This window comes from Wolffia australiana, chromosome 6 (assembly GCF_029677425.1).
Source record: "Wolffia australiana isolate 7733 chromosome 6, ASM2967742v1".
Classification (NCBI taxonomy): Eukaryota; Viridiplantae; Streptophyta; class Magnoliopsida; order Alismatales; family Araceae; genus Wolffia; species Wolffia australiana.
Window position 1 is genome coordinate 18282636 of NC_135840.1, and position 61702 is coordinate 18344337.

A 61702-nucleotide genomic window follows, 5' to 3' on the forward strand; every position below is an offset into this window, starting at 1 on the left:
GTGACTTAAGCTCTGTGAAGTTCTCAGGTTTTCTTCCTCCATGCTTGGAGAAATCCAAACTTTCTTAAGGTTTTTCCCAGTCTCCCCGAGCTCGCTGAGTCTTCACATGAGCTGTCACCACATGGAGATGCTTCTCCAAGCTTTGAGAGAGTGTCCCACAAATTATTCACTCCTCAAATGGAATATGTCCATAAATTCAGAAAAGACATCTATGTATAGCCGGGAAGGGGGTCTGTGTGCCTCTCATCATATTGGACACTTGTCGGAGCTGTCATGTATGCTGTAGGGTCAATTTGCAATTGTCATCGGTCTATGCAGTGTGGTAGAAAGGTGTCATGGCCGAGGAATAAGATTGATCGTTCTTGCCCTGGATATGGGTTTAATAGCGGTAATGAAAACAATAGTACTGGTTCCCTTTTCTATAATAGGATGTGTGGATCCACTTTTCTACAAGCCATATATCACTGCCAATTAGAGCCTTTTAAGTGGTGGGCCATACCATTCTCAGCATCTCTGCCTGTTGCTGATTCAATGCTTAAAAGAAAGAACAAAAATGATATTAGACCCTTAATTGCACTATCCAATCTATATTTAGAATATTGGGTCATTGAGTTTACAATATTAGATTTGAAAGTTTGGCTGATCATCAGATTAGCCTTCCGGTGGGTTTGCCGCAAGTTGGAAAAGATAGGGCTTTTTAGATTGTAACAGTACATTAGAAAATTTTGCTGATCATCACATGAACCTTGCGTGGGTCGGCCCTAGGCCTGAAAATTTCTCTCTATTATTTATATAATGTTGTAATATATTTTTCTGCGACTCTCTCTTTATTAGCTTATTCTGTGCGGACCACCTCATGCAGTGACTAAAAACATAACATGTTAGTGCCATCTCAAATAAATTAGAACATCAAAAACAATATATCACTATCCAAATTTCTTGAGATTTATTACATAGAAGCTAGTACTTGTGTGTGAGCAGGCAAATGAAGGTAAACCCTTGCTATGCTTGATAGTGTAGTACACTGGTTGCACCTTGGGGGAGATTGGCACGTCTCCTAGGTTTCCCTCCTAGTATCCTCTGACAAATGTGAGACCAAGAGCTGTCTTCTGACTCAACTGTTGATTTTCTAAATCAGCATGAAATGAAGTAAAAATGAAATAAGAGAAATTATCCACACTCAACCTCCTAGGACTTTTTCCTCTTGGCTCTTCTCCGATGCCCTTTATTAGGTTTGTCCTGATTTCATTATGCTCAGTGTTCATTTCCTCTTCCATTTGATACTAGGGACTCGAGGAGATTCTACCTAAAAATTAATAACCACATACTTGTCTAGCATTATGTGGGAATGTGATGACACGGAAATAAATACATGCTTTTCAAGTGATGTGTCATTTTTTTATCAATCCTACATATGTATACATTTATGTAGGATTGGTATACAATTGGAAAATATGGTCATTTCATAGTAATGTGACAAAAGTATGCATAAATAGGTCATAAAGAGGACATTAATGTGGAATGGAACATGATAGGTCAGCAGTGAAGAATGCTGGGTGTATGAATTGTAGGCCATGGTTAAAAGCACAAGGAGACAGTGTGGCAACTAGCAACGCCACTTTATGTGGATCTCAGGAAGCGGTTACCAGAGGTGGGTATGTGGATCGTGGGTAGTATCCGATCATGACAAACGGCAGTTAGCTGCCATGGATGTTTGTTGGGGATGTGTAAGCGCCCCCCCCCCCCCCAGAGAATGCATGAGAGGAGGGGCTTGACTCATCAAGCCCCCCAAAAGAGAGGAGATGCGCAGAAAACTTAGCGTGGCTGCATCTCTTGTCTTTTTGTTTGGAGAGGGCCGATTTGGGGTTCATTTCCTTGTTATTTAAAAGGGTTTCCTCCTTGTAAACCCTAATCTCAATCTGAGCTGCCTGGTATGTTTTTTGTTCATTATTCTTGTCCGTCTCACTCTCTTCCCTCTCTCTACCTTTGATTATTGTCTTACATTCATTGGGAGTCACGCCCTCGTCTTGGGAGTTCAAGGTGCATCTCTTGCACTGCAGTATATGACAAGCTACAACAAGCCACAAGAACCATAGATGTCGGAACCACACAGATGACATATGGAGATTTTGTATCTAGGTTGATATATTTCACATTTAACCATAGCATCTTGGGATTTCCTTCAACAAGTGGTACTAGAGCTAGTTTTTTTTATTTTATTCAAACTTAATATGGTGTTGTTACCATTTTGTTTCGATATTTAGAAGCTACAAAGTTTTTCAAACTTTAATTTGTGGCAACTGTGGGTGTCTGATCTATAATGTATGATTGATTAATTAGGATTTGATGTTGATCTTGGATGGGCTGAAACCAGATAATGTAGCGGCAGCTGATGGGCACAAGTTTCAATAGAAAGCCATGAGCACCATTTGTTCATGTTTGAGTGATAGTACTATTTATCGTGTTCTTGGTGACGAAGTTTTGGGACAATTTGGGGAAGCACTTTGCATCAAAGTTGACGATGAGCAAGTTCTCGTTGAAGAGAATATTGTTCGAGCTATGTATGGCTGAAGGCGCTGATTTATTTGTTGATATTGATTGTTTTAATCAATAGATTACAGATTTGACGAAGATAGAGGAGGTTATCTCTGAGGAAAATAAAATTATATTTCTGCTTGTATCTCTTAGTGAGTCATATAATCACCTCGTGACGGCCTTGTTGCATGTAAAGACAGTAAATTTAAATTCAAATCTTTCTTTAAAATAGTGTTTTTCGGTGATTTTATATTTTTTCTATATTCAACTAAACTTTAGATAGGAAAATAAATGAAATAAAAAAATAACCAAGCAAAATATAAAATGAAATGTTAGGTTTCTTGCATTGTGTAACTTTTAAGGATTTCTTTGGTTTTTAGGGCATTAAATAAATGTTAGGTTTATTTTGCATTGTGTAACTTTTATTCGTTGATTATGACTTTTAAGGATTTCTTTGGTTTTTTAGGGCATTAAATAAATGTTAGGTTTAAACAGAACCTTTTCCCGCCCTTTCATGTAAGCAAAATATGGCATACAATCATACATATTTTAAAATCATTTCATGTGTATTATCTTCAACTTTACCCATATTTTCATCTCCGGCACTAAATGGGGCAAGTGATAAAAATACATTTTAAATGTAATTTTTACATAATTTACAGGTCCAAGTATTTCTTGGTAAAAATATGTTTAAAAGATTGTTAATTATAATGAGACTCGTGCTCTCTGTAGTGTGTCATACCTGATGTTGCAGGGGTGAAATCAAGGTTGAAGAATGAAATAAAAGAGAGAAGGAGAGAGGAACAAAGTATATATATATATATATATATATTACATTAAAAATTTTGGTTTTATGTGGATAGCTAAGGCGGAGACAGAAGCGCAGCCGCGCCCAAGCCGGTCACAAGTGGGTCAACGCTGGCCACTCGAGCCCACTCGCAGCCAGCAAAGGGTGTCGGTACCCAGCAGAAGCCCAACTCGCCCACCAAGGTCTTATAGACCCAACAACAGGCCCATTTAAGGCCCAACAACAGGACCCATTTAAGATAATTGAGTAGATAGATGGGAAGAACATTTGAGATAGCTGAGTTAACTAAATAGATAGAGAGATTAAATTTTTGTTTGATTTTCGAAGAACTTGGGTGCAGGAAAAAATAAGAAGAGGGGGGGAGATTGTTGTATATATATATATATATATATATATATATATATATATATATATATATATTGATCTGGATGCTTAAAATTTAAGAGTAAGAGGGTCATCAAGAGAAGAGGAATTAAGTGGTTGATTAGGTTATTAGAGAGAGAGTTGAAGAAGATGAAGAAAGATTAAGAATATTGATAAGATGAATATTAGTATGTACATTTATATATTTATGATTATCCTAGAATTATAGTAATATGACTTATGTAAGTAAATATGTATAATAAATATATATAGTACTTTTTAAGGGGAGAAATCAAGAGAAAATTAGGTATAAGAGGCCTTGTAGGTGTTTGACAGAAAGCCTCAAGGAGGCTGTAACATCCTTGATCCACCCTAAACCAAAGAATAAGAGTGGAGATGCTAATCGTCACCCCCTAGCCTTGGTGTGCAGTTTCCCCCTTCCTTTTCTTCCTTGTTGGTGCAGATTGGCCTCTTCTTAGCATTTTTGTGAAGCATCCTTGAGCCGATTGCATAGTGATGGAGATGTCACAACTCTGACGGCCACTCCAAGCGCTAAAAGGGACCTCTGCCGGTGCTATGTCCTTTCTACGACAAAGATACTTAATTAAGCTTGAAATTTTGAGTTTATAGGGTCGAGAGAGCTCTTTCGAACCCTCCTTTAATGGTTCCTGACCCAACAATTCTCTGAGCCGTTGGATAGCTAAATGGTCCCCCCCATCCACGGCCACCGCCAGTCGGTCGATGGGGACGTCGATTGGGGTGACGAAGGACATCTTTGCTCCTCGACTGTTTGATCTCCATGAGAATGGGTTCACGACTACGATAAAATCACAGTCGTGGACCCATTCCTAATCGGTCATTTCATCTCCGCACCAGTTGCCATGTTATCGAGCCTGTCAAGCGCCTCTTCAACACTTCATGTTATGATTTGCTCATCGCTTGGCTCTGCCACCCACGTCATTGATAAGCCTAAAAATGGTGTGATTAAATGCAATTTTAATTGTGTCGTTTGGATTTAAGCTTATGCAATAAATTTGTTAAATTCCCTTTTTTAAAATATAGAAAGTATATAATGAGAAAGGAATCACAGGGAGGCAACTATCCCTAAAATCTGAACTTATTTTATGTTTCTAAGATCCAAAAGTTATATGAACTAATGGAATGCCTAATATATAGAGAGATAATGCAAAATGAGCAAAGGGGATCAAGCAATTTGAACCTTTTCCTCAAGAATCAGATTACCTGAATGACTGATGAGAATGATTTCAGCATTTAGGGCTTGATCGTCTTGAAAGGATCAATACCTAAGTAAAGAAATGGATGGAAAGAAATCCTACCCCCTATGGATATTGATTCTCCCTTGAGGGAGTCAAGATCTTGAAGGGAAACTGAATGTAAGTGCTAAACAAGATGTAGCTACTAATAGATTCAATCTAAATGAGATCCTACAAATGGTAGATGACCTATCTAATTTGTTTTTTATTTTAGATTGCTCTGTTGAACTAAGGTGATGCTCTCCCCTCAATAACTACTCTTAGTGCATGAATATTTCACCCATGCTTGGTGTTTTGGCAACAAACAAGAAGAAGAACAAGCTTTATAAATAAAATTTCTCTGGGTGGCGTCCAGGGCACGGATGGATCGGTCTACGGGCACAACCCCAGGGTTGGCCGTACCCGAAACCGTGCTTTTTGCCAAAAAAAAAAAGAAGAAGAACAAGAGGGGAAGAAAAAACTCACCATATTAACTCAAGAACTGCAGAAAAATTTGACTCCGAAAGCGTGATGTATCCTTCTTGGTCAACTAGGGTTGGGGCAAGAGTGCAATTGTGCCCTTCAAATATTGAATAATCCACTTGAGCATGATCCAATCCTCCTTCAATGAATTGCTCATATACCTTCTCACTAGTCCAACCGCATGAGTGATATCTGATCTTGTACAGACCATTGCATACATGAGAAAACCAACGACACTAGCATACATAATCAACTTCATTTGAGTGATCATGTTCAACAGTGTTAGGTCTCTGAGTTATGGACAACTTGAAATGGTTAGCTAATGGAGTGCTCACAGCTTTAGCATTACTCATTCCAAACATTTCAACAATCTTCTCAAGATAACTCCTCTCAAGATCTCAATGATTTCCTCAATGTGGACACAAGGTTTTATGACCCTAGTAAAATGATGCCTTTAAATGTTGCATGTGGATCACTTCCTCCAAATCACCAATAGGATTATCATGTTCACATCAAACTGCTCCAACTCCATGTCCTCATGCACAACAATGGCTAAAACCATACAAATAGATGTGTGTTTCCCAACAGTTGAGAAGATGTTGTTATAATCAAGTGCCTGCTTTTGGGCAAAGCCCTTTGTGGCAAGTCATGCTTTGTATGATGGTTGCTCTACATTGGAATGTTCTGCCTTTTTCTTAAGTATCCACTTGCATCCGATAGCTCTCTCCCCAATTGGAAGCTTCTCCAACTCCCATGTTTGGTTATAGTCCAAGGATGCCCAGTTTTCAGACAATGCCTTAAACCATTTCTCTTTCTCAGGGAAATTTTTTGCCTTCTTGAAATATGCATGTTCTCCATCTCCTCCAAACAAAGCAACAGTCACATAATCATCAGGACATGTAGATGGCTTTATCTCACGCCTCGCCTACCAGACGAAAATGCTCGAAGAATTTTGTGTCGCCTCCTCACTTGATTCTCCACCATCAAATGAATTGGGTGGAATTTAAACATTCTTCATGCCCACCCTACTCTTATCTTGTACATTGCCTCCATCAGAATGCCGACATCCTTCTTATTATTAGGCTTCACCATGTGATTTTCATCGGAAACCACATCCATCCTGAGCACAATCTTTTGTGCTTGTGGATCCCAAAGCTGATAGCCCTTCACTTTGTTGTTATACCCCAAGAAGATGCACTTCTTAGACTTTGGATCAAGCTGTAATCTTTCATCAACAGGTGTAAGAACATAACATGGACGTCCAGATACAAGCAATATGGAGTAGTGCACAGGTTTTCCTGTCCATACCTCTTCATCCAAATTCCATTCAAGACCAGAATTCAGCGATCTATTACCCAAATATGCCCTCATCTGAACTACTTCTGCCTAAAACTCCTAGGGCAAGTCTGCATTCATCCGCAAACAGCTTGCTCTGTGCATTTTTTAATGTCATTCCACTTAGGGATCTTCTTCACCGTTAAGTGACAACAAATGCCATGCTTTGCGCATAACTTATCAAATTCATGATTTTTATTTTTCCTATCATTGTCTGTTCGCAACACTTTGATCTTCCTTCCCATTTGGTTCTTGATGAATCAAAAATAAGGTATGAAGATATACATACTTTAAAAGCCATTCTAGCATCATTTTATTGTTATTATCCTCATTTTTATATGGATCCAAATTTCATTTATTATAAGGAGCATTGGGTAAAAATAACACTTTTTGAAAATAAATGCTCAAAATATTATTGCATTTAATTATTTTAATCCTTCTCTCTCTAATATAATTAAATATAACATTTAACTATATTTTTCAAGGAAGGAAATAAAAAAATGGGTGGTTTAATGAGCTACTAAGGGAGCTGCATCAAGGGCACCTCAGTGCTTTAGCCACCCACAAGCCGGCGAGCGCATGGGCACTCAAGCCCAAGTAGCATGGCCCACACATAGGCCCCCCGCATAGGGGCCAGCGCATATGCGTGAGAGAGAAGTGTTTATTGATTTTATCCAATGACATCAGATAGGATTGATAGTGTTACTTCATCCAAAATGTTCCGATCTGCGATTAATGAAGGTCTTTTAAGTTTCGGAATGGCACAAGCTGGGGCGAGAATTTTACAGATGGATCGTAGCTGTTAAGTCAAAATTTAAGTTCCAAATTAATCGTTGTATAATTCCAACTTACACAATAACTCACAATAATTTGTTTATTTAACTCAATAGAGCTGCAGATGGTGAGTCGAAGATCGAACACAAGGAGGGGGGGTTTGTACTTAGATTAGGTACCTGTTTACAGGTCCACGAGTTGAATTGAATAGCTAATCTTGGTTGACCATTTAAACTAATGACATTGAACGAAATTTGCTGAACAGTAGCGGTAATATTGTCGTTCTGATGCTGAAAGAAATTCTAAACTACTTAATATTGAACATAAAGATTTGTATTGCTCGGTTCGACACGAAGACTAGAATAGCGTGACTACTCAAGCACCTCTTGTTACCTCCTCGGTGATGCTCCTCGACTCAACCTTTCTTCACAGCTTCACACCTTACGCCTGGAGCTTGGCGGGTTCACGAACGTGAATCGGATCTGAACGAAGAAGGATCTCCGCAAGAGGATGGTGTTCCTTTCTTTCTTTTCTTCTCCGCTGCCTTCGATAACTGCTGCAATCCCGAATGCCGCCCTCTATTCCCTACTTCCTCCTTTTCTTCTTTCCTTTCCCGCCTCTCTTATTTCTTCCCAGTCGTTTAATTTTTTTCCGCCCACGAGCAGCCATTGGATCCACTTCAACCAGCTCGGGCCGCATAAGTTGCCGTGTGTCTTTCTGTATAAATGAGACATTGAGCTATGTAAGTTTAAGCACGGCAATGACACATTCCTCTAAGTCCTACATTATGGTTAGCCAAGAAGATTTTAATCTAAAATAAAATGCCTTTTTAAAAATCAAGTTAAGTAGTTATAATAAGAACATTTGTCCTCGTACTACTCCCCTTATCACAATGTTGACGTTACGCGCTTGTGTTGGCACTTCTGTTCTGGTTGAGCATGCTGCTTGCAAGCTTGCTAATCTACTCATTCACTTGAGAACCTACTTTCCTGTTGCAACAAACAAAAGCCTTGCGAAACGACACACTATCAGCAAGTTTGAACTTCTAATTCTTCTAAAATTCACAAACCTGATCATCCGTGGTTAATTTAGCAAAAATGATAGAAAACTCTGAATATTTTTATGTAAATGTAACCTAACTAGGCTCTCATACTTGATTACTTATGTCCTATATCATGCATATTTAAATGCTATCAGTAGCCCAACAAGCCAAAGAAGGAAGAAAATTTGAAAGAAAGCATGAGTGGGCTTAGAGCCAAACTAGCCCGAACCCATGTCATAACAGGCCGAATTAAGTGCACTGATATAATCTTGAGCATTCAATCTTACTAAACAAGATTAGACGGTGAGATTCAAAACACAATTTCAATTTTATTTCTTTCATTTTTGGCCCCTGAGTAGTTCCGCCCAATGACCAATAACATGCAAACTATTGTAGAAATATCATGCATAATCATTAATATTTGCATCAAAATATCCATATTTGCATGTTATCATGCATTAAACTGATTATAATTGCCTTTAGTGTGAGTTTATGATTTTTCAAGATTTTATGGAATTTTCACAGATTTATTTGACTTTAGATTCATGGAGAAATTAATTTTAGAAGTCAAACACTAATTTATAATCAGTCATCCAAGTTAATACTAATGCGTTCAGAAATCATTGGAGAACTCTTCTCCTATATTCCATTATATTGGCAAACTTCATCGCATCATCTTCAGCGAGTTATATCCTCATACATCAAGGGTGAATGATCCCATCTTGACCATTTAACTGTCTTCGTAAGCTTCTTCATGCACCCTAACTAAGAATGTTTAGAATTCCATGATTAGGAACTCGTACACCGTAATCAAGTACAACCATTCATCCACAAGATGTCTTTCGTGTCGTGGATCTAAGGACTACTTAACCATGACATGAATCAAATTGATTAACATAATGGTATAATATCATTCAAGGATTTGTGCAGATCAATTTAGTGAGCTCTTTCAACTAAAGAGCACCCATCATATATCATTAGTGTCTCCACACTAATGGCTAGGAGACGAACCATACTCATCACATGAGTGAGACTAGAAAATGTTATTTTATCTGGATACTTTAGTGTCCTTCTCGCGCATCCTTCAAATAAGAATATTTAAAACAGAAGCTCGAAGACTAGTGATATTTGCATCAATATCTCATCATAATTCAATAATTCTGATAATGTATTCGTGAACTTCATTATGAGCATCCCACATGGACTAAAATGAATGCATTGTATTAATTACAATGGAATGAGATATGCAATGCGTGATTGGCTTGTCGGCCACATATACTTCCATCAAAGGTTTTATGAGAGAGTTGACACACTCCTTTGTATCTTCTAGAGCATGAGGTTGTAGCTTAGTGCCCACGTGCTTGAAAATCAATCAATTGATCAGGATGAATCAATAATTTATTGATTAATCTATATGTTATTGTCAAATAATACAAACATTACTCCATTGAAATTATTAACTAGTCTGATACATGGGCCTAGAAGGCCACATGCATAATTTTTTTGACATAATGGTTATACTCTAAGTTGGGGACTCTTATTGGATTTTCCTAGGTATACTGACTTTTCCTAATTTTATCACGTACTTTTATAAAAGAATAACATAGTAAAAATAGGGTGCACCCTAATTTGATCATCACGTGAGTCATTCTTGACTGCTACCCCCTTTTCTTCTATTCCTTTTCCAATGTATTGCTTCTAGTGAGACTAGGGAGAGAAAAAATCGGAATTTTGGCAACAAAACTCAATTAAATAAAGAGTAGACCAACCATTCTAAAGATCACGCAGAAAAGTCTAGAGGCAAAAGCTTTCAATGAACCAAAAAACTGTGGTTCACATAAGGTGATGTTTTAGTTTTATCTATGGTTATGGTTTTAAGAATCGTCTTTGATTTAATATTCTTTTACACAATCGATTGCTGACCGAGTCAATAAAACCCATGATTCCTTGCATTATCCTCATCAACCATGTTTCATGGGGACATTTGATATTATGTGCTTAAATAGGAGGATAAAATGTCTATTTTTGGTTTTGATGAGTAAAAGTTAGTGGAGAATCCCAAGCATTAAATAGCTGCCACCTGCAAGATAATGATCTATCATGTGAGATATATGAGGCCCACCATTCCTATTCACTACTAGAATATCCCTAGGGTTGGTTGTACCCAGCACCGTGATTTTTGCTATAAAAAAAAAATGGGACATTGTTTTATTTTTGGCCTCCTTTATTGTATAAAAGGTTGACCTTCTCTGTTTTATGGATTACTTATTATAAGCCGCTAAGATGAGTCTTTCCATATTAGGTCTGCTGCAAGGAGAGTTCACTCTTTTACACTTTCAAAATAATTATTCAGAAACTATTTTGTATTATTGTGTGTCAATTCCCAAATTCATTCTCCCCTTTGGCTTTTATGTTAATTAGACTCTTAAACGAGACATCCAAGACTCTTAATTGAGTTTTATCTGATCTGATCATATATCAATCCTAGGGCTGGACCACTCTGGGTTGGCTCTGTTTTTAGCAAGAACCTAAACCTTACCTAACGTTTTGCATTTAGTTTGGACCAGTCATGTTTTGGTCTTATTAACTAGTCAATCACAATTTTAAGTATAAATCTCACAAAATGTTGGTATATTTACACGTGCAAGGAATAATCCACTACATTCAAATCTATAAAAATAAAAATTCTATCTTTAAAAATAAAAATTCAAATTAGATGCTGCTTCCTAACTCATATTGGCTTTGTTCGACCATCGCACCACATCCAACATACATTGCCTAGGCGTCACAAATGAACCCAAAAGGATGCTTGAAATTCTACATGTTTTAAGGTTATTCTTGATGTGAATTCTTTTTTCATGCATTAAATGGGCCAGTTTGTTGAAACAACACTTTTTAATATAATGTTTACATAATTTACAGTCCCACTAATTCTTATTGAAAATATGTTTCAAACATCATTTACTTTAATGGATTTAATTATTCTCTCTAGTATATTATTTTATATATTCAGGCTGAAGTCAAATTAAAAGAAATAAATTATAGAAAATAGAAGAATAATAAAAAGGAAAAAAAGGGGTTATGTAGGTGGCTAGGCTAGCTGCTAGACACAGCAACAGTGCCCATACCAGCAGTAGGATGGTGAGCATATGGTGCTCAAGCCCACTCGCAGCTATCCAAAAACCAGAAGGAGGCACAAGACAATATCCAGAAGGGTCCATTGTGCCCCCACATAGGTACACTTCAGCAGGGAGACCCAAAGCACAAAGAGAGCGACCCGCACATGCGTACGAGAGGGTGTATCATTGATGCATGCAAATTACATTATTTTTTATACTTTCACTGTGATTTGATTTTCCCAAATAAAATAAAATTTCTAATTATATAAATCTCACTCGGGTTTTTATAATGAGAGTTAGGTCATCTCCACATGGATTGGCTTTTAAACGTGATTTTAATACTTAAGTTAGGTTAATGGAGAATTTAGGATGAGAATAAGGGTAATTAAAAAGGTTAGTTATTAGTTGAGTAAGAGAAGTAATAACAATAATAAAAATAAGTAAAAAGAGGTAGATAAAGGGAAGTGGAGAAATTATGACTACATGTGATACCAAGTAATTATAAGTAACGATGGAGCTTAGTAGTGAAAAGAATAGGTAAGATTGTTATCAGATAGGATGTTATCTATATCATTTATTAGGATTAATATTTTTTGAGATATCTCATATAGTAAGTAAGATGAAGAAATTTATTTATATTATTAAAATGGAGGGATATTTTAAGATAGGTAGTGGAAGAGTTATATAAGATTAATCAGCTAGAGAGAATAATAATATACTATTTTGGATAGAAGATACGATGTCATTTATTTAATTAATACCAGGTTATGTATAAGATAAGAGATAGATATAGTAACGATGGTTTATTAAATTTTATATATATTAATGAGATAAAAAAATTATATATAGTAATAGCCTAAAGAAGATAGATGAGAAAATAGGTGTTGTCTAATCCTAGAATAATTCAGCAGTTAGATAGAGAGGATGTATTTCAATATCTAAAATATTTTAATTAACTATATAGAAAGAGCAAGAGGGGGCTAAAAGAATATGAAAGGATTACGACGATGACTAAATGCGCACTGCGTGTTTGATAGAATGCTTCAATGAGGCTGGCCTATCAAATTTTGGTAAAATCCAACTTTATATGTGATTTAATCAAAACTAGTGTAAAATAACATGTTCTATTATGCATTATCATTCAGGTCGAGTCACGAGGAGGTACTGGATCTGTGTTGATTCAGGTGAGTAAGGGTAGGGGCGTCCACCCCCCCCCCCCCCCCCCTCCCAGTGTCTGTGTGTGACCTTGCTCATCTTCCTCCATGCCAGTGCATATCTAGGTCTTCCTCTACTCTTCCTAGAGCCATCCCAGTGGTTAAAGTCGTAGGAGAAGTGTCGCACTCCTTATATTGCATGTCTCGCAGCCCAAAAGGTCTCTTCCCATTGCTGCCACTCTTGTGGTGAGATCTCGCCCATTTAGTGTTGGATTATAGAGGCCTTGATTTAAATGAGCAACTCAAAATTATCTGTAGTGGAAGACTATTATAAATCGTAACGGCATTGACAAAACCATGAAACAAATTCTCTGTGCACAAATCACATCCATCATTCATTTGATCCTTGAACAAGTTGCACTGACCTGCTCATGTTTGCATCCTCTAGAAGTATCCACGCAGTCTTCAACACGTGGAATATCCTCCTTCACTCTAAAGAACCCCATTCAACCTTCGTCACCGGTGTTACGTCATCTTGATCGCAGATGGAATGGAGAGAAGCGATGGGGAGAAGGGAGAAGAAGAGGAAGGCCCCTAAACAATTCTGGCCCATGTGAATTTTGGTCAAGGCCTTCCCCTTTTTATACTAATTGGGTATTTTTCATAAAAATCCCCCAAACTTAAGTATATCTTCCGAAGTCTGAAAGACCATTTGTGTGTGACCCTCTAGACCCATGTATTAGCCTAGTTAACAACTCCAACAGCCCAATAACCTTTATTGGCCTTCCAAACTAATTAACTATATCATCATATAGATTAATTAATGTTGGATCAATTTAACTCAATCGATAGGTTGAGTCTCTAGTCAATGGGGTGCCAAGCTACACCTCGTGCTCTAGAAGATACAAAGGAGTGTGTATCGACTCACTCATGGAAGCTGTTCATCACCAGTTATCTTGTATCTACAGTCACTCATCAACTTGATGCTCTTATGATGACTTAGGGTACAGTTAACTGTCAAACCCTAATCATTCATCGAGTTAATCCCCAATGATGCATTTGGAAATCATTAGAGAACTCTTCTTCGGTATTTCACTGCCATGGCGAAGGATTTTATCGCATCTTCTTCCTTGAGTTATCACATCATATACCGATGGTGGATGATCCCATCTTGACCACTTAATCATCTTTGCAAATGTCTTGATGTGCCCAAACTAAGACTGCTAGAATCCCATGATTAGATACTCGTAGGTCATAGTCAAAGTACAATCGTCCATCTGTGATGCATCTTTGGTGTCTCAAGTTTAAGGACCACTTACACGACCATGACATAAATCAACCTGATTGAGAATTTGGTATAATAAAATTTAGGGATTTGTACGGATCAATTTAATGAACTATTTTTAGTGAAGGGCACCACTATTTATCCTAGTGTCTCCACATTAATGGCTACAGGATCTACCATACTCATCATACAAGTGAGGCAAAATAGTGTTAGGGGATTGGATGATTCAATGTCTTTCTCGAGTATCCTTCAAATATTTATAAATTCGTATTGAATAATAGGAATACTTAGAACACATGCTTAAAGACTAGTGATATTCGTATTACGATCTCATCATAATTCACTAAGTTTGATCATGTATGCATGGACTTCATTATAAACATTATATGTGCACTATAATGAATATGTTCTATTAATGAAAATGAAAAGAGATGTAGAATGTATGATTGGCTTGCCAGCCACGTATATTTTCATCATTTAGGTCTCTTCAGTTCTTTTATAAGGCATGGAAAGGACCTCCCTTGCCCATCAATAGCATGGACAAGCCATGGGGGGTCCTTAAAGGCCATTCGATGGCCTATGGCATTCCCCCTCGGCCGAAAGCCATCGTCCGGCCAAAAGAGGATGACAACTAAGGGCACAGATGACATACCTGGCCCTTGGGCATTGGATCTCATACAAGCAATGAAATTGCAGCCGTAAAGCCCTTTAAGTTGGTGTACACCCAACCACGTCATCAGCCATGTTAGTAGCTCTGTCATCCCGTTTCTCCCTTCTAGTTTGTTAATCACACGGCCCCGCTGTCCACGTCAGTGGCCACAGCTAATTAGGAGCCTGAAAAATAAAAGACAGAAATAAAATAAAAAATATGGCGTTTTTCTTTAGATCTCCCCCTTCAATCTTCCTTAAGGAAATCATACGATTGAGCTTATATTTTCAACTTAAAACTAACCTGATATGGCATGAGATTCAGGCTAGGTCTATCTGAAGCCCAGTCATAATTCCTTTTTTATTTTCTTAAGATCGCACCCCGTTGGGTCACGATTCCCTTTATCGCTACTCAGCCCAGCCCAAAACAGCGCTGAAAGAAATGGATTAGAGGTTAACCCATATTTTTAATCTTTAAAATTGAGATAAATATTGAAATTCTCATTGGAGTATAAATTGAGTAAATGAAATACTTCGCCTATCGCGTGTGTGCGCGGGCCATGAATTCATGCTTTATGGGCCTTGTGAATGTGGACCTTTAGTGGTTCCTTGTGTGCATTGAGGGATCTTTGTGCAGCTCCATGTGCAGCAGTGCTCGCCCGCTATAGGCTGGTTTGAGCGCTCTGTGCTCACTCGCTTGTGGCTGGCTTGAGCACTCCCATCATCTTGCTCAGTTTCTGGCTCTTTGCCTCTTAAAAATTAATTTTTTATTTTGTTTTTATTGAATTTCTACCCTTCAAAATGTACAAAACCCACTTGTGCTAGAATAAATTCCATTAAAGATAAAGATTTTGAAACAGGTTCTACAGGAGAATGTATGGCCTTCAAAAATTAGGCAAAAAATTCATTAAGAAGTGTGCTTTTAAGCTCATGATAGATATGAAATGAGAATTTATACTAAAATCAAGATGATATCACTAAAATGGTGTATGGAATGACTCTAAAATGGTGCGTGGAATATGTATGTTTTCATGGCTCAAAAGGTTCATTAATCCTCTTACATAAGATTTATATAGCAGTAACTCTTGTAAACTTTTCCAATGTAGGATCTTGGCTAAATGGATTTCTTTCAACCCTGCAATGAGCGAGGATGAGAAAATAGGAGAAGGATCACAGCCCAGCAGGATGTGATCCCCAGAAAAGAAATAAGAATATATGACCAGACTTTGAGCAGTTCCACCCTAAAGCATGTGCCATATTGGGCTAATTAAAGGAAACGATTTAATCTCGGTCATCTGATCTTCTTTGAGATGATCACATGGTGACATATTCTTCATTTTATTATTTTTTATTTATTTATCTTTTATAGGCTTCTGATTGGTCATGGTTGTGGCGAGGACACGAGACCCCTCGATGGGCAAATTACGATGAAAGGATTGCTAACATGGTCGTCAAACGAGGCTTCTGATGTGGCAAAGGGGTGTACCATAACTTATAGAAATCCATTGTTGTGATTTAATCATAGTCTTTTGAGCCTCTATGAAGGAGATCTGACGACCAAGTGCAAATGATGCGACAACTGCATCCTCAATATGTCAATTGGACAGCAGTTTCAGGTGAAGAGGAGGGACCACAAACCATCGAGCTGCACTAGGAGGACACTCCAAGGCCAGACCATGAGATCTACAGCCAAGCAGGTCTTTCCTAGGCCTTAAAAATGGGTCTATGATCCCCAATTTTGTCATCTTCTGATCTAGATCTGGTGCGACAACTGCATTCTCAATTGACCATGCTCGACCAGAAAAGCTGGAGCAAATGTGATGGTTGATGCCATCCGGAACCACGAAAGGCGTCATCCAAGCCGCTGTCTCCGTCATCGATTGCCTGCTATCGCGTCCAGCTGACCGGCACGCCACGGTGCCAACAAAGATGCCACGGCGCCACGCCATGGTGCCAACGAAGACACCCACCTTATTCGTTAGTTTGTTTCATGTTTTTCGGAATTGTCGAGTCGCCCACGTCACATCGCGATGCGTCCATCATTTTGTCCATGCTCGCGTGTCTTGTCGTCATGTAGGGAGGGGTCCTTAGCCATTTGGACCCCCTCCCTCTTCCCCTTCCTTTTCTTTATGTTGTTTTTCCTTTATTTTGTAATGGGGGCCCATTATATAAGGGCCCCCTAATGGACCCCTAATTCCCCCTTCTTTGTTGACCATTCGGGGCCCAATTGACTCCCCTTTATAAGGGAAGCCTGGGTGCCCTAAGACGGCAGATCAAGTAGAATTTGAAGTGAGTTGTTTTCCCATCTATATTGGTCTCACCTTGTTAGAGAAATGAGGAAGAAAGGCAGGAGGAGAGGTAGAGGAGGAAGGGCAGGAAGAAGGGCCAGGAAGGAGTCCATTCTTGAGCAGGGTTATTTCTGCCCCTCCCTCCTAGAAATTCGACACCACCACCGACATCTGAGGGTCGTCAGCCCCTATCTGATCATCCCGATCAGGTAGAAGCACACTACACCGGGTGTAATTGACGACCTCGGTCGTGTTTGTGTGGTTCGGTCGACAGCTACTGAATCCGCACGAGATAGGGTCTTCGCGGGCCTCAACAGGAAGCACCATCGGATCTTCTAGCGCGACGCGATCTTGTTGAGACTTGGTGGACCTTTGACCTTTCCATGTCACTTCCACGACCGCGGATGGGATCTTTGGTGGGTCCTGACCTCCCCAATTGTTCCACGATCGCGGACGGAAGAGTCTTGGTGGGTCTTGACCTCCCCCATCGCTCCACGACCGCAGACGGAGGAGTCTTGGTGGGCCGAGCTGCTAGCGGCGACTACCTCACCACCACGAATGCCTCCGGTTTTCTCCGGCCTCAATGATCCATCCACTAGGGCGTGTCCGTTGAGCTCCGAGCATTCATTCGAGTCACCACCCCTCTGCTTCTCCCTCTACTCCTCACCTCTGGAATTCCTCAACCGCTCCTGCGCCGTTATGCCAGTCGAGCCACCGATGCTCTCTGGCTCCACTCCACCACACCCGCTTTGGCTGCGGCAATTGTTGACGAATCTGCACGACGAGGTGTGTCGTCCTCCCGCTTGCTCGTTATATTATCCTATGCAGTATACCTCCGTCTTGACTCCACTGCGCTCGGGCTAGGTAGGTGAGAGAGGAAAATTGAGATAAAACTAAGAACACAAGTGAGATCTTACCGGTACAGATGAGTCCATCCGTTACGTGCGAGCCCTACAGATTGATTCTGTTCGGTCGTAGATGTCTTTGTCCCTCCGACGAGGATCGAGAGGCCACCGTCGTCATCACCGGAGACCCCGTCAGAGCACAGAGTTCGGCATTCTCACCGGGTCGGAGCCTGCACGTACAACACGTAGGACGCATTCATCGTGCATCGTAGTTACATTATTACCCATTTGGGTTTGTCTATCCGTCAGACAATGACATCGTCGATGTCTGATGCCACTATCTAGGTATCGAGCCATAGTCCTCTGTACTGACCGGACGACATCCTCAACGACGTCCGGCATCACAATGATAGTTCCAGGGAGGTTTTGTTGGCTCAGGAAGGCACATGTAGAGCTCCAAACATTCCCAAAAGTATGTCAGCATGTAGCATGATGGCTGAGACACACACCAAAGTCAAGGGGTAGTGAACGGCCCCCCAATCATCACCCGCCTGAATCAGGGCATTTATGGTAACATTTTGGTCCTCCTTGGTAGATGTTTACATTTTAGTATAGTTTTCACACATTATTTTACCTAAATCGATCATGAAATCAAACTTTGAATCAAGATGTTATAGTAGATGAGCCTCTTTGAGGCAGTTTGGTAAACACCTTTCAGGTATTGACAATTCATCCTATTTTATTTGATTTTATATTTTTTAAAAAAATCAATAGTACTTATTAAATATTATACTCATCAAAGCCAAATTTTATCATTATAATCTACCTAGTAATCATATCATGTTATAACTATTAACCTCTTAATTACTCATTTATCCTTATTATCTTCTATAATTCTCTCCACCACTACCTAAGTTGATATATTCCCCTAAACAATAGAAAATAAATTTCCCTATCTCTCTGAACCTCTTATCATTTATAAATCTTACATCCTACTAAAATTTTCCATCCCCTATCTCTATTAACTCATTAATCCATGAATAACTAAATAATCCCATTACAGTCATTATCTCTTCTTGTTCATTCTTCCTCTTACGTCTTACTAAAATAAAATTCCCTGTTCCCTATATGAAATTCCTTATTCCCTATCCATTATCTACCTAATTCTCTTTACTTAATATATACATCCCTCCTAACTTATACATAACCTACTATTAATTAAAATCAAGAATCCTACTAAGTATATCATTTACTAATCGTATTATCCTTAATAATCTCTCTTCAACTTATTTTCTTAATACATTAACTTAAAATCAAAAAAAAACTCTTCCACTGCCTCTCTTAATATCTTCCTTCATTGTAATGATATAATTAAACTCCATTCTCCACATCCTCACTATCTCTAATGCATATATATATAATATTAATGGTTAAAATAAATAATTAATATCTTACCTTACAAATACCTTCTATCTATCTTCCACCCTTTCACTTTCTTTATTATCATTATCACATCTCTTACTCAGATATATTACTGATTTATTTGATTATCCTTTTTACCATCTTATTTTCTCTAATCCTAACGCAATCATTATAGTTACATCTAAAGGCCAGTCCCTGTGGAGATGACCTCACTCCTATACCTATTTGAGTGAGTCTCTATAATTAAAATTTTATTTCATTTAGGAAAGTAAAATTTACAATGACGCTAAAATTAACACCAAGATTTTCCTTCTTCAGTCACCTTGTTGCTACAACCTAAAAGAAGCATAAACACATCAACATTAAAATGCAAATTGGGAAAAGATATCCCAAAAAATTAATATCAATGAATTATTAGAAAATTTTTTGTCTTTGTCATTATCCTATTCAATTTCCTGCATTTTGCCATCTGCCTATTGTACTCCTTGGCATCTTTAAAGCCAGCATTTTAAGATGAAGTATGCACGAAGGAATCAAAAATTTTAGAAATTGATGGAGTAATAAATGAAGTGATAAGAAAAGTTGGACGTGGATGAAGTAATCAAGATGAATTAAAGCATGAATTAATCAAAAAAATTAGAAGTTGATGAAGCAATCATGATGAAGTAATCAAAAAAGTTAGACCTCGATGAAGTAATCATGATCAATTAATGAATGAAGAAATCAAAAAAATTAGATGTCAATGAAGTAATGCATGAAGTAATCAATTATAAATTGATGAAGCAATCAAGACGAAGTAATGCATGAAGTAATCAGTTAGACATTGATGAAGCAATCAAGATGAAGTAATGCATGAAGTAATCAATTAGACATTGATGAAGCAATCAAGATGAAGTAATGCATGAAGTAATCAATTAGACATTGATGAAGCAATCAAGATGAAGTAATGCATGAAGTAATCAATTAGACATTGATGAAACAATCAAGATGAAGTAATGCATGAAGCAAGCAGCAAAGAGGGGGGTCATGCATAGGATGGGTAATTTATTGACTCATCTTCCACTTTGGACTAGCATGTGGCAGACAAAAGAGAAAAATTAGAGACATAATCAGAAAGGCTAGTGGATATCCCAAAATGGTTGATTTTCACATCATCTTTCTCTCTCTCAGGGTGGAGATGTAACATCGGTCCCTTTTTGTTCATCCCTCCCACTCACGTGCACTTAGAAAATATAGAGAGAAACTAGTCACTGGGGAATCCAAGACGGGTATCTTTCAGCTCCTCGTGCTCTCTCTTTCCCAAAAGTTAAAAGGGACTGAGATCCAACATGGGTCACAATTTTCTTGAAATTATCTTTATATTATATCAGTTTATGGTATCAGCTAAAGATAACTTTGTGTGTGTTCTCCGTATTTAGATCTGTTATCCATGAGCATTCCTCTTTTTTTTTATGTAACAATATCCAATATCAGTCTATGGCAACCGGATAACGATTATAATTCCTATGTTTTCAAATATAGAGGTAGCAAGCGAGAGAGCAGGTGAACAAGAAAGAGATCACAGAGAGAGAGAGGGAAAGATCAAGTGATCCTGAGAGAGAGAGAGAGAGGAGGGAGAGAGAGATGGGCCGGAAAATGAGAAAGAGAGTGCGAGGGAGGGAGGGAGGGAGGGAGGGAGGGGAGAGTGAGCAAGAGAGAAATTGGTATCCTCTATTATTTTCTTCGTGGCATCTGATAACATTAATGCACTTAATGATACAAGTGTCCAGTATTGTTATTTGCTTAACCATATCAGTTATCGTTATCTATTATCCACCCCTAAAAATGTTATTGGCTATTGTTATGATTCACATTAATGAATAATTTGGATAACAGATATCTCAATATCCAATAATGAAATGTTGACTGGTGACTTAATAAACTGAATGGATTCCTCACCCGTCCATGAATTATTGTTATGTTTCATGTTATGTCATTTGTCCCTCATGAAAATGGAATGTATGACAGACGGATGGATGAATAAAGAAACTAAATATGCCAAGTAAGGCCGGAGTGAGTGATAGAGGAAGAGAGAGGGAGAGAGATAGCAAAAGAGAAAGAAAGATAGAGTGCAAGGAGAGAGAGAGAGAGAGAGAGAGAGAAAGTGAAAAAAAAAAGAGTGTGAGTATCAAGTGAGCCAAAGAGAGAGAGGGAAGAGAAGGGGAGAGAGAGATAGATAGAGAGAGAGGGAAAAAGAGAGAAACAAAGAGGGAGTGAGCGAGAGAAATAGGAGAGAAAAAGAATGCAAGAGAGCATGAGCTAGAAGAGTGTGTATGAAATAGAGAGCGAAGAGGGCAGAGGTAGGCAGAGAGCAACAGCAAGAGAAAGATAGTGAGTGATAAGAGAGTGCATGAAAGAGAGCAAGTGAGAGAGAGTTAGAGAGAGAGACAGCGAGGGTGAATGAGAAGAGCTTACTCGAGAAAGAGAGAGAACGAGTGAGAGCAAGAGAGAGGTAGAGAGAGAGAGGAACAACAAGAGAAATAAAGAGAGATAAAAAAGAGACAATGGGCGAGCAAGAGAGAGAGTGAAAGTGTGTGAGAGAGAGAGAGAGATGGAGAATGAAAAAGAGAGATGCATCATCCCCATCGTCCATGTGTGAGGCCCCCAATCTGTTTGGGTTTCTGTAGTGGCGGTTGTGCGCCCAATATCTACACTAGTGGTGCGGCTGTGGGGGGTCCGCATGGGGCACATGTGGGTGCATGCCTGGGTGGCATTGCTCATGGCAATATGGTGCCATCTAGGCATGCTCCCGGCGGTGTCCCACACGGACAAAGAGTCTTGCTACCAATTGGCAGTAGCATGCTCTCTTGGGGTTGTGGTGTCCAACATTTTGTGGCGCACGCAGAACATCTGCATGCGTGCCCAGTTTGTCCCAATAATGGCAGACGCCCCACAACTGATGGCGGAGATGCACGCGCCCTATGCGCAACTTTGGGCAGCAACGCCCATCCTACTCCTTGGTGACAACTAAATACAGTTGTTGCAGATCATTGGTGAAGCATTAGATGACCAAGGGTTGTGCCGATGGGGGGTAGGGAGACCTCGTGCTTGGTACCACAAACTCCTAATGATCCGTAGAGGGTGGCAGATTCTGACGATCCATTAGAACGTATGACTTGCATTAGTCCCACACGCGTGCAGTGCACTTGGCAGGATCACCCGCGAGCTCGTGCACCAAGAGAGTGGAGCAGCCGAATCAACATTCCATTCTGGGTCAAGGGAGACAACCCGCGGGTTTGTCACGGTGCCTTCCCGCCATTCTAACAGCCAATTGTCAGATTACCAGGGTCACGCTAATGCGCAGCCAAGTGCATCCAATTCTGTAAATTATCTTGGCAATATAGTACACAGTGTTTTATCTCGAGGGGCTGACCTCTCTACATCTCCTCAACTATAATATACTCAAAGACTTCCATTGTAATTGTGAAGGCTGCTTGACTTGGTGATCAAGATCAAGGCCCGTCGTGCTGCTAAACTATGAATTCGGCCCCCCAAATGTAGGCGTGTGATAATATGGTCTCCGTCTCTCTCCTCGATCATCATCATCCCATCATTGTCAGCAGTGGTTGTCATGTTGTCATTAGTCATCATCTTGTCATCTTCAGTCATTTTTCCCATCTTTTTTGCATCGTCTTGTTGTAGTTAGTGGCCGCTCCATAATCGTCAGTCATCTTTCCCATTGTTGATCATCATCCCCATTGTTGTCATTGTTAGGCACGTCTTCATCGGTCATCATGATGCAACCTTAGTACATGAATAGTGTAGGAACAGGACTTGAATCCACAAGCCTTGCTCTACTTGAAAGAGTCGAGTCCTAAAACCACAAAACTAGCTCCTCCAACCCTTGAGTCTACAAGGGGTTGTGCTTGAATCCACAAGCACTAAAGCACTCTCAAGAAAAGAGAACACTCAGAGGGGAGAAACAAGAGTTTCAACAAAACAATAGACTTCAATAATATCATCCAAGGGTACATGGGGGCCTTACATAGGCCACAACAAGTGCAGTATCAACCATAATTACTGAACCCATGAAAGAACAACTCAAAACATCGAGAAAAATAACTCTAACAAGCTAAGACAAAGGATACGCAACCTGAAAGGCCTAAGAATAGATATTATGCAGATTATGGGGCATGTAGAAGCCGTCAAGAGATATTTGTGTGGCTCAAAAAGATCTTTATGGTACAAAACAGTAGATAAGCAGCTCTAACAAGTTAGAGCAGAGATATTCTACAGATCTTGGCAAAAGAAGAGTCTGTCAAAGGATCCTGTCAGAAGGAATCTGTCAGAGGATCTTGTTAGAGAAAACCTATCAGAGGATTTCAAGGGCTCTATGTACTTTTCTGCAAATCATGTTAGTTCTAGAAGAATATCCTTCTTGGGCAACAAGTCTAGAAGCTAATGGGCCTTAGAAAATGGGCTTCTGGGCTACATCACATCGTCCACGTCATCATTGGTTGTCTACCACGTCGTCGATGGTTGTCATCCCTGTTGTTGTTGGTCATCATCCTCTTGTGGTCATAATTCTGTCCTCGTCATCAATAGTCTTCGACCATGTCATATATGTCAACCATAGTCATCCTTGTCATCTATGGTTGTCATCCTGATAAGCCTAAAAATGCACGTAAATATGTCGTTGATTTTGGATTTAGACTTATACAATAAAAATTTTAATTTCCCTTAACCACTAAATATGGAATATAGAGCAAGGGGTCGAACCACAGGGAGGCAGCAAGAGAGAATTTTATCCAATTTCAATGAATTAATTCAAAGATGAATTAATTTTGCAACAAATAAATCTTAATTATGCTCAATAATGTATTTAATTAATCAAAATCAAGTAAGACTTAATTTTGATTTTAAATATTTCGGTCAGAAAGCTCAAGATAGGAATATTTAAATTTTTAAATCAGATTAATTCACATTATTAATTTCCCAATTATTATAAAATTTTAAGACAATTTTTTGGGAATTAAATAATCAAGAAAGGGATTTTTAAATTGGACTTCAAGATGGATGAATTTTCGAATCAAATTTTATTTTTAGATTTTTTATATATTAAATTAAATTCCTAAACAATAAAAATCGAAATCTAGAGAGATAAAGTAGAAAAATTAACCTAGAGAGAGAAAGTGAAGAATTTGGGAAAAAGATGAAATCCGACCCTAAATTAAAAATCTAATGATGCAGAAATGTTCTAAATTGATTTAGAATTAAGGATCAAAAATCAGATCTTGAATCAGAATCAAAATGAAGTGCTAATTTCATTCAAAACAAACTTCTAGGGCATGTACATTTCACCCACGCCTTGGCGTTTTAGAATCGTTCAAGAAGATGATTGAAATATAAATCAAAGACTTACAAATTTAAGTTCAAAAGCAAGATCTGTCGACTTCAAGAGCCCCTCCTGTGTCCTTTCTGGCCAAATGCTTGGGGAGAGCCTCCAAAAGTGATTTTTGCCCTTTTCCAGACCTCTATTTAAAGATCCAACCATCTAGATTGTAGAGGGGGAAAAGACAAACATGCCCTCAAAATTTCAGCCCAATCCGACGTCTAGATCTCAAGATATTGCCGTTTTACTACAACTTAATGTAGGCCGTTGGATCATTTTATTAAGCCAAAAAAATCGATTTTTTTGATTGGCTGACGCATTCCTCATCATTTTCCACTTTCTTGGATCGCACTCTGACACGTAGTTGTCCGTGCCCGCAGGCCCAATCATTGAAAAAGTTATTGGCCTCTTTGAATGTCTATAAAGAAGCCACATCACCCTGTGTAATAAAAAAAACAAAACAGCCGCAATATGTGTCGGTGATAGCCGCAATTTTTGACTGGTTTTTCAATAAAAAGAAGGGCGGTGAGCTTACCGGTGCCGTTTTATTTTTAAAAAATTGTGGCGTCGTTTTCTTTAAAAAACGCGGCGTTGATTTCCGCGTGCATTTTAATGCACGTGGCGAATCGACGCTGCATAAATAATAATAAAAATTGCACGTGCTTGTCGGTTGCCGCGTGCGTTAAATGCACGCGGAAACTCGACTCCGCATGCACGCGCTGCACTCGTGCATGTCGGTGGGTGTATTTAAAAATTGTTGCGTGAGAGAGAGAGAATGCCCAAAGAGAGAGAGAGAGAGAAACGTCGTAAGAGAGAAGGTTAGGGTTTTGCCATACCCCCCCTCATGCCATTGAGAGGGGGTTAAATAAGGGGAATACATTTAGTGGGCTGGGCCCACTAGAGAGAGAGAAAGGGAGATGAAGGGAGAAGAGAGCCCACTATGGTCCAACACTCCCCCTCAAGCTGGAGCGTGGAGGTCAAACATGCCCAGCTTGGATCCCATAGTCTCGTATGCCGCGCCTGGTAGAGCCTTAGTGAAGATGTCTGCCAACTGGTGTGCGGAAGCGACGTGTGGGGTACAGATGGTACCGTTGACGACGTACTGTCGGATGAAGTGGCAGTCGATCTCAATATGCTTCGTCCTCATATGAAACGTAGCATTGCTGGCGATAAAGGTAGCAAACATATTATCGCAGTACATCTGCATAGGTTCGCCCGGTGGGAAGCCGAGCTCAGTGAGGAGAGAGCGCAGCCACAACATCTCTGCCGTGGTATCCGCCATGGCTCGATATTCAGCTTCAGCACTGGAGCGAGACACGATAGACTGCTTCTGAGATCGCCATGTGACCAGGTTACCTCCAACATAAGTGGCATATCCTCCATGTGACTTCCGGTCCTCCTTGTCGCCGGCGAATCCAGAGTCAGAGTAGGCCTCGATACGTAGATGACCCTGTCGCTGATATAAGAGGCCCTTCCCCGGAGCTCTCTTAATGTACGCCAGAACCCGATAGACACCTTCCAGATGGATAGTGCGAGGAGCCTGCATAAACTGACTCAAGATACTAACCGCATAGGAGATGTCCGGACGAGTCACAGTGAGGAAGATCAGTTTCCCCACAAGTCGGCGGTAGAGTCCTGCGTCCTCAAGAAGTGCCGTAGCATCATCCCACCAATCGACATTCTGCTCCATGGGTGAGGAAGCCGGCTTGCACCCCAACGTCCCCGTCTCCTCCAGCAGATCAAGCGCGTACTTCCTCTGACATATGGACATCTGCCCCTGACGGTAAGCAATCTCAAGTCCGAGGAAGTACCTGGGTGGAGACAAGTCGCGCGTGACAAAGTGATGAGCCAGATATGTCTTGGTCGCAGCAACCTCAGCGTCGTCACTGCCCGTGATGATGATGTCATCCACGTACACGGCCAGAACGACACATCCATGCGGGGTGCGTTTTCGCAGGACAGTGGGATCGGAGACAGTGGAGACGAAGCCAAATGAGAGCAACAGTTGGGAGAACTTGTGAAACCATGCACGCGGGCTTTGTTTCAGCCCATAGATAGCCTTCTTGAGGAGACATACCTCAGACGACTCCCCCTGAGCAACATACCCAGGAGGTTGCTCCATGAACACCTGCTCATCAAGGTCTCCGTTGAGGAAGGCATTGGACACGTCCAGCTGATGAAGGGGCCAGGACTGAGCCAGGGCGACGGAGAAGAGGACTCGGATGGAGCTGAGGCGCGCCACAGGGGAAAATGTCTCATGATAGTCAAGACCATAGGCCTGCGAGAAACCACGGGCCACGAGGCGCGCCTTGTAGCGTGCAATGGAGCCATCAGGATTGTACTTGAGGGAGTACACCCACTTGCAGGAAACCACGTTGGCAGTAGTCGGCCGAGGAACCAACGTCCATGTCTCCCGCTGGATGAAGGCCGCATACTCCAAGTCCATCGCCGCTTTCCACGCCGGAACCTGCAACGCCTCAACATACGACTTGGGAATTGACTCGGTTAAAACGGCAAGGGCAAAGGACTGATAGGAGGGAGAAAGGAGTGCAGGGGAGACGTGATGGGCAATGGGATGCTGCGTGCACTGCCGAGTACCCTTGCGAAGGGCAATGGGTAGATCGAGATCTGAGGGGGGTCGGGACAGAGAGGAAGATGGAGAATGAGGGTCAGGCGATGAGGGGACAGGAGATGAGGGCACGAGCATGGAAGGAGACTCCGGATCAGGTGAGACGTTAGGAGACTCATCAGGTGACACCTCAGGGGACATCTCAGGCGAGGCAGCAATGGGAGCAGGAAGGGGAGGGGACGGGGATGGTGAGGAGGATTCACGAGTAGACTGTGTAGAGGCAAAGTAGGGGACATCCTCGTGAAAGGTCACATCTGCCGAAGTAACGTACTGGTGGCGATCCGGATAGTACACACGGTAGCCCTTCTGAGTCCGGGAGTAACCAACGAACACGCCCTTCAGAGCATGGGGAGCCAGCTTGGAGAGACCGGGTGTATGATCCTGGACGAATGCAGTGCACCCAAACACACGTGGCGGTAGGGAGAAGATATCAGCCTCGAGAGTCAAGCGCTGAAGAGGAATAGCGCCGCCGAGAGCAACAGAGGGAAGACGGTTCGCTAGGTACGTAGCAGTCAACACGGCCTCACACCAGAGATACTGGGGAACCTTCATAGCGAGTAGCATCGTGCGCACCATGTCCAGGATATGGCGATGCTTCCGTTCTGCAACGCCGTTCTGCTGCGAAGTGTATGGGCAGGTAGTCTGATGGACTATGCCATGGGCAAGACAGAGTTCCTCAAGCGCCCGCTGAGTGAATTCAAGTGCATTATCCGTGCGAAGGACTTTCACCATCGTCTCATATTGGGTAAGGATTCAATGAGAAAGTGCTGGACACGAGACAGGACGTCCTTCCGACTTTTCAAGATGTACGTCCAGCTTGCCCTGGTGTAATCATCAACGAACACCATGTAGTACTTTCCTCCTGTAGGAGATGGATGCGGTGCCGGTCCCCAAACGTCACAATGAATCAAGTCAAATGGGCGATGAGTAGGTGGTCCTCTGTGCGACGGGTACGAAGATCTATGGTGCTTCCCTAGTTCAAATGACTCACACTGAAACTCAGACAGTTGTAGCCAAGGTAAAGTTTATTTAAGTTTGCCAAAACTAGGATGCCCCAAGCGGCAGTGCCACAAAAAGGAGTCGTGAAGGGAACTAGAGGAAGCAGAAAGTGCAAAAAGGGCTTGAAGTCCCGACGAAGGAGAGTCAACCACCAGCTCGTAGATGCCGCTCTTGTTCTCACGGCCCAGTCCAATCCTCCGGCCCGTGTCGAGGTCCTGGAAGACGCAGTGATGAGGGTAGAAAAACACACCACAATGAAGGGCTTTAGTGATCGCACTGATGGACAGCAAGTTGGCAGGAAAGCCAGGAATGTACAAGACTTGCTGCAGAGGAAGGGAAGGGGTGGCATGGGACTGGCCGGAGCCAAGGACAGGACAGGAACGACCGTCAGCAATACGGACGTCAGGGATAGAGGTGTCAGGCCGGAACGAGGTAAGGATAGAGGGAAAACCGGTCATGTGGGAGGATGCCCCCGAGTCAATAATCCAAGAAGTATGATGAGGGGTTGAGGTAGATGGCGTACCTGGAGATGAGCGTCGCCCTCCAGCATGGGGCGCTAGGCTGCTCGTCAGTGCCGCAAGACTGGCCGATGGTGCCGAAGTCGAGCAGAGCGAGGAGGCTCGGGATGCCTGAATGTAGGCCAGCTCTGAGGGAGATAGGGTGAGGCTTACCGTGCCCGAAGCTAAGGGAGTAGTCGAGGATCCGTCAGCCGTAGACGATGTCGGGAATGCCTTGCCTCCAGAGACAGCCATAGCCCAGGCAGGCTTCCCGAACTCCTTCCAGCACTTCTCGGACGGGTGTGACGTCTTTCCGCAGTACTTGCACGGCGGATAGGAGGTCCGGGTCCGCCCTGACGATGCACCCTTTCCAGAAGCCCTGGAAGCCCCGCCTGATGCAGTGAGAGCTGAAGTCTCGATGGGCTGCGAGGACTGGGAAGAGGGCAGGCTGTCCTGCACTCGAAGTGCGGCTGCAAAAATCTCCTCAGTGGGTAATACCCGGGACCCCCCAAGTACCTGACCGCGAATCATGTCAGCTAGCTCTGGACGTAACCCGCTAAGGAACGCTCCCGCCCGGAGCTCGTCACGGTACCGTCTAAGAGTATCAAGATCCAAGACCAGTGGCTGATAGACCTCAAGATTGGTAAAAAAAAGTAGCTCTGGAGAGTCCGGGTCCCCTGGCGACACGCAAAGAGCTCCTCATATAACCGAACTGTCCGGCTAACGTTGCTCTTGTTGGCGTACATCGTCTCCAACTTGAGCCACAGAGCGCGGGCAGGGCGGGTCATGCTGAGTGGCTCCATGATCTGAGTCGCTACACTTGAGATAAGCCAGGAACATACTGCGGACTCCAGTCGGCTCCACTCCAAGTAGTCCCGGTCTGATTCCCTCGGCGAAGGATCAGTCAGATGATGCCGAAGCCCATGGGCATTGAGAAACTCCAGGAAGGCACCCCTCCAAGGCCCATAATTGGACCCGTCGAATGTGTAAGCTGGCTTGGCCAGAGCACTTACGATAGAATGCTTTCCCGGTTGTACGTGCGGCGGAGTCTGAGTAATGTCGGAGGACGAAGAATTAGCCATGTGAATGCCGTGTGAATTAGCCATGTGAATCAGCCATGTGAATGCCGGACGAGGACGGTGGAGATCGACGGACAATGGACCCGAGGGATCAAAGTATGGGCACTAGGCAGACCGGCGGCAGGACCGGCGGCGGCAGGGCAGGGCCGCAGACGGCGGCGGAAGAAAGCCGGCGGCGGCGGCAGGACCGGCGGCGGCAGAGCAGGGCCGCGGACGGCAGCAGGAGCAGGCCGGCAGTAGGTAAGGATCACGGCAGGATCGATGGCGGTAGGGCAGGGGCGGCGGCGCGGAAGAAAGCCGGCGGCGGCAGGACCGGCGGCGGTAGGGCAGGGCGCGGGCGGCGGCAGACAGGACCGTTGGCGGCGGCAGGACCGGCGGGGGCAGGGCAGGGCCGCGGACGGCGGCAGGAGACAACCGGCGGCGGCGGCAGGACCGGTGGCAGCAGGGCAGGAGAAAATCGGCGGCAGGAACGGGCAGGTTTTTACGGGCAGGTGATGGCGAAAGTAGCGGCGGCGCAGGGGCGGTGCAGGGCGGCGCAGGGGCTTCTTCACGGTGGCTCTGATACCATGTTGCGTGAGAGAGAGAGAATGCCCAAAGAGAGAGAGAGAGAGAGAAACGCCGTAAGAGAGAAGGTTAGGGTATCGCCATACCCCCCCCTCATGCCATTGAGAGGGGGTTAAATAAGGGGAATACATTTAGTGGGCTGGGCCCACTAGAGAGAGAGAAAGGGAGATGAAGGGAGAAGAGAGCCCACTATGGTCCAACAAAAATAATAATAATCTCTCTATCCTTATTATTTGACAATAATCATCCAATCATTCGCCCGAATTTCGGGAGAATGACGTGGATGCCCTTTAGTATATATAAAAATGCCCAATAAATTAAATATATATTATTAAAATATATAAAAATCATTTCTTGGCCTTATAGAGGTCAAAAAATTACATAAAAATATGGGAAAAAATCCAAAAACAATTAAATAGCCCTTGCCAACCTTTAGGCAAATATTTAAGGCCCTGCAAAAAATATTTCTTCACTGAAATGAGGTTAAATTCCATGAAAACATGATAAAAATTTAAAAGTAATAGTAAAATGAAAGTATAAGTTATTTATATTTATTTTAATATGATAACATGCAAATATAGTCATTAAAACACATAAATATAATGTAAAATTCATTAACTAATCATGTTAATTTGCAAGTTATCACATCCTCATCCTCGACAGTCATTGACCAGGTCGTCGATAGTCATCATATCCGTCGTCCATGCTAGTTGTTCTTGTCCGTAGGGGTCATCATCTGTTTTGTTGTTGGTCCTCATCTCCATTGTCTCCTCTAACCATCAAATCATTGGTGGTCATCTTATGCATCAACTATAGTCATCGTCCCCATCGTATGTGATTGTCGTCCACATCATCAGTGGTCATCATCCCCACTATTGACATTAGTCTTACCCTCATCTCGGGGTTCATCGTTAGCTTCCCCAACAATCCTCATCCCCACCATCTGTGGTCAGCATCCACATTGTGTACGCGTATTGTTGCCTTCATCTGCAATCATCGTCGACAATCTTCATCCCCATCTTCTCCTTGTGCAAAGATACTTGGTATTTTGTTTTCACTTTTCTGTCATCCTGGACGTCAGCAGTCATCCTCGTGTCAGTTGTTCCGTCATTTTCTTCATAAGTGACTGAATACTGATGACAGAAAAGGGAAAACAAAATGTGAAAAGTGAAAACAAAATACTGATGTCGGTTGTTCCGTCATTTTCTTCATAAGTGACTGAATACTGATGACATAAAAGTGAAAACAAAATACTGACGATTGAATTCAATTCGTTCAATCGCCCGTTTCAACGATGACCGAGGGGGGAAATGGACAGAATGGAAGACAATCAGTCCTCCGTCCAACACGCCTAGATGCAAGTAGGCTTTGACATTTTGGTCCACATTCAATTCTTCTTTTCATTTTTCAAGATGGGCTTTATATGTGACTTTGCAATAAATTTTCCCTTTAATGAGAAGTCCACACCCATTTTTTTATCTTGACTTTTTGTTCTTCGAGTTTGACTAGTCAACATGAGTGGACCGGAACCGGACCGATCCTTAGGTAAGGTTTAGGTCCTTGCTAAAAGTAGGGACCAGAGCGGGACCGTCAAACCCTAGATGCAAGAGTGCAAAGTTAAACTGCCTCTGCTAACAGAATAGAGAGAGAGAGAGAGAGAGAAAGAGAGAGAGAGAGAGAGAGAGAGAGGAAGAGAACTGCATCTGCTAACAGAATATAGAGAGAGAGAGAGAGAGGAAGGAAGAGAACTGCATCTGCTAACAGAATATAGAGAGAGAGAGAGAGGAAGGAAGAGAACTGCATCTGCTAACAGAATATAGAGAGAGAGAGAGAGGAAGGAAGAGAACTGCATCTGCTAACAGAATATATATATATATAGAGAGAGAGAGAGAGAGAGGAAGAGAACTGCATCTGCTAACAGAATATATATATATATATATATAGAGAGAGAGAGAGAGAGAGAGAGAGAGGAAGGAAGAGAACTGCATCTGCTAACTGAATAGAGAGAGAGAGAGAGAGAGAGGTGAGGAAGAATGGTTGCTCGCCAGTTTATTGTCCGTCACGACGACGACGATCACCACATCGAACACGACACAGACGACGGCTTCGAGGTCAGCTTTCTCTCTCTATCTCCCTCTCTTTCTCTCTCTTACTCCAGTGGCGATGAGCATGATGATCGTCGGTTTTCTCCAGGTCCTGCAGAGTCAGATCTTCTCCCTGACGCTGGTTCCTCCGGATCAGCAGAAGGTCAGTAGATCTCGTTGAAATTTGGTTATTTTATGAATTTTCTGACGAGATCGGCGACGTGATGGTGATATTTTTCTGGAAGATCTTGGCGAATGTGAACGATGCCGCCATCAATGCGGATTCTGACCTCGCCGCCGTCTCCGACAGACTTGTCCTGGTCTCTGTGCAGGATCAGCGGGAGATCAGTATTTCGGACGAGGAATTAGCTCGGCTCTTGCAAGTAATCAATTATCTTTGTTTTGTTCCTTGTTGCTGTTGACTTCGTGGAGTCTGAGGGAAGTTTTGCTTTGTGATTAAGGCAGAAGAGGAGGCCGTGTACCTCCAGCAATTCCAAGCCAGCGGAAATAGAAGGGAATTTGAGAATAGAGTGCGAACATATGTTCCTCAAGTTTTTTTGGTACAATCTGGATCTTTTTCCTTGTTTCATTTGATATTTGTGCTGCATAGAGTTCAATTTACAAGTATAAGTGAATATGATTCGTCTTTTAATATGAAATCAGTATGAGGATCCAATGCGGCAGGAGGCAGCCCGCAAGACAGTTCCCGTTGATGAGATTGAGGAGAAATCATTGATTTTTCTGGCAAAGGTGTTATTTTCTGTTCGACCTTTCATTTTCTTTCCTGTTTTCATACTTAGCCGAGAGAAAGTTACCTCTATATTCATCGGAAGTATGTTCAGAAAATGTAAGAATTGAGTTGACGTCGAGAATCCACCAACTGATTTGTAAGAATTTATTTTGATTTGTAAGGAATGGAATTTAATATTCTCCAATTATCTAGAAAAAATGAAATGGTTCTAATCTTAACCCTGGTAGTTCATTTTGAAGCCCTCCAGGTTTAAAGATGCATCTAAAAAGTTAATAATTGGTGGATTTGTTTCCTGAAAACCTCGGGCACTTTACCTGATTACTGATAATCGTGATCCGGAGAAAGCTGTAGGGGCTGGGTTTGGAAATTGTGATTCTTCTAAAGTTGTGCTGAGGCGTTATTGATCTTAAATACATTTATTCTTAAACAGGCAAATAGACTTATATTATCTTTTTCTTTTCTTCTTTGGATTAGTTTGCTTTAATTATGTGTTTCATATTTTTTCATCCTAGGAAGGAAACTTCAGGCCATCAGACGATGAAAAAAGCTATGCCTTCCTATTGGAGTTACTCTCTTGGTTCAAAAAATCTTTCAGGTGTCACTCTGAGGGTGAACATTTTCTTGCCAGAACCAATTTTTCATTAACCATTTCTCATAATACATGGTTTTTTGGACATTAATTTTCCTTTTTTAGTATCATATCCATTCATAACTGCCCGATATATTCTAACTCTGATGCTGTGTTCTTCACCGTCAACAAAGAGATAAGGGCGCAAAATATTTTTTGCCCGTGTAACAATTTAAAGGTGGCAATTTCTAGTTAGTCTATGTGGAATGATGTGTGGGAGGCAGTGTATTTCCCGTCTTCATTTGCGCTCTAGTGCCATTATATGGGGCCCCTTTATGGCATTGCACAAACACTTGCTTCTACCCAGCAACTCATCCCTTTCTTTCCTTTTTGTTTCATTTTAATGCAATTCCAGAATTTCTCAAGTTGATTGAATTAGACTGGATAATTGATGACCAAGATTAGCGATCTTTTGCTTGTGATTTCCAGTTACTGTTATATACTCTTTATGAAACCAGAAAGACTGTTATTGCTGGCTGTGATCTCCAGTACAATTATATCATCCATAGAAAGCCTTTAAATATTCTTTCATGGCTGCTCGTCAAAGGGAATAAACATTTGCGTCTGAGGGAATACCAGGCAAGGTTTCCATTTTCATGATACTTAAGAACGCCTGGCGGTCAGGGTAGACGAACCCATTTGTGAGGTAATGAGCTTAGTATGAAGTTATAGCTTCCTACATTGTCTATCTACCTTGCTCCAATAGGAAGAAGGGAGTCAGATGACTCTAGGAAGGCGCAAGGGTTGTTTCAGTTTCCAAATTAGAACCTGGTAGATTCTCCTCGTGGAGAGTTAGTCAAAGGGGAATGAAGCTCAGTAGATAAAGAATCCACAATCTCTCATGAAGGTGTAATTTATTAACCTGTCCTGGCTTCTGGGTCAGATAGTTCATGCATGTAGACCTACCTACCAATAGACTGGTGCACAGACTCTAGAGTTGGATCGATAGTGGCTTCAGAATGAACCTAAATGCTAGTGTGGAAAGAATTATCCAATATTATTGGAAAATAAAATTGTGCGAGTTCATTAAACTAAACTGTTCTAACGCCTTCTAAGATCAGGAGAAAGGTGTGTGTACCCCTTTTAGGTATTAGAGTAGTTTCAAGAAAAACTGGCCTCAGGTTCCAGTTTTTCCAGATCTCGTAGATGAACATAACATGTTGATCCAAATATGTTGGGCTTGAGTCATTCTTGAGTTTAGTTTGTAGATAAAAATTTTAGAACTTTCTGAAAAGGAGTTTTCCACTCAAAGTCCTTTAATAAAGCTCCTCCGAATAGTTCCAGAAAATTAGAGCGCCCTTTTTTCCCTAGATATGCCCTAGCTTTTATTCTGTTACCTCATTTTTCATGGATGTGCCCACACAACAATTCTCATGGATGATTACACAAGTCTTAAACCTTGCCTGCAGTGTATGATTACCATATGTTGTTAAATCTCTGCTTCGATCCTTGGTATGCCCGGAGATGGAGCTGTTGATACCAAGACAAGAACGTTCAAGGGTTTGGAGAAACAGACTGAATCAATCTCTTACTAGGCACTCCACCCCATTCTTATGTGGTTACAATCTGGATCCTAAACTTATGGGGTCCAGTGACGAAATAAGAGCTGGACCCTTGACAAGAAAGGGAGCATTACAACAGGGCTAGAATGGAGAAGAAGTAGATTGGCAAATGTCTTCAGCTGATACCATATGCCTGGGCATCATCAGATTTGGTATTCTTGATACTTGTCTTTGACTAATTTTGAATGATTCTTATAGTTTCCCCATTTGTATTTTAAAAGATAGACCCAGCTAGACATTGTCCAATCATTGTCAAATATCGTGCATAATTTAAATGACGCTAAATGGATAATTTCAAGGCTCTCAAACCCTCCCCCCCCCTCCTGCCTCCCTCCGTGTTGATCATGCTCTTGTTGCAAGTTCATGCTATTTACTTTTTCCTTTAATGTTTGATGACTTTAAGTTTCGTTTAGGTTTTAATTTTCTTGGTTTTTAGGTGGGTAAATTCACCATCTTGTGATAATTGTGGAGGTGGAACCAGCGGCATGGGCATGGGTGTACCGCTTCCATCAGAGATTCAGTACGGCGGTTCTCGCGTAGAATTATACTGGTAATTAAATAAAACTTTTTTCACACCAAATGTCAACTACACCTTAGTCATTGTTTTATCATATGTCGGACAGTTGTTCTTGAGTACTGGGCTTCTACATCACGAACAAATCAACAGAATTTTTACATTTAATTCCTCGTGCCTTCAAATTTGTAGAGAGTTTTTTTAGAAAACCACTATGAGAGCCCTCTTGTGTACAAGTATGAGAATTTCTTTGTTCATACCTTTAAGGATCTTCTCTCATGTACAAATGGGATAGATGCCCCATGGATATCTGTCCACAATCAAGAAAATTAATAAGGAAACGGGAGAGGGATGGGAGAAGAGAAAAGAACAAAAAGAGAAGCAAAAATGGTATAAAACTCGAGAAACTTACCCACGTGATAACTGGTTTAAGCTAATTGTGAAAAGAAAACCTCAATTATTCATTCATTAGAAAAAGTGCCCCAAAATGGAGGGTACTGTGAAAAATGTCAAAAATAGTTGAGTTTAGTGTAGAGTAATTTGGAAGAAAAGGGTTGAGTACGAGTAGAAGTGAAAATGTATGGCATGACCTCTTGCATGATGGACCATTCTCCATGATGTCTTCCTTGGCTCAATTGTTTTTAAAAAGTTCGTAACTTTTATTAGTTTCTGTTTCACTTTATCTGCAAAACATTTCATCCTGTTGACCAACTTGAAATTATAAAATTCTGTCAACATAACAGTACAAAATATTTTTTTAAAGTACCCTAATTATACTTGGCTCCAGGAGAAAGTCACAAGATCATATATTTTTTGCCATACCAGGTGTAACAAATGTTCAAAGGAAACTCGCTTTCCACGATATAATGACCCAATCAAAGTGAGTTTCTGTTTTTGTTTTCTATCATGTGTCTTGCTCAAGTGATTTTCATTTGAAAGAATCTGTGACCTTTCTAATTTGGTTTGGTTAACTGATCATACTATAATCATTCAGCTTCTAGAAACAAGAAGAGGAAGATGTGGAGAGTGGGCAAATTGCTTTACCCTCTACTGTCGCACTTTCGGTTACAGCTCTCGCCTGGTGAGTGATGTTCCTTCAGTTTCCAAATTAAATCTTTTTTATTTTTTTTTTCATTTTCTAATTTAGTTATTTATGTTTGTAACTTCCTGACACAACTCTATGCTCCAAGGGGTATCTCCCTTAGTTCATCCAGAGGGGTATTTTGACCATTTACTCTACACGGTAGTTTCCTTTAAAAAGTTGTAATACTCTTCTTTTAAGGAAATAAAAGAACAAACACAAGATCTTAGCTTCCACACAAATTCCTCGGCCTCGGGTCCCCTCTGGTTCTCATTGATCTGTTGATCTTTAAAATTGTCTTCCTGTTTTTATTTTTTTGAAGAATAAGAGGGAAGATCACCCCAAACCAATGATCAACCCAAAATTGATGATATAATATGATCGTGAAAAATACATGACAGATCAGACTGATTCTTGTTCCTTCTTGCTACAATATACAATGAAGTTAGGTACCCGTAATACCAAAAGTTTTTTTAAATGATGCTTCCAGTGATTGGCTTTATCGATATCACGTGTCATTAAGTGTTGATAAAGATGATTATAAACTTATTATGTATATGAAGTAATAAATAAAATTGATCCATGCAGATCTTGGATTTCACCGACCACGTATGGACGGAGTGTTATTCTCATCTCCTAGGAAGGTACTGCATTTCTACCCATTCCGGTAATTTTTTAAAGATCTTGTTCGTTTGGTCATGTACTGTTTTCCTGAAGATAAACATGTCCATAGGTGGATGCATCTTGATCCATGTGAAGGAGAATATGACAAACCATTATTATACGAAAAAGGGTATACTCCAGACATTATATAAACTACATGATGTTACTATTTTTCCCATTAGCTGATGAATATCATGTGTTATTGTTTCATTTGGGCAGGTGGAATAAAAAACTAAATTACGTCATTGCCATCTCAAAAGAAGGGGTCTATGATGTCACAAAGCGTTATACTAGAAATTGGCACAAGGTAAGTGCTCAAACCGAAACAAAAACTATCTGTTTTCTCTCACTAGTCACTACAAGGGCACGAGGAGGTAGAGTGAGAAAGCCAGAGAAAGATGGAGTAGGGTTTGATGATTCGATCAAATATCAGGTGGAGATCAGACTGACAGAGTTGATCGATAGAACATGGCATTGATCAATGATCGGATAGGCTGATTTGATCGGTCCGATGAATCTTGATTTTACTCAGCCTGATCAAGACCGAGCCGATCAAATTCTTCGATCATTATGGTCTGGTCAATCATAAATTAAACAAAAATTGATCTACGGAGATCAGATTGATCAATTCATCAGGATTTTGCAGGACTATAATTGACTGAAGAGAACAGAAGTAAATTCCATTAAATTAGAGTAGGGTTTGGCACACGTCGAAGCCAGAGTCAAAGACAACTTGATCAACACTTGACGGTTGACGTCGACGATGTACAAGGGTTTCCTGAATGGTTGAAGATCGACCATAGCGTCAAAAATTCTGCATCAAAAGGACGATGCAAATACACAAGGCAGGCGTCATCCACCGATGTCAGCAGGTTGACGTTCACGATGATGTTGACTTGAATGACTTTTTTTCTGTTTAACGTCATCCCTCGACAGGTGATGTTGATGGCATCAATGTCAGCATCAAAAGGTTGACGTCAACTTTATGTTGACTTTTTTTGACATTGACTTCTCGACGGGTGACATTGACTGCGTCATCAAAAGGATGACCCAAATAAGCAGGCATGCGTCAACCATCATCGTCAACAGGTTGACACAGACGATGATGTTGACTTGAATGACTTTCTTGATGGTCTACGACGCTGCGGCAGGCACCGTTGATTGATATTGACAGAGTTATAAAGGGATTGAAACATAAAGAAAGGAAATTTACAAAAAGAGAATTGTATTACAGGTGATTCGGAGGAGAAACATTACCACTGAAGCCGATATCTCTGCCGTGCTTAGTGATATTACCTCAGAGTGTAGGCGCAGTTTTTCTCGAGAGATAACTTCTACACTCAAAATCCGAGACGAGAGAGAGACCGAAGAACTTGAGACCAACGTGCATATACCGGTGGGGGATTCCCTCTCATTACCAGGAAGGCAAAGCGGGTCAAAAGAGTGGCGCATGGCAAGAGCTGAGTTGGGATCAAGTGACCAGAACAACTCCGAGCAACGTCACAAAGACGAATACGTTGACAGTCACGTGACCAGAATACACGCTGCCTTCTCGCACTTGACCTCTCGTATCTCCAAGGAAGGCGTCAAAGCCATCAAGAAACTTCTAGAAGACCTTCGGGCAAGTCCGTTTAGGGAAAGGACAGCAGTTCTGGAATCACAAGGAATTCCTCATTTGGGTGATTTGCTAGAAGCTATTTCCTTAAAGGGAAGTGTTCGTCCTGATGGCAGAGTCTCTGTTGGTTTGGCTGGCGACCCAGTCTTAACCTCGCTCGCATTGCCGGTGGCCTTGGATGTTGTGGAAAAGATAATTAACAAAGGCGGAAATTCTGACTAGCAGTGGTGGAACTCTGATGATTTTTTGGTTTATTTCATCATACTAGGTTTGCATCATGATTGTTGAAGCACGACATCCTGGTAAACGAGGAAGGGTATTGTTCTTGCTATTAGCACAGTTGGTAAGCGCGTGAATCTAACAATGATTTTACGGGGAGAATTAGCTTTTCATGTGCAAAAAAATAATCTGAATATTCACTTTAAAAAATGCTTATTTATGCGGCTTACTTAAGTAGGTCTGCACATCATTTCTTGCTCTTCTTTCTCTTGCTTCCAGAGGCCTTCCTCCCTTTTTTCCGCGATCGCCCGCTTTCCTGCACAGATATATAATTATTTTTCTAATGTTTACCGGCTTAGTTTAGGTTTCGGAAAAAAAATTATTTTCTTCAACACAATAATACTTTATTTATATTTTGAAAGAATATACCTTTCTGTACCGCATGTAAGCGGTCCGGCCAGACATCTCCTGCCCATTTTTGGTAACATAGACCTGAAATATTGAAGGAGGAACTTAATGAAAAAACGTACAGAAAATTAAAAAGAATGAGTCTAAAACATATAATTTAATGTTTTTTTAACCTTTTTTCCGTCCTGCCCCGTGTACCAGTGACCAGTAGACCCCGAAACAGAACCCTTGCTCTTGCTCTTGGCTGAGTTATCTGGAACTCTGGCCACTTTTTCTTTCTTTCTTGACTTTGCTGGGCTTTCCTTGGTGCTCAACTCATGAACCTTTTTCTGTCCAAATTGGCCCCTGACATCAAAAAATACAAAAAATGTCAGCTTAATTAGACTATAGTCTATGGGAGTTAATATGATTTAGAGCATGTACATGTAGTCGAAGGTCTCCGCATTTGTCTGTTGACAGCCCGCAGACTTCATATCTCCAGTGGGTACAAAGTGAGACAATCTCCTTCTAACTAGATTCTGGACTCTGGCATCGGCATGGAAGAAGTACTGATGCCAAGGCGGCTGATGATCTCGAGGCTCGTGGCTGCAACTTTCATTCTGAGTAACCGGCTCCATAACCGCCGACATCATCGTCGTCGACGACGTCGTCGCTGACGACATTCCTGACAACGGCGTCCTAATGGTTGTCGTCGACGGTGTCGTAATTCCGCCGCTGACCTTTCGAGATTGGAAGTAGTCTTCGCAGTACAGGTCAAAAGCTGGAGTTCTGAGGCTGGGATTGTATGCCGGGCTGAGGGTGTTCCTTGGGTTTTTCCACTGCTGATTGCCCTTGGCCTCGGGCCGATCTTCAGAGTCGGAGTCGGAGTCAGAGTCAGAGTTGGAGTCGAGGAGATGGATTCTTTTCAGCGGGCTGAGGGTCAACCTGGGAAAGACTCTCTTGCTGCTGCTGGCTTCAACGCTTGTTGGAATTCCAGCACGAGGAGTTGGGGTGATCTTCTGGGATTTTGAATTTTTGCTATTTATGGTATTGAGAACGCGTTGACCATGCAATGAGACCTTTGAGCTGCTGCAAGATGAGAATACCTGTCTAGAAGAGGGCTCACCTGCAAGATCTATAGATGGTAAGCTTTAAAACTATATGACCACCAATGGAAAACAAGGAGAGCAGAAATGTCATTCCTGCAAACCTGAAATGCGGTATCAAGAATAAAATATTGCTGATCTAATCGAGATTTATTCAATCATAAATGCAATTAAGAGATGAATTATCATTCACCTATAAAGTTTTTCTTTATTCATTGGATCGGTGGATCAGAAATGTCTGAAATCATTAGCAACGTTATTCGGCATGTGATTTTTTTTTTCCTTTTCTAAGTCTCTCAATCCAGCCCAAGTTAGAGCTTCCTTGGTTTTCTTTCTGCGATTTTCTATAACTTTCAAAGGAAGATAGATTCTAGCCAGAAATTTTTACCACTCCCGATTCAAGAACGCAAGAAAACAAAATCATGTGGTATACTCGTTATAATCGGAGTTTCCTAGACGGCAAAATTCTGTCATTCTACGTTTTGAAACTCCTGATTCAAGATTGAACTAAAACAAAATCCTTCGGAGATCCGGAAAAGCAGAAAACATAGAATTACGCAGTCATCCAGACTTCTTTTTCAGCTGCAATTCTCCACTAGTTTCACGTGAAACAAGATCTAACCAGAAACACTCATCAATCTCGATTCAAGATCGCAGGAAAACAAAAGTCTTCAAGAGTTTCAAAACATTTGCCCGTCGAAGAGTTCGGAAATGTATGAGGTACATTCATTGGATTATCAACTCTTCGGAATTTTTAATACTGGATTTTTCTATCAGTTTCACGTGAAACTAAATCTAGCCAGAAAAAAATCATCATTCCCGACATTGCAAGAAGAACAAATCCTGCGGAATTTCGAATCATCTGATCCTCGTAAAGAGGCAAATGCAGGTCTGTTGTATCTGATTATCTGACAGTCTCGCGCGATTCAAAGCACTGAGAAGAATAATTCATCGTTCTCGATTCAAGTACGCATGAAAACAAAATCCTCCGAGAGTTACAAATCACTCAATGATTGGACATTTGAAAATGCAGGATAAACATACCTTGAATAACGCAGTCTTCCTGAGACGAGAACTCCTCGATATCATCATCCAGATGAGATGATCGGACGGCTGAAACAGGAGTGGAAGGATCGGCGCCTTTGCGAAGACGCTTGAAAGGCGGCCCGCTCGGCGCCACATCTTCCTCGGAACAAGAAACTTCTTCTTGTTGAATCTTCCGATCCGCGCCATCGCCGATCTCCGATTCTTCAACTGCGTCGTCGAGATCGAGCTCGAAGCCGAGGGAGAAGGTTGGGCCGTCGAATTCCGCCATTGAAGGCTGAGATCGACGAAGAATCAGAGGTCGCGCTATGGCGGGGAGACTGAAGAACAGCGCGGGAGATTTGGGGAAAATTTTGGGACCGGACTTCCGATTTCGATATTATAGTTCGTGGTGAACCGGGCCAATCTGAACCGGTTTCTTTGGACCGGACCGGTCTGAAAACAGTTTAAAAAATTTATGGTTTGCAATTTATCAGATTTTTTGTTATCAATCTCGATACAGTGTATCCGAAGTGAAATTAGACATAGATAAATATAATCAAAGTATGACATATTTTCAGCCCAGAACATATGTGGAGAGTTGTAGCATGATGTTTCATGAGATGCACATGAAATGTGAATAAAATGTGCCTCAGTGAACTCTTATTTAATACCTTTATATTGAGTTATCACCAATGCCACTCACCTGGGATGCATCTACCTTTATTTTTTAGGAATACACTAGTTTAAATGTTTATCTAGGTCAGCCTCAGATTTAATCAATCACAAAAGAGTGTGCTGAGACGCACATGAGACATTTATTGTCATTGATTATTATGTTTGTATGTATAACATGTCATCTACGGAGACTCGTGAATGGTAGGGTATGGTGAAAAATAAAACCCTAATCAGTCATTCCACTTCTCCATAATGTGTAGAAGTAATCATCAAAGAGCACATTCATTGAAATTTTCACTATCTTGTAAAGGGATTTCACTGCATCTTCTTCCTTGAGTTAATATCTTCTTATGCCAAGAAAGGTTGGTCCAATAGAAGCCACACAACCACCTTCATGGACTCCTTGCTGCATCCAGGCTGAGACTGATTGGAGTTGTGTGATTAGAGGATTGTAATTCTTAGTCAAAATACAGCTACACATCCATTTGGCGTATTTAGTGTCTCAGATATAAAGACTGCTCACACCACTAATAGATATAATGTCATTTAGGCATCCATAAATATTAATTAAGTAAAAATGTGTCGTATAGAGCACCCATTATGTATCCTCAATGTATCCACACTAATGGCCATGTGATGTCGGACGTCGTCCAGTCGACACCGAATATGATGGTTCGGTGCTGGAGAATGATAATGGTACCGGACTACGGCCAGTCGTCGTCCAACGGGAAATCATAAACGAGGAATGTACTACGATGCAATGCAAGATGCACGATTTATGGTACGTGCAAGTGTCGACTAGCTAGGAATACTGACGCCCGGGACCAACGGGGTCACCCGGTGATGGAAGGGTAAACCTCTTGAACCTCGTCCGAAGGGACGAGAACGACTATGGCGCCGAACAGAGAAGCTCCACCGGGAGTTGCCCACACGTGACGCTCAAGCTTGTGGTAGCTTTCACTCAACCTATCCCTCTCACCTATACCTAACCCGAGAGCGGTGGAGGCAATACGAAAATGCACTACAGAAAATAAGAGACATGCGGGCAAAGAGAGACGTACCTCGTTGGTGTCTGCAAGCCGATCTCCTTCTGCTTCGTACGTTCCGGCCTGGCTCGGCAGTGGCGATGGCGTGGGCAGCCGGGGTCAGCTGGCCGGAGAGACGTAGTAGCCGTGGGCTGGGCCAGTTGAGTGGGGAGGAATAGGAGGAGGCATCAGCACTTGAGCAGACTTCCTGCTGCAGAGAGGTTCCGTTCCAGTAGGCTTCGTGTGCCCGTAGCTCGATCGCAGACGGTCATTGCTCGACGGTCGCTCACCCAGAGCCGACGGCCGTAGTGACTCTCACCAGAAATGGGATTGCACAGGGGACTGCGGGGTGACGAGGAGACGGCAAAGAACCACCGCAGCGTGGCATTGCACAGGGGACTGCGGGGCAAGGCGCCGGAAGAACGGGGATGTCGAGCGATAGGGTGTTGGATGTCGAGCGTCCGCCCAGGTCACAGGTCGTTCACCGTGACCTTCATCCTCCGCTCTGTTTCCCACTCTCTTGCTTCTCTTGTCCTTTCTTCTTCTCCAAGAACGGGACCTGCTTCTGTGCAACACAATTTTTCAACAAGAAAACAAGTCCATCCTTCTAGGGCGCCCATCCGTTCCGTTTTATAGGGGAAAAAGGATGTGAATGGGCTCCCCTTTCTAGTGTCATGAAAGGGGGAATAAGGGGGGGACGAAAGCCCGTTAAGGGGAGAGGGGGGGAGGAGGTCCTTATACAATGGACTCCCCACTCACTACAAGGCAAGAAAGAGAAAGAAAAACAGAGAAAGAAAATGAAGGACAGAAAAACATGAATTCGAAAAGATACGGATGAAAACGACTGATACGAGTACGATGCACCCTCTACCTAGAGTACCTGAATTCGGGCATTCGGGCGGTCGCTTTGGCTTGCCGGGCTGGCTGAACACAAGCAGGCAGTGTCGCTAGCGACGGCGATGTCTCTGAAGACGTTCCTTGGGGCTCGGGCTGCGCCGCGTCATCACCATGGAAATAACCATACTAATTATATCCAAATAGATTGATGTTTGTCTTGAGCAGGCTTTAAAAATAAATATTTAAAACGTGTGTTTAAAGACTATTGATCATTGTGTCATGGGCCATTGCAGGCATTCTAGGGCTTTGTTATAAACGTCATATGATAGTAATAATAAAAGAATATTTATTTACCATATGCACAAATAAAGTATATCCCTTAATAATTATCATCAATACGAGCCAATATTTATTTGGTCGATTCATCACCATAAAAATATCAATATTTATCATCATGATTGATCTTTATGGATGGTGATCATAAGTTGGATTGGCTGGCTAATCAATATTATTTGATTAAGTAATGATCGATCTTATCCATCATTCTCAATCAATCAACCAATAATCTATCTTAATAAACATCATGGTTAGTTGCGACTATTTTCAATTTATCATTAAGCAGTCATGATCAATCAATCCAACTATTGATCAATTAAATTTGTGAATGGTATTTTCAATTTTTTTTGTTAGTACAATAGGACTATGTACGCATCTATGTATAATAAAAATGTGTTTTCTCCCTAATTTATCTTTAATACTATTAATTTTAAGCTATTGATCAATCATTTATTTTGTGATAGTTAAAGATTATTGGTAATGTCTCCTCTATTTTGTTAGCTCAAGACTCCCCATGACCTCATCACCTTGACCAATTACTCAAAATTAATTTCATTTGGGTGGAATAAATTATTAAATCACACAAATCCTGAATTCAACTTCACCCCCATTATATTTCTCAAACTTTTCCATCACAAAATGACATAAGTTTAAATTATAGGCTAAATGGTTATCATAACTAACTTCCTATGTTTAAATATTTCTACTATTTATGATTTTTCATCTGCAGTTTTTTAAAATAAAAGCGTAGAAAAATTTGAGCCAAAAGTATATGTCCACGAGCAAATGGATGAATCAATTTAGCCCCAAGAATCATTTTCATCTCAAAAATGAGTATTTAAAGCATATAACATAAAATTCCTTATTCCTACAATAGCAAGACAAAAAAAATATATGTATGTAATCATATATACGTTTTTATATCATTATTGATTAGATTAAACCGTGAATTAGGAATCATAACCTTGAATTTGCTTTAGAAAATGTGATCATTCTATGGTGTCATTGGTGTAAAACGACGACCCGTTTGGAGTAGTCGTGGTCCACTAAAGGTAAGTCGTACTACAAAAAAAATGCAATGAGATGCGATGTACGATGCGATTAGTAAGAAGATTCAACGAGAAGTACGACGGAAGTCGAATGATCCGAGATGTAAATCAATTGGTTGTCACGCGACGGGTTTCGCCACAATCAAGCTCCCAATGACCCGCGTAATCGGCTCGAAGGATGGACGTGGTGGGGACGATCTTCGTCTACTGGGGTCCACACCGTCGACATGAACGAGCTGATCCCATACCACCAAAGGGATTTTCTAACACAAAATAAGGTGGCTAATCCTAAATTCACGTTTAAATTCACTCAAAGGTGATGAGAAATCTAGAGATCGATACGGAAAGAGATAAAATAACACTGTAGATGAAAGGGGAAGATGAGACCTGATGATAGTGATGCCGGACAAAATAATACCTCCAGACTCGGCGGAGTCGATCCTTGAGCGATGAGGAATTGGATGGTCTTCGCAGACTAGATTCTTCAACAGCCATGGAGTAGTAGGCCAAGTGGAAGTCACAAGAATATCCAAAAAACGATGGAGAGGTCAGGATCGCGTTCGCCAGGCGGTTAGATGATAGCCGAGGTGTGAGTCCAGCAGGTAAGTCTCTACCGGGCGTAGAGTTTCCCTTGTCGGATTTGTATTTGCCGTTGGAGGTACCGAGCAGCAAAAGTTGGAAGCAGAGGACGATGGATTCGAAGCGGCTACAGTCAGGAATCACGTCAGCGTCGCTAGAGACTATGGGAACACGGGTTGTCGAAGGCTCTCCAACGTACACGATCCTTCAACAATCGTCAGTTCGATCGGATAGCAGAAATCCCGCGGCAGCTTCGATCGATAAGAGCGACAAGAACAAAATGCAGAATTCTTTTTTCTTCAGCCAAAACTTCAGCAAATGATGGTTCGATCAGAGACGAATGAGAACCACGAAGAGGGCAAAGAGCATTCCCAGAATTCTTCTCAATAGAACAAGTTCAATCCTTCTTCTTCTTCCTTCAGAAAACAAGCGCAATGGAACAAAATAACTGCTAACACCAAAACGAGATCGAAAAAGTCTGAACAATGACTTCTGCTTGGCCTCCACGTCCACTCTTCCCTATTCTTTATAGAGGGGAAGTGGCAGTTGTGGAGGCTAAATTGGACCCCCTTTTAAGGAGAAAGCCTATTGGGCTTTCCCCTTAAGAGGGATCTTTAGGGGGAGAAGAAGCCCAACATGGATTTCCTCCTCCTAAAGATGACACTTAAACATAATTAAAATAAAACACGCACGAGGGGAGGCCAGTACTCATGCAGGAGGGGCCTCCTGATAATCCAAAGACGACGAAAGAAAGAAAGAACATAAAGATACACGACGCAAAGTGATAAGACGATGTCGGTTCTCAAGCTTGGTAGTGAAATTGTAGATTCTTCATGTCCGCTCCGGCTTCACGACGTGGCTGGCGACGGATCGGGGCGTGATCGACTGGATGATCCTCCATTAGTCATGTTCGAGGGTGTCCATGGAGATTTTATCTCGGCAGATTAATTTTTTATGTGCGTGGATGGATTAGGATGGAATCTTATGTGAGGTGATGGGTTCTAGGGTCTTGAAATGAACAAAAACTTAGAATGATTCATAGTGCATAACTTAAATGGAATCATAACAACATCACCAAAAATCATAAAATGAATCACTTGGGCACGGATCACATTTGTAAATAGAGAGGAGCTATGGGGAGAAGGAGAAGAAGGGAAGGTCTATGAACAATTATGGACTGGGTGAATTTTCTTCAGAGCTTTATCTCATTTATACTAAGTGGATATTTTTCATAAAAACCCCCAAACTTTAATATCTTTCGACATCCAATTTGTGTGTGACCCTCGAGTTAATGACTCCAATGGACCAATAACCTTTATTGGTCTTCCAAATTAATTTACTATATCATCATATTGATTAATTAATGTTGGATTAATTTAACGCAATCAATAGGCTAAGTCTCCAGCCCATGGGGTGCCAGGCTAGACCTGGTGCTCTAGAAGATACAAAGGAGTGTATTGACTAACTCATGGAACATGTCTATCATAAGTTACCGTTTACTTTCATTGCATTGTCCACTTGATGCTCCTAGGATATCTTAGTGTGTGGTCAACTATCAAAGCCTAATCAGTCGTCTGAGTTAGTACTGATGTGTTCAGAAATCATCAAAAAATTCTTCTTCGATATTTCACTACCTTGGTCAAGGACTTCATCGCATCATCTTCCTTAAGTTGTGTTCTCTCATACTGAGGAGAGACAATCACAACCATTTTCGTGAACTACTTAATGCACCAAAACTAAGATTGTTTAGATTCTCGAGATTAGGAACTTGTAGGTCATAGTCAAAGTGCAACTGTTTGTCCACAATGTGTCTTTGGTTTCTCAGGTTTAAGGACCACTTGCACAATAGAAACTAAATCAACCCGCTTGACAGTTTAGTATAATACCATTCAGGAATTTGTACATATCAATTCAATGAACTCTTTATACTTAAGAGCGTCCACTTTGAATCCTTAGTGTCTCCACACTAATGGCTACAAGATCAGTCATACTCATCATATGATTGTGGCTAGATAGTGCTATTATATCCTGATACTTTGATGTCCTTCTCGAGTATCCTTTGAATAGGAATGTTTTTTAACACATGCTTAAAGACTATTGATATACATATTATGATCTTATCATAATTCACTAAGTCCAATCATGTAGTCATGGACTTCATCGTGAACATCACACATCCATTATATTGAATGCATTCTATAGAATGCATGATTGGCTTTCTGGCCACATATATTTCCATCATGAAGAAATAAAGTTAAATGAAAGATGAAATAAGTTTAATTTTATGCTAGTGTGAGAGGCCAAAGCAAAGAAAAATGGAAATATGAGGCTTGATCTATTAATATATTGTTATGAATATATGGAAGTTGATTAATATGCTAAATAACTATTAGAAGTCTGTTTCACACCAGTTAGAAAGCTTTTTATATCATGGTTTGGTATTGTATTGACTATTTCTGTGCTGGACTTGTGGCTTTATACAAAACGTTCATTATACATCAAAACTTCTAAGTCATCCAGATTTTTTTCTGTCCACTGTGTGATCTTGTGCCTAAAAGAAATTATGCATTTTAGTTTTCCAAAAAAAGGGTTTCTAACATGATGTAGATTGATCTCATACTCCAGTTATTTTGAAGTCAATAACCATGAAAGGAAGAAGAAAATGTTACATGTCATAAGTAAAATAAATAATTCGACCATCTGATCAAAAGGTTGGACTGTATCTGTTGTGTTCTTGACCGCTTAGTGTAAATATGGCACTCATAGGATGCAACATACATGTGTAAAATTATTTGCACCCATAATTTTACAAGCCAAATTGACCCATTACCATAGTGCTCATTAGCATGCTTCTACAAATTTTGGCCCTCTAAACTGCTCCCTCAACCCACACATCTAACACCTTATATGGTTATTAGATAAGTTCGTTATTACTAAAATAAATAGAATTAAAGCATTAGACTAAATAATCCAACATAATAAAATATTATTTATGGAATAAATAACTCAGGGAAAGCTTCATAATAATTTTGAGCATAATTTCATGGATATTTTTTAAATGTAATACTCATAAAAATAATAAGATTTAAATATAATTTTAATCCTGGAATAATGAGAATATAAATAAAATAAAAGACGGCATGCATTATTTTGCTAAATTGCATGTGTATTGGGACTACAAATGTTGAATCTATGACAATAATACATCATAAATAGACTAATTGAAGGAACATTTAAATTCAATTAATATGAATCCTTATTAATGCCAGATTATAGAGAAAATGTATGGAAAGTAAAGGCAGATAGAGAAGATTATTTAAAATTCTAAAATTAGAGACGTTTCATCTGAGAAAGAGATTCAGTTAGGAGAAAATAAGAATGAGAAACTGTGAAATAAAGGAGAGGAAGATACAGTGTGATATGTAGAAAAATTTATGATAGAGTGGAAAGGGGAAAACATAAATATGGATTAGAAAGAGAGAACAAGAAGTTGAAAGAGAAAAATAAATAAGTTGAGAGCAAAATATAAATAAAGATAAAGAAGAAAAAAGGAAGACCATACTAAGATAGGGATAACATTCTGGACTTGTCATATAGAGAGATTTTTAATTTTTATAGAGAGAGATTGAAATAAATTTTAACATCTCACATGAAAGAAATTAAATCACAAGATATATATGTAGAGATAAAAAGAGTGAGGGTTCTCAAGATCAAGAGGGAACGTATCATGTAATTAAAAAAAATAAGAAACTGCTATTTCATTGTTCATTAGAGTGCATGAACATTGAAACACATCTGCCACAAGGTTTGCATATTATGATTATATTATTGATGCAGAACGACAGGTCGGGAATCAAACATTCGTTCCAGCGACAATTGGGTGTATGAACTTCAAATGAATGCCAATGCTAATGCGAAGAGAAAATTAATGAGAAAATTAACCCAATGTCGGCAGGCATCGACGGCCAAAAAAGTCACGGTTTGAGGGACCTAGGAATGCCACTATGCTCCAATGACCCGGTCGTCGGGTTGAAGAGCGCCGCTGAGAGCACGGCTACTGCCACTAGTGTGCGCACCCTCGACGAGTCCAATAATGGACGTACCATTAGAGATCCTAACTCTCAGAGCAATAACTCTATATTTCCCTAACCTAACCCTGGCGGTGGAGATGGGTTCGGGAGGCACTAAAGAAAATAACAAACAAGTAAATAGGGAGAGGTGTGAATGTACTAGAATAGATGCAGCCCGATTGCTGGGGAGAGGGACAATGGGAATTGGCGTGTGACGCAACATTGGCATGGATGGCGTGGTGATGGCATGGCGCAGCCCGAGCCCCAAGGAACGTTCAGAGACGTCGTTGTCGCCAACGACACCACCGCCAACTCGCGTTCAGCCTGCCCGGCAAAACAAGGCGACGACGTGAACGCCCGGATTCAAATATCCAGGATAAGGGGCATATCATCTTCATTTTTCCATTTTTTCATCTGTCTTTATCCGTGTTTTCCCGCATTTTCCGTCATCAGTGTTCGTCTTTTATATTGTCACCCCTTTCTTTGTCCTTTATATCATCTTCATTGTAAGAGGGGAAGTCCATTCTATAAGGACCTTCCCCTCCCCTTTCCCCCTTAGATGGGCCTTAACCCTTTCTTTATTCCCCTAGATGTTGTTAGGGGCCCATTCATATCCTCCTCCTATAAAAGGAAAAGGATGGGCACCCTAACCTTTGGACTTGTTAATTTCTGAAATTGTGTTGTTGAAGAAGAAAACAAGACCCCCCATCAAGAGGAAGAAGAAGGAGGGAAAGGAAGCTAAAGCATCTGGAAAGGGAGCTCCTGGGAGGAGGACGAGCACTCTGTGGGATACCCATCGGCCACACCCGACCTGCTCTTCCCCGGCGCCACTTCCCCTTGGTGCATGCGGAGTCGCTGTCCATGGCAAACGTCGCCGTCGGTCTTGCCCCCACGTCGAGAGGGGCCTACCGCCTCCAAGGATGTAGAACCCCTTACGATCCAACGGATCGGCCTTGCTGCGTCGTCTGCTCTTCGAGCCGCTGGGTTTGGAACGATGATCGTCCAGCAAAAACCCTCCCTCGATGCTTGGCCAGAGGGCTTCAATTTGACCCAGGATTTCTTGCTGACCAATCCCACTCGACCCGTCCACCCCGACAGATGCGACCGAATCGACAGCCCTCAGGCGTTGGAGTTCTCTCATTGCTCGCACCCTGGGAGCATTGGCCCATGCCTGATCGGTTGACCGAGCCCCCCCACCGCTGGTCAGACCTTGGGCGTTTGCGGCTACCTCCCCGACCCCTCGCCGGCTTCGCCACAGTCGGTCATCCGGCGTGGATCGTCGGGTTCTTTACCCCACCGACCTTCCTGTTCTCTTCTGCCGAGGTTGTTATACCTCCACTGACACCGTCTCCGGCTCCTCATGTCTGACGCCTCCATGCTCGCTCTGGACGCACAAAGCTGAAGTGATGTCAGACGTCATCTAGGACGTCGTCCGGTTGACACCGAATATGATTGTTCGGTGCCGATAAGGGATATGTATTGGATCACGGCGGTGTCTTCGTCTGACGGTTACCCTATCGGGTGTGTAACTACATGATGCTGAATGCCCTACGTGTCGTACATGCAGGCTCTGACTCGAGGGAGGCACCGAGCTCCAATCTGGGACAGGAGTCGCCGGGTGACGATGATGGTGGCCTCTCAAACCTCGTCGGAGTGACGAGGATGTCTACGGCCAAACCAAATCAATCCGTTGGGCTCTCACGTAACGGATGTACTCGTTTGTACCGGTAAGACACTCAGAATCGTAGTTATCTCTTGTTTAGCCTCTCTCACCTACCTAGCCCGAGCGCAGTGGAGACGGGACAAAAGTATACTACAAGAGAATAATTAAAAGAGCGACGGGAGAGGATGGCGTACCTCGTCGACGATGGCTCGTAGTGCAGAATCTCGTCTTCGTCGATGGCGTGTCGGACCAGGTTGGGCGGAGAGGCACCGAAGTAAACACAGCAGCTCGATGTGCAATGGGTGCCGAAGCTTTTCGTAAAGATCGGATGTAGAGGAGGATGAACGATTCAGTAGTGCTTGTGGGGCTCCACACACGAACGACTGAAGTTCATGGTCCGGAACGGATGAGGCCATTCCCTGGAACGGACAAGTCGATCGGTCGGCTTGACCAATTTGGCCGGGTCGGGTCGGTCGGGTCGCTCGACCGGGGCGGATCGGTCCGGTTGATCGACCGGGTCGGATCAGTCCGGTCGATCGATCGGCCCGATCGGTCAGACAGTGTCAGTCAGCCTGGCTGGTCGGTCGGTCAGTCGAACGATCAACCGGGTAAATCGGATTCCTGATGGTTGGCGGCTTCAGGCGCCTTGGTCGTCGCTCTCCTTGCTTTTTCTTCCATTCCTTTTTTTCTTCTCTAGACGAGGAAGGAGACCAGTGGAGCTGTTCAATGAAATGCTCCTTGGAAAAAAAACTTCTGGTCTAAGTCCTTAGGGCGCTCATCTCCTCCCTTATATAGGGGAGGGGGGGAGAAATGGGCCCCTAGGTGGGCCTTGAATGATCCTTTTGGGGAGCCCTTATAAATGGGCTCCCCCTTACAAACAAAGAAGAAAGCAAAGGGGAATAAAGGGGAAATTAGAGGGAAATAAGAAGAGGAAAAGGGGAGAATCAAGGTGGGAGGGGTTAGAGAGAAGCCCATCCCCCTCGACAGCAAATGGCGGACGGACAAAAGACGTCGCGAACGCAAAAAAATACGATGAAATCGGGACGGACGAGAACAAAAAAAGACAAAAACTAGAGAGAGAGAGAGAGACGAGAAAAACAGAAAAGGAACTGGAGCAGCTTCACCTGGTCTTCAAAGTCACGGGCGTGCGGCGCAGATGATGTCGATGACGGTCTTGGATGGCGTGCGCCATCATGAAGAATATCAGCTCGCGGACACCGACGAGGTACATCTTCACTCTGCCCGCCCGTCTTTTATTTCCTTCATTGCACTTTCGTATTGCCTCTATTGCGCTCACGTTAGACGTAGGTGAGAGGGACAGGTTGAGTGATCATCACAAAAATACAAGAGCGTCTTGCCCCTTTGGTACGAGTCAGGCTCGGCCGTCACGTGAGAGCAAAACCTGGCAGAGTTGCTACGTTCGGCGTCGTGATCGTCCTCGTCCCCTCGGACGAGGCTTGAGAGGTCTAACCCCTCCACCATCGGGCGACTCCGTCAATCCCCCGGGAGTCAGAATTCACCGTTAGTCGGCACTTGCATGTACCATAACCTGTCGCATCTTGCATCTCATAGTAATTCACTATCGTTAGGATTCTCTGTCGTACAACGCAACTATCGTAGTCCGATACCACTATCATTCATCGGCACCAAACCATCATATCCGGTGTCGATCTGATAACGTCTTGACGACGTCCGGCATCACGTGGGGTGGCAATGTGGGTGGCACAAGTAGAGATGGTAGCAACGGTGCAGACAATGGCACCCAGTATTGGTGTGAGCGGTTGTGTGGGCGACGGTGTCAAAAGTGGTATGGCCAACAGCTCTTGTGGGAGCACGGGCGGTGGTTAGGGTGATGATACAGCCGGTGGTGAGGCGATAGTTCGAGTGGCAGTTGGAGAAGCATCACGACCACGACAAAGACAACATGCAGCAACAACGGAGGCGTAGGCGGAGTAGTCGGCGATGGCGCGTGTGGTGGCAGGGCGGCGCGCGGTGGCAACGATACGTAGCGACACAAGCCGAGTAGTCAGCCACTGTGAGTGGTGGTGGCAAGGCGGAGAGCAGCGACGGAAAAGGCAGATCAGTCGTGACGACACATGAGAGTGGCAGCAAGGCGGTAGTGAGGCAGCTTACGGCAGAGGCACGGGCGGATCAGCAGCGACGACGCGTGGTGGTGGCACAATGGCAATGGCACGATGTGACAGCAAGGCGGCGCACGATGGCAAGGACGTGATGTGACAGCAAGGCAGCGCACGATGGCAAGGGCACGATGCAACAGCAAGGCAGAGCACATCAGCGATGCAGGCGGTGCGTTGACCACAGCAAGGCGGCATGCCAACGGTGTACAAGCATGGTCAGGCGGCGCACGGACGGCAACGACATGAGTGGCTTACAGCAGCAGCATAACCACTGCGAGTGGCGTGCAGGTGGTGGCAAAGCAACACGCAGGCGGCAGCATGAGCGGCGCACGGGCGACGGCATGAGTGGTGCAGGGTGGCTTGAGCGGCTTGCGGGCAATGCATGTGCAGCGGCGGCGGCAGCAGGCAACGTCGGTGGGGATGTGCAGTGCGTGAGTGGCAGCGGCAATGACAACGATGGCGGTGTAGGACGCGGCAACGGTGGTGGAAGCGGTGGCATCGGTGGTAGCGGCAGAAGCGACGATAGCAGTGGGGGAGGCAGCGAATGGGTTAGGGTTTCACAAAGGATGACTTGTACAGGTAGTGGCAAAATTGTAAATATTACTAAATGTAAAACTATTCATAAAAATAAAAAACAAAAACAGTTTTTTCTTGCCTTTTCCTCTATAACTTTCAACGAGGAGCACCCCCCAACATAGGGTTAAATATAGTCCCACCTTATAAATAAAGGGGAAGACCCACATGTTAGGTCCTATGGGCCCCTCTAGAAAGGAAAGGACCACACACAGGCCCACATAGGGCCACACACACACCAACACAAACACATGGGGCCAGACACAAAGGCCCAAACATACAAACACATAGGCCACATACACCGCCTTCAAAACTAAAAAGAAGCCATAAAAGTACGAACAAAGGTAATGTTGACTAGGCCGAATACTTGAAGGCCGGGGTCTTTCACCTCAGCCTTGGCTTCTCAAGCTGGTTGAGACTGGTCTTTGGAGGTAGATGGTGCCCATTAATTATATTCTTTATTATGGGTAATTTTATGAAACAAAACATCACAAGCAAGAATACTAGATAGAAAAAAGCTATATTATAAGATAATAAATATTAATAAAAGATCTCAATTAGTTATATCATACTAGAAATTGATGAACGCATAGATAAATTGATAAGAAGCTGATTATTACATCATTATCATTGTTTTACAAATGTATTTGAATTTAAAGGACCGCATGAGCATTTGTCAATCTTAAAAAGATTGAATCTAACTTTATAATGATATGATGTTTTTTTGTTATTTTCAGTATTTTTATAGAATTTGTGACCTCATTTTTTAAAATAAAATAAATTTTCAGGGGTTTATTTAAATAGTTTAGGAATTTTAAATGTAATTTATCATGATTTAACTGTATCATGCCATGCGTCACATTCATGTTTATTTATGTCGCAGCCAATCATTTGCAATGTACAATTGTGCCAAATGATTGGTAATGCTAATCATTTCATACACTTGCTATTATGACATCACCATTCTCAATGCCATAATTCACCAATCATGCTCCAATTTTTCTCACTTTGTAGTGCACAAGGATTTCTGATGACACAAAATAAATTTGAGGCTTAAATTAAAATAAATTGTATTTGATGTTTTAAACATGTGGCATATGGACAAAATTTTGATGATTAAAATCATAAAAAATGCAATGAGAAAGCAAGACCATTTCGTAATGCTAAAAATCATCAATGTAAATCACAAAAAACTATACATGTGGCCATTCTTCATTAGCCAAAATAATGAAAACATGTTGATGAGGTGTTCTCAAGTTCCCTTGCTATGTAAATAATCAAATGATGGAATACTGATGTGTTACATGTCAAGCCACAAAAAGATAATCACAGAAAAGATATGGAAAGCAAAGCCAATCATGAGCAGGAATTTTAGAATATATAATTAGTATTCTAGCATTTTGAAGATTTTAGATGAGGAGGGATGACATGCTGGAAATCTTGCATGTAGATCAACAGAGTAGAGAGAAAAGCGAACGTCTGAAAATCATCCAACTTCATGACGCAAAATCTAAATATCCATAAAGAGTGTAGGGCTAAAATTTTTTAGGGCACTTTGTCTTTCACTCGTCAATCCACCCATTGGATCTGCCTGCATAGATATATGAAAAATGTCTTGAATATGCTTCTACATCGGTAGGTCTAGAAAAATATAGAGAGTTTGAGATCCATCCGGTTTATAGGTGTAAATTACTTATTGAAGATGAAAAGAAAGAGAGAAATGGAGGGCCTCTCTTGCAACAAATTATAATATTACTGGCAGAAAATGAGGATATAAAGAGGATTCCTCACACATCAATTATATTATTCTTATCAGCACACATCCATATCCATCCATCTATTCCATATGTTTCATCCACATCATAAATCTTTTGTCATCGTCAATTATTATCATTCACAGTGCCCCAGTATTCTACATATACAAATTAATTTACATTAATTTTTACATGCATATATGTCCCTACAGATCATCATTTTTCATCCTTTCACATTTCTACACTTAAAATTATGAATTCCTTGGAAAATTCCATTGTATCAAGGGACTCATTATGTGCAAAGGTCACACAATTGTAAAAAAATCTCAAACATGGACTAATGGAGCTGTACAATCAGCTATGAAAAGTAAATAATCAATGTTCTGTTTAAGGACACCAAACAGAAATACCTAAAAGTATGTATCAAGTTTACCTAGGTACAACATCTGATTTTCATTCTTTTTAGGTGCTAGATAGATGTATACTATGGTTCCCTTTGATCAATTTTTGTGTTATGATATACAGGGATCACAACCCATGGGACTTTTGAATCTCTTTCCAGATCTAAAAACGAAGAACCCAATTAGATGGCCAATTTTTGTGGCTCATGTACAACTCCAAGGCCCATTAGAACCACACACCAACTAAATAAGTGGAAAAGTGAGTCAGTATCATCCTGATTCATCCCCATTCTAACAATTAATTTGTACATGTATAGTGGATCACTAAAAGTCAAATACAATAGAAAATAAAAGTTACTAGTATGAAATAAAATGATATTTTGTAATATAAACCCCATAATTCCAATAAACCCGAGTAAATTAAGATAATCAAAATAACAAACGATGCATGACTGATAACAACCTAAATTTGGTATTTATTTCATGCTATTAGTACAATTTCATGCATTTAAAGAGCTTAAAAGTGGCTTGTTATCATCCATTTACATGAAAATACTGTTTTCAAGTGATTTCTGATTTTTCCCTAATTTTCTGTTAATTCTATGAATTTTAAAGGATTTATTTGGGCTCGAAATAACTATTTTTGAATGAAAATGACAAGTTTAATATTTAATTTCGAGATTTATCAGTATGGGGATGAATCAGTAAAAAATTCTAGAAAATTCACTGATTCATCCCCATACTGATAAATCTCAAAATTAAATATTAAACTTGCCATTTTCATTCAAAAATAGTTATTTCGAGCTCAAATAAATCCGTTAAACATGAATCGTTGATGAATCTTCATCTTCATCTTCATCGCTCCCGCTCGTGAACGCTCCTAACTAAGCACCTAAAGGCGCCCCCGCTCGTACGCCTGGAACAAGATTTCGTACAATTTCGGCGATTAAAAATCTTTTTATTGCAGAACCTTTCTTTCCACTTCCGTTGTTCAGGTTCTGAGGTCATGTTACGAAGTCAATTCATAATATGCGAATGAAGAATTTGCAAAATAATTTGAAGTCCCGGCCCGCTTTTTTCCCACTAGCCAATTACGACCTTCATAGAATTAACAGAAAATTAGGGAAAAATCAGAAATCACTTGAAAACAGTATTTTCATGTAAATGGATGATAACAACCCACTTTTAAGCTCTTTAAATGCATGAAATTGTACTACTAGCATGAAATAAATACCAAATTTAGGTTGTTATCATATACCCCCCTACTTAGACATTGCTAGTCCCTTAGCAACATCTAAGTATTTTGCCGAATTATCATTTTTTTCATCCTGTGGGTCAAAGAACGAGTGTTGGAAGTGTGAAGTATATCAATCACAAGCTGAGATAAAACACTAAATGACAATTTGAGCTCCGACCTTTTCAGGAATGTGGGGTTCCTTTCTCCTTGGTTTGGATGCCTAAGTGGATGAGAAGGGAGTGTACTTGTTGCTAGGTATGACACTATACTCCTAAGGTAAACTCGCTGCACTCATTTGAAGCTGGCCTCACGTCTCTCGCAAGCAAGATCACTCTCTCTCGGGGTGGCGGCCACCGAGTACTTGTCTCCCATTAGCGTTTCTCCAACCCAAGAATAGAGGCATCCAATTTTCTCCTCCTCTTTAGCACAGAATATGGAAGGTAACAAGAAGGATATATGGCAGAATTGTTCATATAGAAGAAGGATATATGAAAGGTAACAAGTTCATATAGAAAGTTCATATAGGAAACTCCAGACACACACATATATGCGTATCGAAACTTATTCAATTCCCGACTTTTGAATTGTTTTTTTTGGTTTTATTTTCGCTAGGGGGTATGTGGCGCAACAGGAAGAAGGCCACCTGGAGAAGTTGAAAATTTGCTGGCCAGTAGGAGGGCGACACATCAGCGTGTAGTTTAAAAAATATATATAAATGGATTTAAATCCAATGGCTAATATTGGTTTAAATTCATTTATTCATAACGTTTGATCCAGAAGTCCGATTGAGATGATTTTTTTATGGATTTGCTCGTATTGATCCCCTCTTTCTATCTGTACGGTTGGATCATTGAGATCAAGCCTATATTGATAGATATAAATTAATTACTAATTAGGGGTAAAATGGTAATTTTTTCCATTTTACCTAGGTATAAAAGCCGAATTTCAAGAGGAAGGGGTCATTCTTCATGGTTCTCTATCACACCTGCAAGACAGAGAGGAGCCCCAGCCTGGATCAACCTGTTTGGTACATTTCCCTTCATTGTAATTAAATTTTGGTGCATTTTAAATGAAATTAGTTCAATTTCTTGTTTGTTCTTCTTGATTCTGATCTGAAATTCTAAATCGCTTGGCTTGAGCGGCATGTACAAGCCCTGATTAGGATTGAGAGGAGAAATTGAGGGATTTAACTAGGCATTCATCTGCATTCCCAAAGAAAAACTAAAAAAAATAACTTTGAATTCTAGGGTATTAAAACTTTAGTTTTTTTTTATCTCTATTACATAGTATTGTAGTCAGTTCTGAATTATTGAATCTACAAAACAAACAAACCAAGTAAGAAAAACCTTCTTCTTAAGTCCCTCTAAAGTGAAATCCTTGATCCTCTCATTTGGATCAATTAATTCAGCTTAGAGTTCCCTAAATTCTTCTACTCTTCTCATCTCTTCTACCTTCCTCTCTCAATTATCTTTCCAATTAGGTCAAATCGCTCCTCATTGAAGATTAAGTTAGTCCTAATTATAGAAAGTCATCGAATTGAACTCCTTACTAGCCTCCCTTGGACGATACCTTCACTCATCATGTGCATCTTAAATGAGGTTTTATAAATTTTATTGTATGAGCTAAAATTGACAACGACAAGGGCTAAAACTGCATAATTTTTACCCCTATTTTTGGCTTATCAATGACAACAAATGAAAACCTATGACATTAATACCGCTGTCAGCCTCTCTCAAATGATACTTTACCTGTATGTCTAACTACTTCTCTTGAACCTAAATTTTTAACATTTTCTTTCAAATGCTCTACTCAGAGTCACACTATGCAAGCAAACTTTAATTCACAACAAAGTATCCAATATCTCATTAATTTCTTTCACAACTCATACCCATCCTTCCAGTTATCTTCTATCATGATCAAAATATGTTGCATATCGTCTCAACAAAACAGATACGCGATAATCATAAATAACATGCTATTGTTAGCGATAAATTTAAATTTTTTTATGATTTCTTTTCACTAAAATAAACATAAATGCATGTTCTTAATGCTTACATCATTTATTGCACTTTTAGAATGAATTTCTTATCTTTCTCAATTTATGGTATTTTAAGATAGTTTTATGACATTAATCTCATGAATAAAATAACTTTAAAAGTCAAAAATATTTATTTTGATTTATTTAAATATTTGAAGGGGTTTTTATGTTTTGAAATGATATTTCTGGACTCCTGTTATTTTATGGAATTTTATAACATTAAATTGATAAATAAAATAATTTTATAAGTCAATAAACATAATTTTGAATTCATCTAAATAGTTTAAAGAATTTTGACTTTTTGCTTTTAAAAGTGCATGCTGCGTTGGCAATCCACGACAAAAATAGGAGGAGAGAGAAATTTGGATGGCTCAAATTGCTCCAATTTGAAACAATGATATCTAACTACCCCAAAAGAGTTTCTGGCTGAAATTTTGAGGGCATTTCCATCCTTCCCTCTTTTATCCATCTATCCTATTGGATCTGTGAATATAAACCCCCATCCTTGTAAAAAAAGGTGCCCTTGGATTTTATTCCTAGTGAAGATTAATAATATGATTTACTCATTCAAAATCTAGTTTGGGTTTGTTATAGTTTGGATTGAAAGAGTGAAGTCTAGATCAAGACAAATGAATAAAAACACCGCTATGCCTATTGGGCACATGATGATGAGGTTAGTGTGATATTCATCCTTTTCTAACTCACGTCTTATTCCTTTTTCCTAGGTTATCATAGTCTATATCTAGGTTTCCAATATCAAACACGCTGCCTCCAACTCTGCTACTCATTGGCGCATATCCGCCTCCATTTCAGTTGCTTTGGCTTTAATAACATATCATCACTCGCCCCCACTCTATCTCTTGTCAACGCGTATCAGACATCATCTCAGAGGCAACCAACACAATATCTCTTTCATCCTTTCCGCTCCACTCATGTCCATTGTTGTTAATCATTATCCAGTGCTCTCAAAGCGCTGGCTAAGGTACATAAGTTAGAGTTAATTTTTATTTTTATTCTAAATTGTATTAAATTTGTCAATATTATCCTAGTTTTGAATAAATTAGGTTAATTAGGACCATTATTTTCTAATCATCTTAGAACTATTTTGATTTTAATTTCACTAGTTTGATTTTTTGATTTAGGTTAAATTACTAAAACAAATATTTAAAAAACCAAAAAATTTAAAGTTCACGTATTC

The 61702-nt window shown here is 41.2% G+C and overlaps 3 protein-coding genes across 8 annotated transcripts; 1 reads left to right on the forward strand and 2 right to left on the reverse strand.

Moving 5' to 3' along the window:
• Positions 1-28379: 28379 nt before the first annotated feature.
• LOC144704992 (uncharacterized) lies at positions 28380-29932 on the reverse strand. Its single transcript, XM_078577574.1, has 2 exons — positions 29576-29932; positions 28380-29474 (listed from the first exon to the last, which is right to left on the reverse strand). Exons 1-2 carry the CDS (start codon positions 29930-29932, stop codon positions 28380-28382), a joined length of 1452 nt encoding a protein of 483 aa, XP_078433700.1.
• Positions 29933-32407: 2475 nt separating this feature from the next.
• Positions 32408-42498, forward strand: PNG1 (peptide-N-glycanase 1). 3 transcript variants are annotated; one of them, XM_078576472.1, is made up of 16 exons: positions 32415-32604; positions 32687-32740; positions 32823-32960; positions 33039-33137; positions 33241-33327; positions 33841-33923; positions 35955-36068; positions 36858-36912; positions 37027-37113; positions 37702-37757; positions 37847-37906; positions 37996-38083; positions 39011-41141; positions 41754-41823; positions 41993-42069; positions 42137-42498. In XM_078576472.1, exons 1-13 carry the CDS (start codon positions 32527-32529, stop codon positions 39611-39613), a joined length of 1602 nt encoding a protein of 533 aa, XP_078432598.1. In that variant the 5' UTR covers positions 32415-32526; the 3' UTR covers positions 39614-41141; positions 41754-41823; positions 41993-42069; positions 42137-42498. The 3 variants fall into 3 exon arrangements, with proteins under 3 accessions (XP_078432599.1, XP_078432598.1, XP_078432597.1); XM_078576473.1 differs by having other exon boundaries at positions 32408-32604; positions 33845-33923; positions 35990-36068; positions 41754-42069; XM_078576471.1 differs by having other exon boundaries at positions 41754-42069.
• LOC144704181 (Rho GTPase-activating protein) lies at positions 38940-42418 on the reverse strand. Of its 4 annotated transcripts, none has more exons than XM_078576476.1 (6): positions 42148-42418; positions 40442-41132; positions 40192-40363; positions 40040-40102; positions 39841-39926; positions 38940-39690 (listed from the first exon to the last, which is right to left on the reverse strand). In XM_078576476.1, the coding sequence occupies exons 1-5, from the start codon at positions 42416-42418 to the stop codon at positions 39858-39860; spliced, it is 1266 nt and encodes a 421-aa protein (XP_078432602.1). In that variant the 3' UTR covers positions 38940-39690; positions 39841-39857. The 4 variants fall into 4 exon arrangements, with proteins under 4 accessions (XP_078432602.1, XP_078432601.1, XP_078432603.1 ...); XM_078576475.1 differs by having other exon boundaries at positions 38940-39748; XM_078576477.1 differs by having other exon boundaries at positions 38940-39926; positions 40442-41123.
• Positions 42499-61702: the final 19204 nt, after the last annotated feature.

What these genes read in the sequence shown, in the direction of transcription:
- LOC144704181 (XM_078576476.1), bottom strand. Translation starts at nt 42,418, where the DNA reads ATGGCGGAATTCGACGGCCCAACCTTCTCCCTCGGCTTCGAGCTCGAT. An exon ending in GCGGAGACCTTCGACTACAT is followed by an intron (nt 40,364 to 40,441) that starts GTACATGCTCTA and finishes TTTTGATGTCAG; the next exon opens with GGGCCAATTTGGACAGAAAA. An exon ending in CTTACATGCGGTACAGAAAG is followed by an intron (nt 39,927 to 40,039) that starts GTATATTCTTTC and finishes ATATCTGTGCAG; the next exon opens with GAAAGCGGGCGATCGCGGAA.
- LOC144704992 (XM_078577574.1), bottom strand. Translation starts at nt 29,932, where the DNA reads ATGGCTAATTCTTCGTCCTCCGACATTACTCAGACTCCGCCGCACGTA. An exon ending in TGTACGCCAACAAGAGCAAC is followed by an intron (nt 29,475 to 29,575) that starts GTTAGCCGGACA and finishes GAGGTCTATCAG; the next exon opens with CCACTGGTCTTGGATCTTGA.
- PNG1 (XM_078576471.1), top strand. Translation starts at nt 32,527, where the DNA reads ATGGTTGCTCGCCAGTTTATTGTCCGTCACGACGACGACGATCACCAC. An exon ending in ACACAGACGACGGCTTCGAG is followed by an intron (nt 32,605 to 32,686) that starts GTCAGCTTTCTC and finishes GGTTTTCTCCAG; the next exon opens with GTCCTGCAGAGTCAGATCTT. An exon ending in ATGTTCCTCAAGTTTTTTTG is followed by an intron (nt 33,138 to 33,240) that starts GTACAATCTGGA and finishes ATATGAAATCAG; the next exon opens with TATGAGGATCCAATGCGGCA.